Raw genomic sequence first — 72,089 nt, forward strand, 5'->3', positions numbered from 1 at the left:
AGATATGCTGTGCCTTAACCACCTAACTGCTAACTCTCCTAATCCCCAATCTGCTGAGCCTTTAGCCACCAATCTGCTGACCCTCTTAAACACCATTCTGGAGATCCTCTTAACCAGATATGCTGTGCCTTAACCACCAAACTGCTAACTCTCCTAATCCCCAATCTGCTGAGCCTTTAGCCACCAATCTGCTGACCCTCTTAAACACCATTCTGGAGATCCTCTTAACCAGATATGCTGTGCCTTAACCACCTAACTGCTAACTCTCCTAATCCCCAATCTGCTGAGCCTTTAGCCACCAAACTGCTGACCCTCTTAAACACCAATCTGGAGATCCTCTTAACCAGATATGCTGTGCCTTAACCACCAAACTGCTAACTCTCCTAATCCCCAAGCTGCTGAGCCTTTAGCCACCAATCTGCTGACCCTCTTAAACACCATTCTGGAGATCCTCTTAACCAGATATGCTGTGCCTTAACCACCTAACTGCTAACTCTCCTAATCCCCAATCTGCTGAGCCTTTAGCCACGAAACTGCTGACCCTCTTAAACACCATTCTGGAGATCCTCTTAACCAGATATGCTGTGCCTTAACCACCTAACTGCTAACTCTCCTAATCCCCAATCTGCTGAGCCTTTAGCCACGAAACTGCTGACCCTCTTAAACACCATTCTGGAGATCCTCTTAACCAGATATGCTGTGCCTTAACCACCAAACTGCTAACTCTCCTAATCCCCAATCTGCTGAGCCTTTAGCCGCCAATCTGCTCACGCTCTTAACTATCAATCCGCTTAAGCTCTTAACCATCAATCTGCTGACCGTCTAAACCAGATATGCTCTCTTAACCATCGAACGCTAATCCCCAATTCTCCCCAAAGCTCTTAACCACTAGACAGCTAACAATTCTAAACAAGGGTGCTGACGTTCTTATTCACCATTGTGCCAACGCTCTTATCCATCAATCTGCTTTCGCTTTTAACCAAAAAGCCAGTGACGCATTTAACAACCAATCTGTTGACGCTTCAACCACTAACCTACTCGCGCTCTAATCATCAATATGCTAACGCTCTTAACCACCAATCTACTAGCGCTCTTAAAACATCAAGCTACTATGGCTCTTAACCATCAAGCTACTGACACTCTTTACCATCAAGCCGTTAGTGCTATTAACCATCAATCTGCTAATGCTCTTAACTACAATTCTGCTAACGAAGGCACTACAAGAAATCTTTTTGGAAAAAGTACTGTTGTACAATTGCAAAAATTTCAGGTGTCAACTGTATGTGGATACTTATAACTCTAAACGTCTCACTGAAGAACTAGACGCTGTAATACATTTACCGTATAGGGACATATCTACTTGGGATTTCTTCACTCTCTCTACTTCTATTCTTCACAAGGATTTAACAGATTTATTTGATTGGTGTTTTACGCCGTTCTCAAGAATATTTCACTTATACGACGGCGGCCAGCATTATGGTGGGTGGAAACCGGGCACAGCCCGGGGGAAACCCACTACCATCCGCAGGTTGCTGGCAGACCTTCCCACTTACGACCGGAGAGGGATTTAACAGATAGAATTTCATCACTAAATGTATCGGTGTTAAATAAAACCGGTCACCGCTATATTAACGTCAGAGGCAACAAGGCCTTCTTCAGTTCCACTACATACAAAGGTTACCATTCACAGGATCTTTCTCTTTCGATATTCATAGAGTTGCTTGAATTTCTCATTCTCAATAACATCTTTATATCATGCGGGGAAACCATATATCAACAATGTATAGATATTCCGATGGGTGCAAAATCTGTCCCCCTTTTGGCCGACTTATACCTGTTCTCGTATAAATATGACGATATGCAGAAACTATTAAGGAGTAATCCTCAACAGGCCCGATCTTTTTCATTCATTAAGCGGTATATTGATGATATGCTGGTTTTAAACATTCCATATGTTAATAGCAAGGCTGTGATAGATATTTACCCACCTTCGGTGGAAACCACGGACTCCCCAGATGGTACATATTATCTGGACCTGTATTTGTAGAAAGATCAAAACGGGGTTGTGTGACGATTTCAAACAACGTCACAAGTTATTAGTGCAAAAACTAGTGTATCATTGTTATTCCATCAAAAGCCTTCACTCCAAATTCTGAAGTTTTATAATGAGTATAATTTTTTGTAAGTAAATATGGACAGAGTGTCCAGAATCTTTCGCCGTCTGCTTCACGGTTGTGTCTAATTCCGCCTAACCCGGGCTTCGGGGCCGTACATTGATCGTGCTGAATTCGATCGCGACGTTGGATATATGAACAGTTGCTATCAAGGCGCAACTGAGATACATATTTTGTTACCGCTAACTGATATTCTAGCATGGTACACGATTTGAATACTGAATTCACTCAGTCGCCAAGAACATATCTTGCGTCTTTCTAACATAATTGGAAACTGTTGACTGCTTCTCATTGCATGATTCCTATTTTCTTACTTTATATACTTTCTTATTTCTTTGGTGTTTTGGGTTATACGTCGTTTTGGGAATTAGCCATGCAATTATTGTCCTTCATTGTCCTTATTTGTAGACGGCTGGTATACGTATGTCTGTTTCCACGCATTGAGGCCTATTCCTTCCTATTTTCATACTTTCTATACTTTGTTAGTTCTTTGGTGGTTTGTGTTATACGTGGTTTTGGGAATTGGAAATCACTCCTAACCACCAATTCGCTTACGCTTTTAAACATCACACCACATGATGCTTTTAACCACCAATGTGCTAACGCTCTTCACCAAGCCACTGTCACATTTCACACCAATCTTCCAACGCTTCTAACCACATATCTCCTTAATCGTCTTGACCATCAAATTGTCTTAACCACCAAACTGCTAACACTGTTAACCATGAATCTGTTAACACTGTTAACCATCAATCTGCTAACACTGTTAACCATCAATCTGCTAACACTGTTTACCATTAATCTGTTAACGATGTTAACCACCAATCTGCTCATGCTCTTAACCATCAATCTGCTAACACTGTTAACCACCAATCTGATAACGATTTTAACCACCAATCTGCTAACGATCTTAACCATCAATCTGCTCAACCACCATCAATTTTTCATCCCTTTTAGCCACCATTCTGCGAATATTTTTATTAGCCACTGACGCTCTCAACCATCAGGGCGCTGACGCTCCTAATGTATTAAAATTTGCGATCAATCTGCTGACGCTCTTAGCCGTGAATCTGCTAACACTCTTAACCACCAATCTTTAATGCTCTAATATTCTTCTCTACCGAGTTTCCTCCCACCATAATGCTGGCAGCCGTCGTATAATGAAATATTATTGAGAGCGGCGTAAACACCAATCCAATAAATAAATAAGTCAAATGCTCTGAGCAATCAAGCCGCTGATGCTTTTAACCATACGTGGTTTCGTAATCATCAGTCAGCCCATAGTCTTAACCATCACTTTGGTGATACACTTAATCACGTGCCCTGACGCCTTATCTACCAGCACATTTATGGTCTTAATCTTCCAGTGTTCTAACCTGCTATCGGTCTTTGTGCTATTGCCCTTGATCACTAATCTGCTATGGTCCCGGATCACTAATCTTCTAGCACGGGTGATTACTAATCTGCCAACCCTCTTCACCACAAATCTGCTAAGGATCTGGGTCACTGACGTGTTCACGCTATTAACCATCAAGCTATTGACGCTCTTAAGGATCAGGTCTATAGAGCTCTTCATGGCTAATCTGATAACGTTCTTCACTTATCTGCAAACACTTTTAACCACAAGGCCGCTAACGATTTTAGCCAACAAGCTACTGGCTCTCTTCACCACCAATGCGCTAACGCTCTTAACCATAAATCTGCTCACACTCTTAACCATAAAGCCATCACCACCAATATTCTAACGCTTTTTACCACAGATGTGCTGATGATCTTATCCATCGATCTCCACCGAACACTCTTAATCATCAATCTACTAACTCCCTTAAGCACCAGTCTTCTCACGCAGTTAATCACCAATCTTCTAAAGCCCTTAACCACCAGTTTGTTAATGCACTTAAGCACTGATCTACTAACGCTCTTAATCCTCAATCTACCAACTCCCTTAACCACCAGTCTTCTAACGCTTTTAATCATCAATCTTCCAAAGTTCTTAACCACCAATCTGTTAACGCTCTTAGCCATCAAATCACAGAGATTGTTAACCACCAATCTGGTAACGCTCGTGACCATCAAACCACTGAGGCTCGTAACCAGAAATCTGCTAATATAATGAAGACGTACAGCATAGAGAGAAAAACCAGGGCAACGACGAGAGTGTGTTAGCTGACAAATGGTCACACAATTTATTATACGTCACTGGTCTAGAATTACTCAAAATGCTGTGTTGACATCACATTTAACATACAATCACATTAAAACAATGCAAAGAGACCAGGCCTCGGTGATGCTTAGTTCATCTTAACCATCAGTCTTCTAACTCTCGAAACCATCAAGCCACTGGTACTCTTAACCACCAAACTGGTAATGCTGTTATCCATTTATCTACTGACACTCTTGATCACCAATCGTCGAATGTTCTTACCTTCGAACCACTGGCGACCTTAAGCATCACGCCGTTAGGGCTCTTAACCATCAATCTGTCTCCTATTCCGTCCTACTTCGTACTTCATATACTTTGTTAGTTCTTTGACAGTATATTGGTGGTTAAGAGGGTCAATACCGTCAATATGCTAACGATCTTAACTACCAACTTTGTATTGCTTTTAACTAACATTCTGCGAATATGTTTATCCTTCAAACCACTGACGCTCTCAACTACCAGACCGTTGACGCTCTACACAACCAGGCCTCCGACCCACTAAACAACCAGGCCTCGGAATCTCTCCACCATCAGGTTTCGGACCCTCTTAACCACCAGGCCGCTGACGCTCTCAAACCAGCTGCCACTGAAGCTCTCAACCACCAAGCCACTAACGCTCTCAACGACCAAGCCTCTGACCACCAATGTGTAACGTTCTTAACGATATAGTTCAATGGTGCATGTCCCAACACTGCGAATGCATCGCGTTCAGTTCATTTTCAGATATCTGCCACCTTGAAAAAACAATACATTTCATATAGAATAAAAACTATACATGTTAGAGTGATGGAACGTGCCAAACTGTAGTCCGTGATATGGCCGTTTTTATCTATGAGTTCAGTACACATTATCTAACAGTGCATTCCTGTTAATTCTTACCGTTTTCTTTTTCCCATTTTTAACATGAACACAATATGTCCAGTGGGGTTCCGAGGCCGACGGGGTTAGCACGCCAGCACAGTGCAATGAGCCAGGTGCCTTCCACCTATGCGATCAATGTGAATGCAAGTCCAACTCATGTTGGCTTCCTCTCCGGCCGTAAGTGGGAAGGTCTTACATCAACCTGCGGATGGTCGTTGGTTTCCCTCGGCTCTGCCCGGTTTCCTGCCACAATAATGCCACGCCGTCGTATAAGTTAAATATTCTTGAGTTCGAAATAAAACACCAGTCAAATAAATAAATATATGCAATAGGCTACATGGTAACAAGGTAGTAGTTTGTTGACTAACAGCTTTAATTTCATTTGTTAGCGTAACTCTGACAGACAATGACAGTTCTTCATTTTACAGAGTGATGAACGAGATACAAAAGGTCAAGCCGCGGCGAAAGTGACATCACGTGCACTGGCTCAGGTATATTCCCATTTAACGCCGTGCATATAAGGATATCTTCCGTACCTCGTTTAACACTTGAAACTCGGTATACACTACTCCTCAGACATAACACATTCCCTGTACCCGGAGAAGTAACAAGCCATGACAGTTCATAGGTTTTGAAATGCACATCATTGCATTGCAAGTACCCAAGGGATCGGTGGGCTTCCACGGCTTAGCAGTAATGGGTACGGCTGGTTTCGGCTATGGGCAAAGATACTAACTGAAAATACGCTTTGCACTCTTTAGCCTTATGAATTTAAATGAATTGAAGTAAATTGGAGACTGGGTTCGTAGACAATGATCAAAGACTCTTTCATCACGGACAAAAAGGTCTCCAGGGATTGACAAGACTACCACACAGAATGCCAAAAGGGGAAAAAATTACATTAAGTTACATTTAAATGTGACTATTGTGTATAGTGCAGCTGAAAGTCAAGGCTTTGCAATCAAGCGCCTCCATTCAAAGTTTTTAAGTGTGATAAACCAGTTTAACCCACAACTTGGGACATGATATGCACATGTAAGGCGCAGTTTCATTATCACTGCTATGTTTCTATAAACAGTTGCAACAAAAGCTAAAATTCTTTATATATATTTTTAATGTTACCGCTTAATGTGGTAATGATTATCATACAAACATGGACCTCTCAATATTTAAAACATGTCTTTTCAAAACACATCACTGGGTAATTATCTTTCGTTAAAAGGCTGATATACGTTAAATATTGACTTACCAATGTCCATTTTGAATGCCGACAGCTTTACGAATGTCTTTTGCAATGCATACATTCTATGTATGCTAACAAAGAACTTCTGTCAACCCCCTAAAGCCATAGGACACTAAACTAGACTTTGAGTTTCAACCGTCGACGTCCACTGTGCATATTGCCGGTTAGAGGTTCACTTGAACTTTTTACGCTCTACTTCGAGTCAGTCCAATTTTGAGGGTTAATACAGGCGTAAATTCATGGAGGTCAGACACGGTCTAATTGACAAATGCACTAATCTAATTGTGTAAAAATTCACGTTCATTATGTGTGGTAGACATGCTGTAATGCTATTCCTGACTGTTGTCCGGGCTATTGGATATAGAAATACTAAGTGTGACCAATACATTATTTAACACACCCTAACTCTTGCGATAAATAAAATATTTGGATAAAGGCCGAAGGCAATAATCGTCTAAGACCTTGTGCATGTGATTTTCATTGGAAGATATATTGTTTGTAAGTCGTCTACACTTTAATAGGAAGATGGTAAGTATTAAGTATCCTGTATTTTGTCAGCAATATTTCAATATTGTGTGATATTTTAATACGAGTTTATTTTACAGATAATTCGTAAAAACGTTTTCCTTTGTAGATGTGTTATAAATGATTAACTGTGATTTTCATACAATGTAAACTTGTTTTATAGATACTTGTACATAAAAGTTGCAGTCAAATATAATGACCCAAAGACCTTTAACCCACATAAAGCCAATCTGATACAAATTAATACAAACCAGTTTAATTAAATTAGTCGCCCTGGTTGACCGGCAAACGGGATACAATAACCCTTCTACGGCTATATTAAAACCTCTTGGGCGGCCACTTGTAAAGATTGAAGTATCAGGAGATTTTAGGGACATTCTAACGGGAAATTAGTCCACACACACACCAATATGTTGCGAGGAAATGTTTCTTGTAGCGTCTTATAGCAGGCAAATCAATAAGAGCCGGTTCGGAAAGATAACCATAGAAATTCTCCTCGACTGCACCAGATCCGCACAGAATAAGTCTCCTTTCAATAGAAATTGAAAATACGACATACAACAAAAGCCGCTTTTAAGAACGTTACCGAAAAAGGCATTGTTTATTTTGAGGCACTGGACAGTTTCACTTTCATCGTCAGCAGACGGTATGTTAAGGGTTTTCTTATATCTGATCTATTTAAAATTGACAGAATTAATAAGGAAATGCAGTGAATCAAGGGTTATGATGATTATTATTATTTGGTGGAATTCGGATGGATCATATTTTAATTTCGCGTCGCTCTACAGGGATGGGGTCAGGGATTTGAACAATCTCTAACGTTTTCAGTTGACTTAAGTGACATTTGCAAAGTTATTTGTCCTGCTCTGAATGACACTGCGGTCATCCATGCCATGTGTATTATGTTTCAAACACATTTCTGCATGTATCAGAAAAATTTCATTATGGTCAGACATTAAACACTTTAAAAGGAATAAGGGTGACTGACCCTAGGAACTTTCCTTTGTAATAAAACGTTTCAGATTGCCTTACAGGTATCTGTCACGCGTAGAACAGAATACCAGTGGATAGGAATGTCTGTTAAGAAAAGGCCGGTTTATAAGGGCTTATGAAGACAGTTAATAAAAATCATGTTCATAGCATATTCTTCGTGTAGAGCATGCGTATGTAACATATAGATCACAAAATTAACTGACTGATTATTAGGAACAACAATTCGAAATGTTTTCGATGGTATGGGCCATATTACATTATGCCTTTGTACTCATGTATCAAATGTCTTGCATTTATCCCATAGACGCTCGTGCAAATGCAAAAAATTTCCCACAAAGCAATTTGTCTGAAATATATAATGGTAACGAGAAATTTCCACGTGTAAGGCTTACCAATTATTTTGTATGGGCGTGTCTGACGTGCCTGTGTTTAGTCTCAGCAGAATAGATCGGAAAAGTATACCATCTGTGGCATATTCGTGGGGAATCATTCCTTGGTTAGAGCTGTCTAATGGAAAACGCGCTGTGCGATCTTTCCCGATGCTCGTTAGACCGGCGTTTGTACACATTTCTACGCTGAAATCCCTCGGCTGTCGTATCACTCTATAGATACAATATCTAAAGAGTATATCTACAGCGCTTAGCAGCTGACCAGGTCCTCTTACGACGGGAAACCCAGTAACATATCGGATCCTATTAGCAGCTCAAACTGGCAATAATTTTATGGTCTGTACTATGTCCACCCTAACACACAGACCGACAAAACAACTTTTATTAACACTGGTGCTATATTATTATTTACAGACTGCTTGTATGTTTGCCGCGTTGACAAAGCTAAGAGTACCTGCAACCATCGCTCTTACTGAACTGAACAATGGATAAGCATCAACTGGCGACGTCCCATGAAGACAAATGATGTCGGATAGAAATTTAAAAGGAAACTGATCTCGAAGGTGTGGGTCAGCATCGACCAACTTACTTAAGGTAAATATTGTTAATGTGAAAACGCAATAGTATACACAATGGTTCGTTTTTTACACAAGTGAAATGTGAAAAGATTTGCCTGGCTATGTGGGTAACATCAGCATGTCTAGTCAGGGAAGAGACAATGAAGATGGCGAAATGACAACTCAGAGAATAGGAAGTATCCATTACTGCTGCTCGCTTGAGAGGTGAATTTCCTATCACTCTACTTTCTGACAGAAGGGACTGGAACTAGCAAGGAGCACAGGCCCGATCGATTGACAATACCGGTATATGCCGTAGAAATTAAACAAGCGGCCAGAACGGAACGTGCTGGACCCATTACCATTCCACAGCCCACAGTTAACAGCTCCGAAAGAGCCCATCGCTGGAAGTCTTTGAATACCGCGACAGAAATCATGGAATATAGCTCCTATACCTCCCGACGACAGATGTCTCATTGTGTAATCCGAATTTTTCCGGGGATGTGAACTAGGAGTCGGATATAGTTCCGACCTCTTCGGCTGGTGGGTTATAAATCGCGGGTGGGCTAGGTCGGCAGTTGTCCTGGGAGAAAGTCGCATGTAACTTGACGGCGTCGTTTATAGCATGAATACTATGAGTAAGTGACAGGTTGGAATTACTTGTATAGGTATAAACGCTTTTCACTGCAGAATGGATTAAATACTGGAGCGCGTTCTTCACAGCCGGGAACATGGAAACCGCTATCAAGGTTGTGTGGTCTTTTTCAGACTTTGCTGGTCAAAGTGTTGCTGCAGTTTTCTGTGGGTTCCGAGGGACGTGGTTTGTACATCCCTAATAATGGGGGACTACAGCCCTGGATTGACAACCATCCCTACTACGCTAAATGTCACCGATTTTGATGATATCTGGGGAATTGAGTTTCTGGGCGGAAATTTCTCTACGGACGATATAGATTTCATTAATGTGTCCAGTGACGGGGACTTTTCAGTTTCTCAAGTGGCCGACCCCTTTGAGCTATGGAAAGCCATACCTTTAGGGATTTTTCTTGCTCTGCTATGCCTTCTGACCATTGTAGGTAACGCTATGGTATTACATGCCGTTCGCACAGAGAAGAGACTTCAAACGGTGAGTACAAAAGACGACATGTTCCAATTAACATTCTCTTTATCATATTCTTATCTTTCCTCCAACCACAAAATGATTAATGAACATTGCTAATCCCCATTCTAAATGTTCAGTTTCCGCCGGCTATCTCGTCCAGTTGGAGTGCTCTACGCCGTAAATTTAACAATTCTAAGCTGTCAGTTGAAATGGGGCTTTCAGTGACAAGGTCACCAACTAGTAATGGAACTAATATTTTACCAACAGACTGCTTATGGCGGATATCTTGCAAATCAGATGGTGAGAAGACACATGCCAGGGACATACTTGCCATATGCCTGTAAGGCATGATAACATATACATTTCAAAAATCGAGAAGCCAAAAAAATTATGACCTATCTCAGACTACAATTGATATGCTCACAGATCAGCAAATATACTTAAGGCCAGACCTGGACAGTAAAGGCAAATGATAAGCATGCCACGGACAATGATTGAAAAGATTAAATAGTCTTAATCACGATTCCGTACAACTTTTGACAGCCCACAGTCGAAATCTTCGTTTCACAGTTAGTGTTTCACATCACAATAAATCAATACTGCATTTGTTGAGAACAGACTTCTGACAGTCGCAAGCTGTTGTTCAGTTATCGTATATGAGCATCTTTTGGTGTTATTAAAACTTACTACAGTTTGCATTTGGCACTACAAAATATGCTTAGGTTTATTGTATAAACACCTTTATTCCTAGGTTGCGTTTGCTCTAACGTCAATAGGCCCTATAAGTAGAGACTGATTTTTGTCAATCTCTAACCATGGCCAATATTATCTATATTAACTTCAGTTGCGTGTCAGATTTTCGTGCATCCTAATATAATTACTAAGCAGTAAACATAAGGCCTCCAATATTTAGAGATGAAGTGAGTTTGTGGGCTGTCATTACCTCTAAATATTGAATAGGCAACACTATATGTATTGGAACAATCCGCTTGTTATTATTTCACCACCTTCCAATGCGTTTTCGATAGTGTTATTTCTTGTCTTCTTTCTAGTGAAGAAGACCAAACCGTATTTTATCATATTTACTCCTCAGAGATTGTGCATAAGAAATATCTATAAGAGATAATGGATTGATTAGAAAGTCAATTTTAAGCTTTTCCTAAATATATTAAAACTGACATATATTTGATGTAATCAAGCTGTATTCTAATCCAGAGAACAAAATGGTATGCGCATATTATTTGCGAAAGATGATCTATTTCAGTACGCTTTCCATAAATACATGAGAATGCTTTGTAATAAAATTATCTCTCGGCTATAAATGATGATCTTAAATACCCTACCTTGTTTCGCACCATTTATTTTGTTAAACTTTATAATTATGTTGTAATTATATGTAAAGACAAACAGCAACAGAGAGCAGGTATTCCAATTCTTGAAAAGAAATGCTGTAGTCAAGTCACGAACTACGTGATGTCCGTGAAATTCCGTGATAAATGAACACTTATTATAATGCTAAAGTCATTTGTGCCGATATTTCACTTTTCTAGGAATAGCATGGAAAATTTTCAAAAGATAAAATATTTATTCAACTTAAAACATATGATGTAATTTGAAGAAATGTGAACTATTGTCATAATCAGTACTTCAGGACAGAATCTGTTCCCTTTTTAGTTTGCAGCATACTAATCACATGTACAACTGATCTGACTGGGTTCCATATTCAAGTCGTTTGATATCTAATCACGAATGTGTCAGAACACATTTTATTGGGGGAAGCACGTCAGAAGATTCAGTGACTTCTTGGGTTTATTAACATGTTTTATTGATTGGCAACGAAGTTGCAATTCAAAATCACCCAATAGCTTGGCACAAAAATTAAACAGAGGAAACTGTGTACTAAACCGACGTTGTGATCTCTAAAGAACAGAGACGGAGATTGCTTGATTTCACACGTCAGTATGTATTATGAGCAGCCCTAATTATAAAATGCCATGTTTGCTAGAACACTAAATGAGAGAAGAAAGTTTAGCCTCTGAAGACAGTATATCGTATATACGTATTGGGAAATTTCCCTCAATAAGGTGACAAGGAAATTCCAATGATGCCAGGTTTATAGAGCCACAGGAAGTGGAATGCCAAAGAGACCAGAAATAATACTAGGGACTAGACTAGGCTGAGTTAAGATAAATTGACCTTCAAGAGTGTAGCCTTGCATGTTACCGTCTTAGTAGAGAAATCCAGGATGCAAGTGTGACATGGAATTGCCGCAGGCTTGCATTCTGTGTATGAAAGACGTATTTATCTGTAAAACGTATGACCTGGCGATGCACATTATTTTAGGTACGTTACTCTTAAGGCCTCTGGAACAATCAAAATATATATTATACAGATAATGCATGCTAGGGGTGGGACATCAGGAATTGTTAGCTCTCGACAAATTATATTCAACTTGGGCTTTGCTTTGCCCGACTACTTGTACTTCACACGTACAAACCGCTGAGTTTGTACGTCGATAAGGCAGCTATAACCTCCGTCCAATTGTTTACTTTACGAACAAGCAGGAGCCAGAGCTCTCAAAGGGAGATAACTGCTGTGGAACAGACGCACGTGATCGTTGGATATTAGAACGAGATCGTTGGATATTGCCTCGTGAACATGGGGTAGTAAATTGTGAGCTTCACACGTAGCTTTCCTCGGCGAGCTTGATTGTTGTACATCATGTTTTGCGGAATATCATGTGACCAGTCTCTCGACCAATGGAAACTAAGAATTACCCTATGAGGTATAATAACAGGCATTAGTCTCATGGATCTTCTTATTGGAGGCAATTCAAGGGCCTAACGTATTACTTGAGAGATACTATAATATGGTTGTTATTAACACAATCTCACCTAGTCACGGCAACTCAAATGTGTTCACTATCATTGCAAACATATCCTCTGAACGTATGATGTGGTGATTCCATTAATTCATCATTAGGTTTATATCGATTTAAAAAAGCGGCCTTTAGAGACAAATAAACTAGAACACAACGTTGCACAATTTATAATTTCCTGGAATGGTATAGCCACAATGACGTCAAGACGTATGTGTCGATCTTCGTTCCGCAATGGAAAAACGGGGCATTCACCAAGTCCGATGATGAACCATGCGATATAATCACGGACTGATTGCAAAAGGTGCATGGAGAGAGGAAGAACGGTCCCCATTGATTGTGTAATCCGTGACTGTGGCAAACTCGCTTACTTGATGCAGTGGGAGATTCGTAACTTCGTGTGATCGAGTCCGCTTCCCGTACAGAATAGCGTCTTGAGTAATGCAAGATGCGACGCGTTCGATCTAATCTAGAAATAAGAATCATTGTCTAGCATCCCATACGTGCCCCGTGGTCTCTAACGCTAACCAATGTAATCAATAGAGGGAATACCGACGTAAGTTATACTCGACTCCTGCCAGTCTACGTAGAGGCCTCTTACTCCATTTGATCAGCTCAAGATATGGCGCAATTCTGTGCTTGCTAGAGCAAGGAACTGCGCGCACCTGCCTTTATTAAACACAGAAGGACATTAAGTCGGCGACATACCAGCTTTTCATTACTCTCTTCAATTACTTGGCTTCCTATTGCAAAACAACAACATATTTGATTTTCTGCCTGGAAGACTATAGTTCTTTTTTTATGAAGGTCTCCCTAACCCCGGCTCATTTAGGCGGAGTGAAATTTATCAGAGGGAGCGTTAGAAGGCAAGCTCGACGATACTCAAGGAACTCCTGTGAAATAACGGAATTAAATCCCCAATTTAGCGAATGCTTCAGTAAGCCATTCGGCTGTCTCATTGAATCTGTAATTTTGTAATATCAAATCCTCCTTCGTTCCCAATACATCAAATCTGTCCCGGGGATTATATCGAATTTCTTACTCCTGGATGACGTTAGATCTTTTATCCAAAGCTGGAATCAAATTCATTTCTTGGCCAATCTATAGTACCGTTTTTATTTGATAATGACTACATTTCTTCGGTGGGTAATTATTTCAAAATCTTTTACAGATTTACAATATCATTTCCTGTCATAATGACAATAATGATATCTTTATTTAGCCACCTGTCACGTGATACTGAATCTGAAAGTGTAACATTGAATCAGTAGCCTCAGAAAGCAGCCTTCCCTCTTAGTATTTTGGAATAGAGATGCTTACTTTGAAATTTAAAGTTATGAAGAAATATATAATTTGTAGTAGACTGAAGTTTTGAATGCACAACTCTACCATTTGGTGTCTTTGTTATTCGATAATACAGCATGGGAAATCACACAAAAAACAGTAACTTAAAGCGCACCAGAGTGAATATCTTCCTGATTATTGAAGAAACAGGAATGACGTTGCCTGGCTCCCGAAACATATTTGGGATAAGGGCTTGTAGGTTTCTCATGAACTACCGGGAGATTGAATCTTCTCATATACTGAACAAAAATCGAAACTTCACGTACTACTTTATGTTCCAAACATACCCATATGGAACAAAGTATGTTGCTAGTGGGTAAATCTGGTTAATGGACGTAATGAGCGTACATTAAAAAACAGGATTAAGCATTAAGGTGTGCTTGCTGCACCCACCACAGTCAACAGTGACAAGATGGGGTCACTTTTTGATTTCACAGGGACATTTTGAGCATTCTAGGGTTGACGTCTCAAGGCACGAAAACTTCGTCCAAGAGCATTCCGTACCTGTTCTATGGGATGTGTGTGGTGTCGCATTCTCAATTTGGAATTGGAGACCTGGACCATGAACAGCCATGAATGACACCAGATCCGAGACAAGGTCGTGTTCACAATGATGTTTCGTATGGTCTCAGCAGTTATGCACTTCAGAATAGTGATGTTGCGGTCGTAAAACGATAACGTAAATGACTTAGCCGAATTTGATTGTCCTTAGCGTGTCACACGTGGCAACCCTTACCTGGGTTGATGAAATGTCGTAGCCATTTGATTCACACGTGTCCTTAGCTTGTGAATTGTCGGTCTACTGCATAGTATTAGACTGGCCATCCTGGAGCATGCCAATTGCGCGTTCAACATTTGTAAGAATTCTCAGCGTGTTTTTTTCTAATCACAGGAAAATGCTCCACATGAGATTGTGGTCACGTCACCTCGCACAAGTGCAGCGTCGCATTTTCACAAAAGAGCGTGATGCACGAAGCCCCGCGTGGTGCTCCTCAATTTCAATGGTCAGGTTAGGCCTGGCCATTCTGATATTCACAGGCATTAACTTGTAAATTTTCAACGTAATTCATTTTTTGCATATGTGAAGTTTTTTTTATTTTTTTGGGGTTAATGCACCAACGAAAGAAATGAGGATTTATCAAACATATATACATTATAACTTTGTTCTTAGCAGATATCTAATAGCAGTAGAAACATACTTGAATGTTTTATTTTATTACTTTTATTTACCTCAGATATGTAAATATGTACATATTTGTTTTTCATTCCTTGCAGTTGTGAAACTCACGTTTTCCATGTTGTATCTACATACCTCAATTACACGCACAATTTATAGATTCCACGAAGGTTTTGAATGAGACCTGTTAACTGTCTTAGGTAATTCCAAATTCACTTAACTACGAAGCGCATGAAAAGTAAATTTACGAAGTGAGCTCCTTGTCCGCCCACACTTGGAACGGTAATAACGTTCGCCGGAGATATTTCACAAATATAAATCGTGTCTACCTTCTAGCTTGTTAGTTTGCCAATAATTCTCCCAGGCAGCTGCAGGTCAGTACTGACAAAACCCATTTGTGATGGTTGATCTTCTAAGTAATTAATACTGTGTGGTCAACAGTCACTTGCAGCCTTTAACCTTACCGTGGCAGATCTGGCGTGTTGTCAGAATAATGAGGGCCTTACTCTCTCTCCACAGGGTTACATCCCTGGACTACTCCGTATCGGTCTAGCTATCGCCAAAGACACTGGTTTATTTAGACAAGGACGTCATTGTCCGAATAAAGATTCATATCTTCCTCCTGAGTGCAAGTGGCAGAAAGAACACAAATAAACGGACCTTTTCTGTTGTTTCAGCTAATGACACAGGAAACGGTGCTTGATACGATTTCATCTATCATATAAGCCGAAGGCTTTTCCATGAGCAAAGGAATGATTTTGTATATCGAGATTGAGATAGTGTTTCGTGATAGCATGACCCTTAAACCGATTTGTTGAGATTCTACTCACCTTTACAACTTAAATGTGTATGATGCCCTGTAATTAATCATAGCTTTTCTGCAATTCCATTCACACGAATAACACTACAACTGAGTCACGGTAAGATACAGATTCCGTGCTTTGCAAGAATATTAGGCAAGATAGAGTGCCAGATTTAACGTGATCCTCGCCTGTCTCACAATCGAAGTAAATGTAAGTTTGACTTCCCACATCCCCATAGAGCCAATATCGAGTTACCCTTTAGTATATATCTGGTATTCAGCTTACTGTTACCGTAAACGGTTAAATATGGAATATACATAAAATTACAACTGTGCACTTTAATATAAAATATTAAATGCATTTCAATCGTTAATAAAGTTTAGCATGCAAGCATAGAGCGGTGTATAGAAGAGAGAACTACGATAATAGTTATCCTAAGAGCCAGAAGAAGCACGGGCAGTTATAATGTAAAAACTACCATACATGTGGTCGACCATATATAGAAAAGTTCGAAACTGCAGTTGGAATACCGATGTAGACATTTGAAAAGGTTTTCTTTGCTTTTTCTTATACCTGTTCTCCACATCAGAATGATTTCTTTCTGATTGTCATTTTAATTTTGGCATGCATATCTGTGATTACATTGAACTAACACAATCATTTCATTCATCTGATTTCTTACAAATTGAAAGAGAAATGCCTAGAGTAGAGAAAAGGATTAAAATAAGGTCATCCAAAAGCAATACGAATCAATGGGAGCAGTAACAAAAAAGCGCTTGAAATTCATGGAATATAAAACAGTAATCCAAGTATTCCTTCTGCTTGTTAACAGTCAGAAACCTTATCTTTCCAATCTGAGGCCTAAAGCAAAAGGAAAGCCTTATTTGAATGGAGCTTAATTCAAATCCGTGGTATCCTCCTGGGACTAGAGGCAGATACTAACTAGTATTCCCGAATGTATCGAGCGGTCTCTCCTACTATTCCGGTCAGCATTAGGTTACTTCGTCTTGACAGCTTGGCAGGTAAAGCCGCTCGCTGTCGAATTTCGAACCTGTTCTCTGAGGTGAAGGCTTGTCACACAAACAATTCTTTAATCCAAATATCCAATGCACATTTATGTCTTCTTTGCCGTTCTTTGCAAGGTTTGCTCCCCTGTCGACGCTCTGGTCATTTGTATTGGATTTATTAATGTCTTCCCGGAAGAGCCGGCCAGTATTTTCACTATCATTCACATTCAATGCATGCTTGAGAATAGAGAAAATATACATGACAGAATGAAGAAGTGTTCTCATCAGAGCTACATCCATGTATCTCGCCTGTAAACGATCCTCTATTTAAGGCAAAATTTGGTATAAAAATTAACGTTAACATGGTCAAGTAAATGATTTACTAACTCAGACAGTCTGATCCAGACAAGCTATGTTAGGTTCCAGATGTATAAATATCAACGTTGTATTACAATTAAAAACTCATAGTAAAATTATGTCTGATATTATTATGTGTCAGTCATTTGCTCCATGGAAAACAATACTGGACTGAGAATTAAAACCTCACTATGTGTAGATAGTGTGGTGGCCTACAATGTAAATTACATTGCAGATTTGACGCCGTTCATCATATTACGGAAATGCAATACACAAATTGCGTCAATTGCGTTCTTCTTTTAAGTAAATGAGTATTTCTGCAGGTAGCCCAAGGGGTTGAGGTTAAATTTTGCTACTTCTTTTGGGGGAATTTTAGTCTGACATTGACTGTTTCCTGCTGTCAATCTGAATTGTGATGTTCACACTTGATCTAAATTTAGTATCAACATTTGCTTTAATAAAAACTATTTCAGAAACCAGGCCTTCCGACTTTGTCATTGAAATATTTCGCTACTAACATTTCAAGAGGTACGCATTTTACAATTTCAAGAAATCTTAAGATTCTACAAACAACTAATGAATCTATGAGTCAAATCTGAAAATATGAAACAGGAGCGAACACAAAAAGACATTCTATAGAACTTAATTATTCATCATTACTGAGTTATTTTAAGAAGATATCATCGGTATCACGATCATGAAATCATTCATCATTCTCCTGTGATTTCAGGAAAATATTATCGATACCAGGGACACGAAATTATTCATTATTCCTGAGTTATTTTAAGACGATATCATCGATATCACGATCACAAAATCATTCACCATTCTGTCGTGATTTCAGGAAAATATTATCTGTACCAGAGACATGAAATCATGCATCATTCCCCAAGGGAGTTAAAGCTAGGCTCATGTACTTAAAAATTACATATCTGGAAGTGTATTTATACAAAAACCTCAGCGGTTTCTTGTCTCACCGACATTACCACAAAGGCAGTAGTTCTTATTGAGACATGCTTGTAAATTATCCTGGCTTATTCGTAAGATCCTGTGTGTTGTATGACGAGTTGAATCAACGTCGCAAGTTATTAGTGCGAAAACTGGTACGCCATAGTTAGTGACAGAAAATGCCTTCAAACTCAAGATTTCTCTCGATGCTACTATTCCTCACAAGGACTAATCGATAGAATTTCATCTCTAATAGTTTCGGTGTTTAATGAACTATATTAATGTCAAAGGGACCACAGCCTTCTTCATCTCTACTATATTCATGGGTTACCATCCATGGAGTGTTTTGTTGTTCAACCACTTGCTTGAATTTCTCATTAATAACATTTACATGAAAGTAGGAGAAACCATATATCAATAGACTATTGGTATTCCGATAGATACAAATTGTGACACCACCACCCCTCTCCATCATTTGGCAGAATTAAACTTGTTCTCGTCTGAATACGACTGTGTGTAGAAACTATTAAACAGTAATCCTCACCAGGCACGATGTTTCTCATTTACTAAACGGTACATTCATGATCTGCTAGCTTTATACAATCCAAATATTACAAAGGCTGTGAAAGAAGTATATATCCACCTTCGCCGAAACTACAGACTCTCCAGATGGTAAATCTGATGTGGACCGATATATATATCTATATATATATATATATATATATATATATATAGAGTAACATAGAGTAAAACCAGAGCAGCGGGCACTGTATGGTAGTTGGCAAATGGCCGCACGTAGCTAGTGAAACACAGCCACTTCTCAGTTTACCAAATTTTTCTCAGTAGCAAATTAAACGCTCCTCAGCACCATGACCCTAAACAGAATGACGCACAAAAAATGCAATGATGTTAACTGCAACGTATTAGCCGGTCACTGGTCAAGAATTACTCATACTACTGCACTGTCATCACATTTAGGACACATTCACATTAACACAACACAAAGGGACCATTCCTCAGGGATGCTTAGTCCACAGGTAGAATCCTGGTTTATGTAGGAATACACTACATTTACAAAAACGTACAGCATAGAGAGTAAAACCAAAGCAGCGACGACTGCGTGATAGTTGGCAAATGGTCACACGTAACCGGTGAAGTACGACCTCTTTTCAATTTACCACAGTTCGAGTTTTATTCTTACTGTTCATGTAAATGCTTAAGGAGTAGAAAATTACACGCCTAAGGACCAAAGCGGTTTCCCGCCTGGTAGGATTTACAATAGGGATAGTTTCAATTTTTATTATAATTTTTTCTTATTTGGCTACCAATTCATGGCAAGGTACTGCTTACGGCTTGTACATAACTCACCTTGTAGCATTTGCTAGATCATGTGTGTTGTGTGACGATTTCAACAAACATTACAATTTTGGATTTTTGAACAATTGCTATCAAGGAGTAACTGAGATACCTATTTTATTATTGACATCTTATATAATACCATGGCACACGATTTGTATACTAATTTCAATCATTGACCTAAAGCATTTTCAAGTCTTTCCAACATTATTAAATTGTGACTGTTGCATGATTATGTCCTAATTGCGTGCATTACATGCTTAATTGTTCGGTGGTTTGTGTTGAACGTTCTTTTGGGAACTGGCCATGCTATTATTGACCCGGACCGTCCGTATTTGAGTTTCTAAAAATATGAATGTGAAATATTCTTTCACAAACGTGGGAGCAAAATGTATGGGGGGGGGGGGTGGGGGGGGGGGGGGGTGGGGGGTGGAATGCCATTGAGTCAGCAATTTGTTTCTACTTCGAGTGTTTTTCAGATATGTAGATCCTATCTATATTATAAACCGTCTTAGGTTTATAATAACCTATCGATCACAACCCAGTTACGTAGTTAACAAGGGTGAGAGATGTCAGAATAACCCACATTCTCTAAAGGCTGTCAGTGTCTGTTATAGCTGACGATAAACTGAGTGCTAGAAATTAATTGTGCTTAGTTAAACAATCCTTATTAATTCGTTGGTCATGTGCTGACTCTCAATGGGATTCTCGATTTTGGTCCACATACTAGGTCAAAATATATGATTCGCCTTTGATGTCAACAATCGTCCATAAGATGCATGTATAATCCTAATATTTATCTTTTCTATCTTATCTTTAGTAAAATGTATATTTAATGTCCATTTTGCCGTGCTTGTGACATGACAGGGGAAGAGTATAATGCTGAAGTCAGTTTATCACAGCCGGTGAAGGTGACTTTGTGAACGCAGCTATTGTACTGTTATAATACAGTTATTGGAACATGTAATGTAGTACAATGTACAATTCAATCGAACCACAAAAGTTGGTTTGTATGGTCGATTTAACATGAAAAGAGAAAAGGAAATTACACTGCATAATAATGGTTTTACACCAAATGTAGCCCTAAATTGAACTTGACCTTAGACAAGTTAGTCTTCTCGCGTATTTTTAGAGGATTTGTTTCTTTAGCTTAAATATGACATAGTGGTCGATTTTACGTTTCAGAAGAAGCTTTAAATTCAACTGATGTTTAATACCGTACTCGAGAAGTGTACAATTATACGCTGGTGGCCAGTTTCCTGAATTAAACTATCGATCTTTCACAACCTGCCGACAAAATTCATCATCGCTTCTTGCATCCGTAATTTTCACTTGAAATAGTTCATTTCGGAGAATGCATTCATAGACCTGTATGTATATGTATTTGAATGATAAAATGACATGTTTCAAGTTGGTGTTTTCTTTGATTTTATAATAGTAATGATATATAACGCTGCAATACTGTGTCGCCATACATAAGTACAGCAGTACTGATACATAATAATTCGGGACTGATATATAATTTGACAGCACTGATTTATTAATGCTGATAAAGGTATATATATCATTTGACATGGCAGTAGTGATGTATACCCGGGCTCTGCCCGGTTTCCTACCACCATAATGCTGGCCGCCGTCGTATAAGTGAAATATTCTTGACTACAGCGTAAAACACGAATCAAATAAATAAATAAATAGTGATAGATAAGGAATTATTATACCTCAGAGTGATTGTTAGTTTCCATTGGTCAATACAGGGTCACATGATATTCCATGATATACAACAATCACGCACTCAAGCAAAGGACCGTCAGGCTCACAAGTTATATCCCACGTTCACGAAATAGGAAATAGAAAACGATCTCGTGCTCTTATCCAACGATCACGTGCGTTCCTATGTGTACCTCTCTGATGTCTGATTGCTGGTGAAGTAAATAACCTGACGTAACCAGCCCTGATATTGTTGTACAAATTCAGCGATTTAAAGTACCTTTTTTTTTCGTATAATAAAATATATGGTGCATGCTAGGGATCAGGTATCAGGATTTGCCAGCTCTTGACAGGTGATATTCAATTCTTGTTTCGCACTGGTTGAATATCACTAGGCTCGAGCTGACAATTCCTGATATTCCATCCCTCAACATACACTATCTGTATAATATGTCACTACAGGTACATGTATCATATGTGTAATATAACAGAAAATAATGAAGCTTTGCGTGTATTATACCCAGCAGAATCACTGAGTGAAGCTAGAAAAGTATAGGATGAGCGAAAACTCCGGTGACTAATATAACTTTTATTTTACCATTAACCAGCTTGGTGTCTGTAGGGGCTTGTCAAAATTGTAAAACTGAGAGTCAAGGATCAAAAAACATATTATATATATAGGTTTGTGTACAGTTAGGTTACACTTAGCTGTCGTCTGTTACATACACCTTTATGATGACATGAAGTAATCTTTAACGGGAATGATAAGGATGCCTCGGCTTGTCATGTGGACAAAGAATGCTACCAACGTAAATATTCCATGATTTAAAAATGAGTATTCGCATGAGCACAATTCGGGTAAATCATGAAAAAAAAACGGTAAGACTGATTGCAAAGCTTGTCAGAACACATGGTAAAAATCTTACCAAATCTGGAAAAGAATTTCTTGCAAAATCTGAATGTAAAATTAGTCAAATTTATCAATTACCAAAGATGTACAAATCACCTAAAATTACAGAAGCTGTCAAAGGACGAAATTCCGGGTGCGTCTCTATTCCCAGTGAGGCAAGCCTTACATTCAGACCCATTATCACTAGACCAATATGCCCCACCGGAAAACTTCAGTGATCTTAATATTTTACAGGAACCATCTATTAACCATTTGCCTTCTTGCTTCAGAGACGAACTTCATTTTTTTAAATATTTAACCGAAAGATACCTTATGTAGTTTGACCTATAAACGACAAGCAGCATCATATCACATGACTTAGATATAGAAATTTTGACGTACAGGTTATCTGACTACCCAAACCCCAATAGTGAAAGCGTCAGTACTGATAGTGGATCTAATCTTATATTACAAAACAATTCTTTCCAAACACTAGGGACTGCAATGACAGCCAAATTTGTCCCTAAATTTGCCACATTGGCCTTTTGCGACAAGTTAAATAAAAATTTGTTTTTGTGGTTTATGGACATGTCGTTCATACTCTGCGACACACGAGGGTCTTTCATTAATTTCGTGTGCATATTTCTACCTCAAGGGTCAGTGCTGTCCCCATTAATCCTGTTTCCACACCCATAAATTCACGGCCGTTATAAAGTGAAACTTCTTGAATATGGCGTTAATCAAATAAATAGAATAGTGATGTACATCGCTGACATTTTATTTATTTGATTGGTGTTTTACGCCGTACTCAAGAATATTTCACTTATATGACGGCGGCCAGCACTATGGTGGGTGGAAACCGGGCACAGCCCGGGGAAACCCACGACCATCCGCAGGTTGCTGTGAGACCTTCTCACGTACGGCCGGAGGGGAAGCCAGCATGAGCTGGACTTGAACTCACAGCGACCGCATTGGTGAGAGACTCCTGGGTCACTACGCTGCGCTATCGCTTTAACCGACTGAGCCACGGAGGCCCCCGGTGACATTTTATGTGGCAATAGTGTAGCTGCAGCACTGATATATGGTGTAACAATGCTTGTGTCACATATATAAAAGTTCTGGTTATAAGTACAGTGTGCTTGTAATTTTACATTGTGGTCATGCACAACATTCTAGCACTATGATAAATGTAGTTTTAGTATCATTTTTGGGCGAAATATTCACTGGAAACCATTAGGGAACTATATGGAAAGGTATTGTCAAACACAGCTAATGCCCACGCAGCACGAAGTGAAACGAGTACATTCAAAAACATTTTGTTAATAAAAATTGTTATTTTAACGCGAACATTTACCATATTGTATCCTTTTAACACAACCTGCTAAAGTCGCTAAGGAAAATGTGTAAATCTTTGACTCCACGGAGTCTGGTCTTGTCTGTAACCGTCCAACACGCAGATGTTTGTGCCTCCAACGCATCCCCTGACTACAGATGGTAAACCCATGCCAGATTTAGCTAATTACTTGGTACGTAGCTACTAAAAGCAATTAACTTCTCGGCCTGTGTTGATTTATGCATGTGGACGGCTCTTAATCCTGTTTTACTTTGCGCTGGTGAGTGGCTTTATACAAGTGGATTATGTTTGCGCAAACACCCACAATAGACCTCAGCAATTAGTTTGATTAATGGCTGGCTGTAGTGGTCTGGTAGGCCGGAAGACGACAGCGTTTATCTCGTTAGTCGGTGTTGACTAAGTGGAGTGAAGTAAGATAATCGCATGTAGGTACTGACACGATCCGTTTTTATGAGTGGCACACATATCAACATAAATCAACGAAGCGAAAGATAAATGTCGTAAAGTTTCCACGTAAATGCAATCGAAATACGCTACATGTCTGAAGACTGTGTTGTGCTAAGACAGAACATATGTACAAACTTCAATGAACGCAGTATTGCTGTAACGTCGTCAGGCAGGGTTAAAGGGAAAATATTCCAAACCTTAATCTTCTCGCTTATAGGTTACAATTGCTGGATAGCATCAGAGACAAATATGTCGCTCAGCCTCACAAAAGCACACAACTGTCGTTACTAAAGATCAAGCGCTTAACGTTTTGTGACATGTTTCAACAGTTTTGTGTATAATCAGTTTTTTGGCGAGATTAACTCTCCACTTTCGATTGGTCAATTATGACACTGTGCTTTCTGTTTTATTAATACTTTCATTGCCTTACCTTGTTTTTATTTTGTATTGTGTGCATGTCGTATGTAAGGAGCCTAATATGAAAGCTCCTCATAACCTTAGAGCAAATATAGGCATCAGATATATCTTCTATTTATTTATATATTTATTTCTTATTTAATGGATTAAAATATACATTTCAGTCTAGGCACTGTCACGGATTTAAACGGGCTTGTTCGTTAGCTCATCCGCTAAACTTACCTACATAAAGATTTTGTATGACATGATGAGCAAAGCACACGGCCCTCTGGAATTCACAGGGTATATGAGGAATTTTTTATGCATTTACGTGATAACGCAAGTTTATACATACTAGTTTAGTTTATCTGAATGTTAGGTTATTATGTTTTCTACAGCCTACCGAGAGGATGTCGTTCTCGTATCACGTGTTTTTCCCACTAAATGATCGAAAGTGACGTTGTGTGTGATTTTTCCTCCTGACCACCATGCCATACTGCTTGTTCATTTTCTGAGGGCAGGTCAAAGAGCTGAGACGCTCGATAATGCTTTTCATAGCATTTTGCGGAGACGCTGTGAGCAGCGTACATCTCATCAAAGTAGAATATGAAGATTTATGCAATGTACGATGAGACAATTGTCGAGGCGAAGTGATATTTTGAGCTAGACATGATCCTGAAAATGATCCACCAAAGGAAGTGGAATAATCACGGATAGAGTAGAGACACCAGGACGTCGAGAAGGGCCACATTTCTTCTTGGGCAGGAATTATGCCATCAACTGAAGAGCTACTACCCAGATTATTCCTGTCAGGGGGCAAAATCCTCTCGAAATTGGGAGAGGTCTCATTGTCTATACACGCACTAACACAATACATTCGGGGAACTTAGGGACGAGAGCCAGGGTGCTATTATTGATTCCCGCCTAGTACTAAGTGTCGATACCTCCTAATTTCAGACCCCATCAAGCAGAATTAAAGCCATGTCTCACCCACAGTGCTTCTCCGTTGCACCCAAACCGGGACAAAATATCAGGCCGGACCATGGCGCTAGAAGCCAATTGTGTCAGGAAACGATGTAGACGTGTTTTGGGTCAGATGACTTTGTCTTCATTATGTAGGCTGCTCCTTGTAATTGAGGTTTCGTGATCCTGAATGGAACAGTCTTTAGCGCTATCTCACATCACTTCACCTTACTCGGTTTCCAAGGTTGTGCCTGGAGAGCAAGTTCATTGATGCATTTACATAACTGCACTGGTCTTTTATATCACCTCTCCCGTGACCGAACATTTAGACGATTTATTGTTTTGGCTAGCTAACTGCTACAGTGTGCATCCGTTCGAGTAAGCCATTTGTAGTTAAGGTAAACGTTTCATAGACCACACTACTTATCTGGGATCAAACCCGGGTCGAGTCATACCAAAATGGTACTTGTTGCTCCCTCGTTTGGTGCTCAGCACTGAGAGGTTAGAAGGGAACAGAACCGTTCGGCCCGGTGTCAGTATAATGTGACTGGGTGAGGTGTCATGACTGATGTTTTCAGCGTGATACTTCAGTGGGGGCAGCACTTTGGTGGCATAACTGCCCTGCCACAACTGCCCACAGAAAATTTGTGGCCTTCATCCGAAAGTGCAAGTTATAGGAAAATAGCCGATGCGTTCCTAGTTATGAAATGCTCAAATATAAACGATCAGCGACCATAAGCAGTACCTGGCTGTACATCAGCATACCTTCAAAGCTGCTTCCGTTTTAAATTGAGATTGGAGGTCTATCAGTCATGTCGACATTTATTGGTTAATCAACATGAAATATTAATCTACACCTGTCAGACATAATTGAAGTGATCATCTCTGTGTTAGTGGCCAATGGAGTGGCTTGGGTCCCTGGACCTTGGAGCACGAAGCGGGCTGTAGTGCAGACATGCACGACCCTTACGCACTCTTTGCCTAAATCCATTCGTCGGTATTAAATTTGTTTGCTTTCTTAGGAGGTTAGAGCAAACATCTATCATCCAGCTGTCTTGTCTGGAGAACCATCCCATGCAACTAACGTGGATCAGCGAATATATTGCTTTTTCGTATATAACGACAGTCGCCTTCAACAGACTGGAAAACGGTTCGTTCGCATAGAACAAAATGAACAGGGGTGAACAGTGGAGTTGAGAAACTACGGATGTAAAAACATTTTGATTGATGTCTAGTATAATGTTTTCTCGTATCGATTAAAGGTCAAAAACACTATAGGCGTTTTCAATTATTTTAGATGGTTAGCCTTCAAGAAGAGTGTGTTTGCGACAGCAAAAGTAAATCGCGAATGGAGGAAAACTTTGATTCGATTTAAACTGGATAAACGAGGTTTAGTAGGACAACTACGGGCGTGGGAACTGAGTGCCGCAATGTCTTTGCAATGGTTGAAGAGACCGGTATACCAGGGACACTTATAATGCACATTTTCTGTCCTCCTGTGCAGAAATATAGTATATACAGAGGCTGAGCGGTTTTACTTGCCACCAGATAAGATGTAACCCATGTATTGCTGAAATTCATACATAAATCATGTTTGGCCGGTTAGTGATAACTGCTGCTATTCCTCAGAACGAACTAAAACTTGAAGCTGAAACATTTAAATGTTCAGAATCTTTCACAGGCGTATTGTGAAATTAATCGTAAAAATTATTGTTTATTTAATCGCTGACTGACTTATCACTGAGCCTGACACACTAGACACTCAACTCAGTCACAGACACCAAATTCCAATTCAAGACACCAGACGTCTCATTCAGCCCCAAGTAAATCCCAGATATTAGACGCCCCTCTCGGTCAGTGACACTATACATCCCACTCGGTACAGTCACCCACTCCCGCTGATCACGTGCACCTGGACACCCCATTCAGTCACAGACATCACGCCTCACTCAAGCCATTCACACTACACACTCCACTCAGTATAGACTCAGAAAGACCTGACATCCACTGAATCCTGCACCAGACACCGAACTCAGTCAGGCACACCAGGCGCCCCATTCAGTCACGGACACACTTAAACGCTCTTAAACACAAGATGCCCCACTCAGTCAGACATCAGATGTTCCACTTAGTCAGAGATTCCAGATGTTTCACTCAATCAGACACACCCGATGCCCCGCTCAGTCACAAACAGTAGACGTTTCACAGTCCCTTCACTTAATCACAGAGAGGCGGATCACTCACAAACACCAGGTGCTCCCGTCAGTCAGAAACACCAGACGCTCCACTAGGCATCACACACCCCACTTGTTCACAGCAACCAGACGCTCCACTCAAACAACCCACTCGGTCAGACAGTAAAACCGGATCCTATGTGAGAAAAACCAGACCCTCCAATCAGTCAGACAATACAGTCGGATCCCATGAGGTATACATGTGTCAGTCACAGAAACCAGGTGCTCCACTTAGTCAGACTCCCCACTCAGAGACCCCACTCAAGACATCCCATTCAGTCAGACACTCACACAGTCACACACCCCACTCGGTCAATCACACCACTCAGTCAGAGAAACCAGACCCTCTACTCAGTCAAACATCTCACTCAGTACCTACACAAGAGAGGATTTCTCCCTTAAACATGGTCTGAAAACGCATTAGCCGTGGTCTGTCGCCTATTGGCATGGCATGACTGATGAACTCCGTTTGGTTTCTCGCTTTACATGATCTGGTTTCTCCCTACATTATGGCTTGAATCATGCATTACCCTCCTAGGCATGGTGAAAAACATGTCTCGCTATATGGCTATACTTTAGATACAGATCATGGGGAAAGTATGGTCTGAAACATGGATTGTCATGAGCTTTCCCTTAGACATCGCTGCTCAAGAATTAGCCCTGTTCTCTCGCCTAGACATGATATGAATTATTAGGCATGTCTTGACTTAACAGTGGCCCCTGATCTCTCTCTCATACGTGGACCAACTTTATGATTTACCAATAATCTCTCGCTAATTAAATTACACAAGCTGTGTGATGAATTATCACATTGACAATAGCCTTGTTTATCAGAAGAAAACTCATATCAATACTAGTGCCTCGGAAAGTGGTACCAAAACTGTCTAAATACAAAGTCAATCAACTGATTTGTGTCCTCATGCAAATCATTTGCTTTGTATATGCTTTTGTTGTATATTATTATGTTTATTTCATAAAGTGTTGTTAACTAAAATCTGGATCTGAAAGTGATTTTCCTGAACGATCAGTTTGGACATTATCCCTACCTTATACCTACTCACGATTATTCAATGTACCATAATAACATTTTCCATGGTAACAATAGTGCGTGCATTATGCGGCTCTTCATGGTGTGTTATGTATAAACTTATGCGTCGAAACAGACATTCATATACCAGCCGTCAACCAATGAGGACGTTCCAGGTCAATAATCGCAAAAAACAGCTCCCAAAAACGACGTATAAAGCAACCACCAAAGAATTAAGCAAGTATATAAAGTACGAAAATAGGACAAAATCATGCAAAGAGAAACGGTCAACAGTTTGCATACATGTTGGAAAGGCCCAGGGTATGTTCTAGGCGACTGAGTGAAATCAATATTCAAATCGTGTACCATGCTAGAATATAAGTTGTCGATAACAAAATACGTATGTCAGTTACACTTTGATTGCAACTGTTCACGTATCCAACATGGTGACCTAATTCAACACGATGAATATACAGCTCCTAGCCCCAGGTTAAGCGAAATTGAATACAACCATGAAGCGGAGCGCCAGAGATTCTTACACGCTCTGTCTATATGAAAGGAAATTTGGAGTGATGGCGTAGGATGAAATAACCTTGACACAATAGTTTTTGCAGTAAAAACTTGGGACATTGACTGAAATCGTCACAAAACACACCAGATCTAACAAATATTACAAGGCGAGGTATGTACACGCCAAATGCCGGACACTCGTATAACACCCAAACTCTGTTCTCCCAAAAAGGATGTTCCACGAACGAAAACATATTTCCAAAGACACTCGAAGGACACGGAATCTTGAGATCACTTTACAGCGACTAAATCCCAGTTCTTCAGCAGTCAAAACCTATATTATGAATGACATTAACGTCAAACTATAGATAAGGGCCTCTCGCACCCTACGGTATACCCTGTAGAGAAAAGACAGCGTTTCCAACACTAAACAAACTAGAAAAAAGTGTTTTAGGCTGTTAAGCAGGAGAGATTAAGTGGACCAAATCCTTGCTGACGTTAAACATTTACCCGGAAAAATATTAAATCCTTCATTTCCTAGTTTGATTTTGTAGGATGATTACACCTCAAAGGGACAGACCGATTTAGGACAGAATTCGATGAATACAATAAAACGTAAATCGATTTCGCTTTCAGTTCGTGCTTACCCATGCCAGAAGCAATTTATGTTACCCTGGTGATGACCAACGAGGTCTTTACCGATTACAGGCGGTAGAATTATACAGACTTAAAGTGATTTAAATATTCCCTACTTTTTACTCCGTATATCTTATACTGTTATCCCTTCGCATGGGAGACACTTTCTCTTAAGCTGTGATGAACGGAAATGGATAGGAAACGTCTGCAAAATACGATTATGCCGGGTATGCAGTGAGATAAATACTACATATCGTGCTTTCCCATTTCTCCCAAAGTACGCCACTTTTAAAAGTGTTTGGGCTTATGGGTATTCCCTCAGCAATAATATACGGGTTAACCCCACGTCCAAGACACGGTTGAGTTTTCTCGTCCAGTTCTGCCATTATCTGTTGTCTGAAACCAAAGCAACGGGGCTGTCACTGTTATCAAGTATTCGTCCACTGGGGCAGTTTATTCTCGCTTTAAAGTCGCCCAGACCATTAAAATCATTTGGGTGTGCGAAAGGGACGACCGGCACCTAAGATCCCATGGGCACTGCGTTTGTGAGTCTTTGAGTCCAAAGATTTTCTTACTGTTAACATTTGGCGATGGGCTTGAATTTGGCACTTTTCAGTTGTGGTTAAACTGGGCGACCTACCCTGTATGCTATTGTCATCTATATTATATTCCTCTTACCACTCTTGGTGCCCTCATTTATTTTACCATAAACGATGCACTGGGGCTGATATAGTCTGGCGAGAGCGTGGTGTTAGAAAGATGAATTTATTCATCTCATTACGACGCTTAAATAAATCCACAAGCTTTGGATTTCCATTTTGGTAGAACAAAGACAAACCTATCATAACTGAAGTACTAATCCATTATTACGCGTGTCTTGCAAAGAAGTATAGCTTGTACAATATTACGACATTTGCATTTGTAAAATATATTTCTACTGTGGCATGGATAGCAACAGCAACCGTCTGACGTGCTTGGATATTTCTAAAGGAAAACCGGTCACCCAGATCCCGATCAGCAGGCAGTGATGTGGATGTGCGTGCGGGAATTGGATTTACGCGTGTCGTTTCCCAAGTAGCAGCAGATCTGACACTGAGATCCGATTTGTTTACTAATTAGGCAGCAAAACATTGAGCTTACTTTAGCTATGTGCAGATCAATTCACATCTCATTGAAAACTTTGCCTATGGTTTTTCTCGGTTACTCAAGAGATACTCATTACTTGAGTTAATGACTTCCACTGGCGCAGATAAAAGGCATGTACACAGCACAGTATAATGAGCAGTGAAAATCTGTTCAGAAACTAAGCCATTTAACAGTAAGCAGATGTCAGCGCGTCAAGAGAACAACAGAAAGTAAACCCTCATTTGTTATTTATGTGATAGTGCAAGAAAACACAAGAATACCTCGCTCCCAGTCCCACACACTCGCCACTAAGCAGGATAACGCTGCGCTGTGCGCAGTACTGTTTTAAAAGATTTTTCAATTCTTCCATCAGTTAAAGGTAACATACACGTGCACGCATTCCATATTCCACGCTATCCACATGCAGATTTGTATGATATATGTTATACACGATGGAATTTAGCAAGTGACACGATGAAACTTAGCTAGTGATGAAAGATTTCGTCATAAATGTTTGATATATTTTCCTTCCTCAACGCCACATTTTAGCAAATGATGCTTCCCGATAGCCCAAAGTTATAAAGTTATAATGGTGTTGGAAGAGTGGTGTTTTCCTTAGATGAAATATCAATACACATAGGTGAAAAACAACCAGTGGTTGACACTATTGTGTAAGCGCCAAACAGTTTTGACTGAAATCACCACTCCCCTAAGCAAACAAGACCGGGGAGAAATCTTGACGGCAACACAATTGCTAATGTAACATGGCATCTCTCTACCGTACCCAGGTTATTAATATTTTGACAAGTTTTGCCTTTATTCGACTCTTCAGCAGAACAAAAGTTGTCTAGGAGAATGTAGCTGGATAAATACCCTCTTCTCTTCGCCAGTGGTCACGCGGTCTAGTGATAAAGACGTGTTTGCAGGCTGCTTAATTTCCTGTCGTCGAAGAGATGACATGAGAAAACAATGAGAGCTTCAGTCCCATGTTTGCAGAATCCAACAACAGTGTTTATCGGTCTACCTCTCCATGGTGGCCTCTCCAAACGTACCGCCGTCCCATTGATCGGCTGTTGTAATAGCACAAGGCTGCCCACCGTCAATTTCCGATCAAGCAAGAATGTGTCCAAATAGTAATTGACTTGCCAGCGACGGTTTTCTACCTAAGGGTGGTCGCGGAGTCGGCGAAATTATCACGTAACCTTCATTAAATCGCTTAAACATTTCTAAACTTCCTTTTGTTGCAAGTACTTAAGCACGAGTTTGTTAAATTTAAATTCGCAATGGTAACGCTGTTTACATCTGAGTTTTGTTTGAGCGAGAACAATCGGCTGTCCCTAGGCTGCTACTTGTGGCCCAAGTTTGTCAATCTCTTCCTGATCATTCAGAGATCTTGCCCTGGCCATAGTAACTGATACATCATTTCAGGGAGGTAACTGCATAATCAGTGAAATCTCCAGAGCTACGTGTAGTACGAGGCGTTTGTGAGCTCGGTTATTGTTTGAAGTACATAATGTAAGTTTGAGCTTTTAACACAATTCTTACAATCTCATCCTCCAGGTCATATGGAATTCTCATTATGAAATATTCATTGTTTATAGTATACGAACATTCACAGAACTGAGCATACCATAACATCAGTATTTTGCACCTATGATAAATATCGTTACTGACAACGATCTTAGGACTTCTGGATATCCTCCAGAATTTAAATTCATACAAAATTTCTAATACGACTGAATACCAATGTAGGGAACTCTAATCAATGTGTCTCCTACTGGCTGTATTTTTTTTCATCGTGAAACGAAAGTACATTTGCTTTAGAATCAATGTGTGAGGACCAAAGTTGACGACTGACCTTTCTTATAATGGCTTCTGTAAGGATGTTCAGTGACTGACTCGTATTGAACTCGTATTGGACCTCCATGAAAAGGCAAACTCTGGAATGACTGTATAGCAATGTTTAAGTATAGGCTTATCAGGTCCATTTCTTTAGGTTAGTATTTACTGAATCACTGAAGTTCTGCGTAGTGTTCAACTGAGCTCAAGCTATGAATGAACAACGACGGCATTAACTATCCCATTGATCTGACCGGAAATCAATTCCTGTCAATGGAGATCCGTATTTCCTTTCACCTTTCCGCTTACAAGCGTTTGCCACTTCCCTACATCGTTTGGAAGGTCAACAGAGCAGATTGCCCACGTATCTGATAAGATCGAGGCGCGGAAAGACTGGTGAGGACAGTGGGGCGTAGTAGGCGGCGTATTTTTCAACCAACGCCTGACACTTGCCCAGTCAAAAGCCACATATCGTTATTTCACCTGAGAGTCACCCGTCTAATCGAGAAATATGTTTTAATGCTTCGCTGTAATACAGGAGCAGTGCCAAACCAGTCCAATATCGAATTTATCTGTCACCTCGTTCACTCTACAACTTTACATGAAGGGAGTTTTACGAATCAAAACACCATCAATCAAAATATTAGGGCTTAGTCCTGTCATATATTCCTCGATACCTATTTTGGTATTTCTCCTTGACCCACCCTCAACCCTCAACCCCTATCTTTCTTGACAAGTTTTATAATGAAGCCTAGAATAATGGAAATTCTCTTATTTCCTGCTAAGATTGTGACAGGGTGGAGAAATGTAATTTCGTATCTAACCAGATTTGGGTTTATGACTGACATATAATTTCCGCTTGTTGCAGTAAGTATGTTGAGCTAGAACATTATCTGTCACGAAAACATTGTGCTAAATGCCTGCTCTAGCATTATTTTCGTCAATATGCCTTTTATTAGACTATACCTATTTATTTCGACAAATAAATATATATGCATGGATATGGTAATGGGTATTTATTTCCTGATGATGCACTGCCACTTGACAGTTATCTTTTTTTGTTAAAATATCACGAAAACATTGTGCTAAATGCCTGCTCTAACAATATTTTTGTCAGTATGCCTGTCATTAGACTATACCTATTTATTTCGGCAAATAAATATATATGCAAGGGCATGATAAAGGGTATTTAGTTCCTGATGCACTGCCACTTGATATTTTTTTTTTGATAAAATATCATGAACTTTGTGTAATACTCTACGTGAGATTAGCCGTTTACCTCAGTTTAAAGTTTTTCACATGCAGGTTAATTGTAAGATTTCACGCCTATTTGAGAAAGCAGTAGGACCTATGTATAATGCGTATATATAACAGCGGCATCGGCAATGACTCCCTAAAGATGTCATTTGCGTTGGTGAAGTAGGCAGCCCAGATCCCAGTAATTTAGTCTCACTGGACGGGAGAAATTTTCCATCCTCTCAGATCGTAAACATTTCCGCCTGGGTAAATGCGCATGTCAGCATGTCAATCGTGAGGACAGCAAGGGTCAACTAAAACACACTTGTTACGAACATATTCTGAATGAAAGCAGTATTCAAACAAAATAATAAAATATGTATCTCGGTTGCGCTTTGATTGCAACTATTCATATATACAAAGTGAGAATTCAATTCAACACAAGAAATACACCGCCCCTAACCCTGGGTTATGCGGAATTAAACACAAACATGAAGCAGAATGCCAGAGATTCTGGACGCTCTATCCATATTTACTTAGAATTATACTCATTGTAAAAGTTAAGAATCATAGAGGGAAGGCATTTGATTGAATTGAGGAGAAAATTCGTGTCCTGTCTGGTAGGCATATTTACAAAACAAGGAGAAGGTGTGGTTGAACAAATGAAATAAACCGTGCTTATTTTTTTTTTCAAATTTTTCTGTATAACAGCTATAAATTAATCTCCGACGAATAAGGAAAATGACGGAGAAATATGGTTTCTGTCCACATGCCAGATTGTATATTTTACAGATTTAAGTCCTTCAGAAATGGGTGTATTCATCAGTGCAGGCAAGACATAAATGTAATGTGGTGGTAAAAGTCACTTTTTTGTTAATATCTACGGTATATTCCTCCGGAACATATTTCGTTAATATGTCATCACGATATTTGCCAATATATGTACAATACACGAGGACTAGATATCACGAGCTATGGACTTCCAGATGGTTACAAGTAGTCTTAATGTCCAGTGGCAGTTTGACACTACAGGCATAACGCAGTGGGTCTGCCCAAGGTGATGACTGGTGGTGAAGTACCAGCCACAGGAGGATGTTGATATCTTGCGGTAGTAAATCTCTGAGAATTAACGTGTTAATTTGCCCCCACTCTGTACCCGTTCTCTCCCTGCCTTTCCCATCACTCTCTTCAACTCCTCTCGACGTCCAGGCATTAGTAGTGATAAGTTGCTGTAAGGGGTTCTTTAGAGAAATAAATCGATACTTTCAGCTTGTTAATGTTTGATGTTTAGAAAGCACTTTCTCCAATACAGGCTTCCTACCCGAATCACAACTGGGTAATGTGCCAGTTTAATCAAATTCAGCCTTACTTGATTCTCTAAAGACAAACATAATTCTAAAGTTTATTCACAGCCGTTGTTGTTCGTGGAATATTTGAGGTGGTAATCTTTTCAGTAATAACAGACACAAATTTATTTCACCAATATGAATGATAAGACCCTTCTATAGAGTGCATTTTGATTGTTAACTTAAAGAGTTAAGCGTTAAAATATTGTAAGGACAGATCCATGTTTGTCTTGGTCTTTGTTTTCACAAGATTTTTGTGGAAAATAGAGTAAACGTCCACATCATCGATGTCTGCTCATATCCGCGGGGAGCCATATAATCCAGTCCGGTTTGGTAATTTCCTCTGTAGATATCAAAGTTCCGAAAAACATTAGAAGGTCGGGCCGGAAAGGTTTTCAGCCGTGTGCCTACTTGTGATTTTTTATTGTTTTTTTTTTAGGAAGGTATAGGAATACAGAAACTTTGGGCAGACCTTCATGCTAAACTGGCGAATAACACATGGTCTTTAGTGAACGTAAGACTGTGTAAGACTGATTGTGCAAAAGTCGGCATAACGGACTCTTCGAACACATGTATGTTTGTATTAATACCAAAATATATAAGGGAACCATAAATCATTGTTTAAACTGAACGCAAATATAAAAATTTTATAAGAATACAGGTATCTACATGTTAAATGGTAGTCAAATCCAGAAGATAAATTCTAGGGCAAATGATATTATTGCTTTATGGAGACCATTGATGTTGCTGAGATTAATGTTTTGAATTAGGCCACCCCCACTCGACACAGCATATGCTCCCTTCAAAATCAAAAGAATTATCAAAATCGGGTGATATTTTATTGTAATAAAATTGGATGGCTGATGTTACCTCAGGTAAAACATAACAAGAACATTGTGGCCTCATACAAATGTAAACATACCATAACAGACATATGGCCATGATAAATATCCTTCGATATGCGGAAAATAATTAGCTATATTTCCATTGCCTTTCACAAATTTTTGAAAAATATATCTACGCATCCGTTATTTTTCAGCCAGTTATTTCCATATTTATTCTTATCGATAACTTGTTCAATGGCAGCAAATCAACTATCACCATCCTCAACGCTACGTATGCTTATTTATTCCAATCTGGTTTGTCCAGTATTTGAAAAAGCGTTATACCCGGATGAGTTTCCTCTATTTTCGTTGAAACCATAATCTTCGTTTTATATTACATTTTCTGTCCCATTATTTTAAGATACACAAACTGCTTGCACATTAAGGTGTGTCAAAACTGATGTACACAGTCAGTAAAACGCTGTTTTTATAAATCCATGAATATGTTTATTCCATTAACCCGTAAAAGACGGAAAAGCGCACCTGAGCGCTTTGAGGGTATTTTTTTTATACCTACTAATGTGGTGTTTTTCTTTTTGATATGGTTAATGTTACACCATAGTATGACTCACAAGAATTGTTTTTGCCCTTAGAAAATACAAAGTCATATCCCACCCCCGTAACGTTTCGCCTGAAGCATTCTTCAGAGATTCAGGTATTAATTGTGTTCTGTTATTGTTGTGCAATATATGGAATCCCTATTCCTGGACGATGTCCAGAAAGCCGTCCTCGATACCTTGGCTGAAGGCGAGAAAAATTCGGGGTGACAGCCGAGTTTACTGTACTGGCAAACATCCTTATGGCCGGGTTAATCAGATACAGCTTTAAGCTATTTGAAGAAACAAAAAATGCGAGAAAACAATGCTATCGACTGATATGCGCGTTGGTGGCAAAAATGGCAAACCTTAGCTTACTGGATTCTTCCCGGCTGCTTTGAACTCGCCGTAATAACAACTGTGCATCAGCGGACTGCCGGTGATTTAAGAGAACCCGGTTAACCGCACCTCTCTGATTTTAGCTTCCAGGAATCTCCTAAGCTACTCGAGGCATTTAGTGTCGTCCCTATCCGAACTTCCACTGTATGCTGCTCATCTCCTGATTACCTCGATCTCGCCAGTGGCCAGACAGGGTTGAGGTAAATTTCCAAGCCCTCATTGAAATTCTATTATACATCCCACCCTTAATTGGATTTGCCCGTGCGCCCAGAGGCTTTGTATTACAGGAAAGATTGATTGAAAAATCTCGTCAAACTGTAGGATAATGGTCCCACAGACATAGTGAGAAATGGCTTCCATTTTGTTTTCTCTACAAACGGGAGGGGGTTTCAGTCTCGTTAACAAATAGTTTTCACTGTAACCAGATGTGCAGCACATATGTATATCTCATCTAGCACGATTTCTTGGTTATCGGTTTTCACGGGTTAAAGCTGAACCGGGATTGGGATAAACGCCGGCACATTCTGTCTAGATTGCTTTCTCATTTTCGTGACATACCAGCACATTTTTAACATTTTAAATGCCATTCTAATGTATTCAGTTCAATAATATGCAAAGGTGAGCGCTTTGAGGATATTTTTATACCTACTAAATTTAATTTTTTTTCCTTGATGTAGTTAATGTTACACCATCGTATGACTCACAAGAATTGCTTTTGTCCTTAGAAAATACAAAGTCATATCCCACCCCAGTAACGTCGGGCTGGCCATGAAAACAGCAGTATTGCGTCACGTGATACCGAGGCATTGCTGAATTGTGGGTGAATTTCCGCCTTGTCTATGAGAGATGTTGATTAATTATCAAGTGTTCATGTGGACATACAAATTATGGTATTGTAATGAGTAATAATGATTTAGGGACTATATATCTTGTGCGGTGGTCGACGGACCAACCCAAACATCTCTTTGAAACGTATATTGAATAGAGCTTACACTCTACAGTTTATCATATCCTCATTTATGAGCGTTGTTGACAAGATGTTGACAATCATCAGCAAAGGTCAGGGTTAATAGGAATAATCTGGTAATAAACGTGGTATTACAAAGTGTAAAATATGACGAACTACACCATGAAAAGAAAAACAAGAGCAACGGCGACAGTGTGATAACTGGCAGAATGATCAAGAAAATTGTGGTGGTTCACCCTTAAATCACATATCCATTAGCTTAAGGGTATCACATATTTTAATATATTAAACGTATTATTCAGAGGGTAGCGAAGTTGACATGGTTTTTTCGGCCTTAGATGTTGTATTGAATAAAACATGGAATTATTGTGACAATAATTTTTTTTCCTGTTTTTTTTTTCTACATGCGTGTATTCGTCATTAAAACTATATCGGACATGAGACTACAAAACAACTCGACTGTCGAAACATCTATTAAGCAACCAGTCTATTTGGTCTATGATAATACGCCAAAGCAAATTGGATCTATATTAGGGTTAACAGCTGTGGTTCTACGCAGAAGCCTCGAGAGATTGCGTGTATGGAGAAATTTAATGCGAAACCAGAACTTCTTGTTGAAGGACAAGCAAACCCGATACTTTGAAAACAGTCTGATAAAATTGCACATAAAAATACTTCACAGAGCTCATCTCGCTTATTTGTCGCATGACAAAGAATAGTATTTTATCACTGCAGGCTGTCCTAATGTCGCTTTCTTCAAATATCAGGGCCAAATGAAACTCCACCATGCGGCGTAAAGATTTCAAGCCATGCATGCCTGCAGTAGTGAAAGGGTCCGATTAAATGTATATCAACATAAGGCCACTTCCCAACGAACGGACAAAATCGAATATGACCTTCACTACAATAGCGATAGTGGTTAGCTCAGAGATCAGATACAAAACGTTTGAGAGTAAGACTCCTACCGGATGTAGCGTTTTTGATGGACACTCGATTCTCTTCCTACAGTTGCACAAGTGGCTTTGAATTTTGATTTTGTTTTCAGTTTAAGAGCTAAGAAATAGATGTATAGCGAATCTTATCTTTCACACAGCATATGTAGCTACATTAATAAAGCAAAATCAAAAATTTGTAAACTTGACACCCACAAATCAAGAACCACATTGTAAAACAAATAGCGTTTATTGACAATTAACTTTTTGATGACCTGTATATAATGGAGTCAGTGCTTGGAGTTTACCGTCGTATTGTATATAACAGACATCAGAATCAGATTATAGATGTAGACATCTCAAGAGACTAGTTTTGCCATCGCGAACACTAAATGTGAACTTGCGATGAAGCTATCTGGTGATAAGAGAGCATTTTACACCCGTTATAGTTATCAAATTGACTTAAAATTTTGGTACAACTTATTAACTGTAAATCAGTCAGCATCCACACAGGCCCGAATAAGAATCCACTGGGCCTGAAGTCAACATTTACCTTGGCCTGAAATCACATCTTCTTGGGGTTGAAGTCAGCATTCGCAGGCCAGAAGTCAGCGTCCGTCTAGGCCGGAAGTCAACATCCATTTGGGCCTAAAGTCAGCATGCAATAAGGCCTTAAGCCAACACTGATCTAATCCTGAATTCTGTAGTTATCTTGGCTCGAATTTAGCATCTACCTAGCAATAACGTCAGTGACTCCTTAGGTTTGAAGTCAGCAGTCACCTAGGCCTGAAGTAAACCTCCACTTAGGCCTGAAATCAGCTTCCACTTAGGCCTAAAGTCAGCATTCACTAAAATCTGAAGTCCCCTTTCACTTGTGCCTAAAATCAGCATTCATCTAGGACTGACATCAATTGCGCCGTCACTACTTAGATTGATCAGTGAACAAAAAAGTTAATCTCACGCAGATATTTTCGGATAGTTTAAATTGACACTGCATATTTTACGGCAGGGCTCTTCTAATTAAACACTAGGCTGTTTAATTGAGAACAGTAATTTATTAGAGTGATTATGATGGAAAGAAAATAAACGACAGATTTGAAATGATCCAAATTTGTCAGGTTAAACCACCTCAAATACGAGGAAGGAATAGTACCTCGGTAAATTTGCAGTCAGCATATCTGTAGTCCCACCCAAATGTCGAGACGTCTGTAGATGTCAATGTTCAGTCGCCTGGCAGGCCAGGATAACCGCTGTGTTACGTCACGTGATACCAAGGCAATGTAGAAAAGAGGTGCCGAAGTGGGTACCTTTCCGCCTAGTCCATCATATTTACCCAAGAATCCAAGACGTGTCCGAGCGGAAATTCCTCAATTTCCGTTGTACGAGACACACGAGAGGTAGGAAAAGGACAGAATAAGGCGTATCAGTGGCGAAGAGAGCAGAGGGCCTAGTTAACCTCCGCGGAACACGCCAGGCAAAGACTGATGGCCCATCTATCGACTGCGCGGACCTGGCTCCACATTTCGAGAGGTAAGACAGGGCGGACGCAGAGAACCAGTCGTAAGCGTCCGTGATGAATAACCCCATGCTAGTGGAAAAGGTCACGAACTGCAGCTTCACAAAATGTACTATTAACGATCACAGAACCGCTTACTGCAGCGACCGGGAAACACAACCGCCCGAGGAACGCTTTTTATAGTCACCTTTAAAGAATAGTGTTTTGCTTGCAGCATTGCATATTCCTCCTACCAAATGTGCATGAGTTTGAGATATGATGTCTATGATGCATTATAAATGGTTACACAGTAACGGTAAGAATAATTTAGAACACTGTATTCCATGTTGGCCTTAATGTATCTCACTGATGTAAAAACGATATTTTGGCTCGAAAGACTTCGTTACAAAGTGCAGTCTACGAAAGCATTTATCCCTCTCTATATATACACATTTTGAATGCAGACGTCCAGCCGTTTGAGTGTGATATGTGCAAAACCCTGATCCGAAGTCACTGGTAACAATGTGAAAAAGGGCCACTGAAGAATGCAAGATTTGATACTCACTTGAAAAAATTCTAAAGAAGTAAATGCTTCTTCTGGATACTGCTTAATGCTCTTTTCTTCGATACAGGCTTCATATTAATGCTCTATTTATCTTTATACTTTGATTTTCACCCCATTGCCAAAATTGGCGTATCGCTTGGCATTCATCCGCCTGTCCGTGTCTCCATATCTTGGTAAACTTCTTGTTTCATGAACGTTCCTAGCCAGCTTTACCAAACCATGGGCAAACTTTGGCGTTAGGAAGAACTTTACTTTTAGTTACATTGACCTAATTCTTCGAGGTCAAGTACAATACTTCATGAAGTTTATAATGATTTTTTTATAACACGTATATCACACGTGCACCTTATCAAATTTACGCTACATGTGCACTTTATCAGATTTATGCTACATGTACACCTTCTCAAGCTTATATCACATGTGCACGTTATCAAATTTATACCACACGAGTGCCTTGTTAAGCTTGTCACATGTGCCCCTTGTCAAGCTTATACCACATGCGCACCTTGTCAAGCTTGTCACATACGCACCTTGCCAAACATATGCCACATGTGCACCTTATCAAGCTTATGCCACAAGCGCACCTTTTCAAACTTATGCCACATGCGCACCTTGTCAAATTTATTGTCAAATTGTGGTATTTTGCTGAAATATATGTTGTTCTTTGTAAAAAAGTACCTTTATGTACATATTGTTGAATTAGTATAAGTGGGGGACATTTTAGTGAATTACACAATCTTTTTCTTAACATGTTATCGGTACAGACCAGGTGATGTTACTTACCATAGTGCTTCACTGAGGCCGAGGAGTTGTAGGAAGATTAGGACAATCTAGTGAAGATGTCGATGTTACTTGGAAATTACATATATTCTTGTTACAATATTATGAAATCCGTATTACGCACTCCTGACGCAAAACTTCGACGTCGTTAATACTGTCCACACAATCGTGACTTAGATTTCAAAGTGTATTTGGAAAGAACACATGTCTAAAGGTTTCTGCCGTCAGAATAATTGCTGTGTCAACTCCCAAAATAGTATATAACAAAAACGGGCATAATATTGTTGGAAAAAACCGCCCAAAACACGAACTTGGTCTGTAGCCTGTCTTGAAACAACATAAAAAGTTTCACTTCAGAATAATCACCCAGTCCGGAAAACTGCCAAGGTCAATAATAGGAGAAAACGGCCACAAGTGTCATGTAAACAACTGCAAGGCATTCAACCTTCTCATATTGACCTATACATATACATATGAGAGTCAAAGAAAGGTAATTATAGAGAATGAATACTAACCATGTTGCTTGAAGTTAAAGGTGGTGACATTTTAAAGTTTTTGCTTCATACATGAAAAATATTCTACAGGGAACATAAACAATCATGTAATAAAGTACTTAACTCATGTTGAGGACGTGTTATATATGCATGTGCGAGACAAGTAACTCGACAAGTAACCTGTGGTTAAGCCAGAAAATAAGGTTTCCACATTTGCTATTAAAGACATTACTGATCAGGTTTCAAAGCCGACGTTCTAAGAAATTCTAAGGTTTGTTAAAACTGAATATTGATCCTGAACAATTTAAAACCCCTAACTTTGTTTTACCATTAGCCATGCAACGTTTAACGCTAAAATTATTAAGAATTTCGCCTTTCTATACCCGAAAAAGAATAAATGTAGTGGTACACATTTGTGAAGTAATCAAGAGAATCTTTGCATCACTCTTCAGTGAATGTTGTGGATTAAACTAAACATTTGCTATTGTTGGATTTTTTTTACAATTCAGATCGGCCTTGACGGAAATTTTACTCCTGTTACTCTCCCAAATTTACTCCCACAACCAGAGAGTGCGGTAATCATCAGACCGTAAAGAACAAACAATTACTAATTACTGAGCTAAGCGGAGGTGAACGTAAAAATAATTAGCCTTGTAAAGTCCAGAGAGTGCTGAAGCCAGCGGTTCTCATAAAAAACGCCGTAGCCGATAAGCCAAACGCATCACAGGGATCTCACAAACAGCAAGATTTCTCCAATATTTTCAACATATTACACATGCAATTCAGCTGGAATATCAATTCCCGTTAGGCGGGATACCTATTAAAATTGTTAGGATTATTTTTCAAATCAGGCGGTAACAATGTTGAATTCATGACATATTTTTTCTAATTTTCAATTTCGAGCGGGTCATGTGGTTGGGCGCTCATTTTTAATTTATAAAAAAACTTTATCTTCAAAGTATATGTCTCACACGTTTTCTTTTTTAAGACTTCTCCGTTCTATTTTTTCTAGACGTGATGGCATAGATAGCTTGATGGATCGGTCGAAAACTGGTAGGTGTTAATTTAAACGTTCGAATACGTTAGCTTGGACAGAGCAGGACTTGAGAGCAGGAGGCTTGGATAAGGGTAGAGCGCCGTTTAATATAAACCGTCAGTTGTAAAGGTGTCGATTCAACATGGAACGTTCCTCTCACAGTAAAGGAATTTTTTGAGATATTAGGATATTCATTCAAAGCACTCATTCCACACAGTGTTGTAGCTTGGGATGTCTATTACACGGGCTACATTACCGTAATAAAAACACCCATCTTAATACCATTGTTCGAAAACATGGTCTACTTGTGTTTTCCTGGACTGAATACCCCATTTATGGTTTACTCTCGAGTTCATGACTGATGTATCTGTCCAGTGTGGATTTATGATAGCACTTGACAAAAGCCGTTGGTTCTTTCAGACTCACACGATACCAAGGTAAACTGAAGATAACATCATATCAACACCATAAGCTTTTAAGGTTTGAGAGTTTTAGCCGTTGCTTGAACGATAATGATGTTGTGCATCTTTAGGTTTCTTTTCATCGGTAAGTCGCGTTTTGACTGTACCACTACCGATTAATGAAGGGGTAGGAGAAGGTATTACCGATCAGGTGAACGAGCTCTACGCTTTGAATGCTTTCATTGGAAACTTTACCGAATAGCTGTTTCTGAACGAACCCGCCTAGATATCGCCGAAGGTAGCGTTCCAATGAAATATTGCAAATTAAGGTCAAAGTGCAGTTCTTGATTGATCTGAACGAATGTATACCATCGCAACATTCCACCAAATTCACCTTTGAGATTCCCAAGAGAACGACTACCTTTTCTTTGTAGTTGGAGGGATTTAAATTAATTACTGCTCAAATCAATTTACGTGGAAATTACTGAATTTCGGACTCCTTTAAAAGCATTCCATTCACATCCCACTCGTACGTAATTGGCAGGTTTTATTGTGTATTAATACCAGATGGATAGAATTAATTTTTCGCTCTTTAGATGCGGTGTCATGGCCGCGACCCTGTTACAGTTGCTCCATCTGATTAACGAGTGAGCTACTCGGTCGGTCCGATCCCACATCATCGGAAGGACAAAAGGTGGTTTCGGCAATTGCCCGCGATACCTGCCAAGTCTCTTCAGTCGAGGGAATTAGCTATCCGCGACCACCCGCGAAAGGCTTGCACGTTCCAAAACCCTGGAGTGAAATGTTTGATTTGATTTATAAAGTTCCTGATGGTAAGTCATAGAGATTTCACCAGTCAGGTCCCTCGTCGATAGAGAGATTTTTGAACCGATGCCTCCTGAATGTTTTCCCATGCTCCTCATGCCTCGCAAGCCTAATCCCACTTTCCTTTTTATGACATATTGATGCCATAAATTACCTTATTTATTGAGATAACAACAGCAGGAGAAACAGTATGGCCAAATGTGACTTTTGTGTTTTTCTTGGACTAAAGAGGGCGCAATTTCCTTCAGACTGCCCAACCAATTACTGAGAGTAGTTGCCTAATCCCACATTCCTCTCCAAAATGTGCAGATAATATGAGCGGCCTCTACGCTAATGCATGCTCAAACACTTCAAATGTTTTTTGTGTGTTTTTAAGTAGTGTGTTTAAGAGCTGGGACGTGGTAAAGTTTTCTGCTCATAAAAATACAAGTTTAAATGAAATGCAAAGTCACCCAAGAGTTTGGATGATACGGTATCGGTCAGAACCTGATTGAGATTCATGCTACTTTGGGATCTTATTGCCAGAGTTTTTCTTTATGTTGTACACGCCAAATATCGTGGAAACAAGCAAATTTTGGGGGGAGGGGACTGTCCTATCCATAATCTAAAGTCCTAGACAACTGTAACTGCCATTCAGTTTTACTGTCAATACGAAGTTCATTCTGTTATAAATACATTAAATCATTCATACATTTATGTTATTTGTAAAGGTTCATATTTGTGACAGGCTGTTAAGAAATTATAGATAAAAACTAAACAGACGAAATAATTTGTTGCTTTCCCGGCAACTAAATTTCCCGGCAAGTCTCATTCCTACATGATTCTGTCACAAATATGACAAGAGTTAGCCATGACACCATCTAGGCCTGAGTCCTAAAAAAGAAGAAACAAAAATAAAAGAATACTTTTGTAACCTAATTAAACCATGTTTTACAGTCGTGATTATACCATCAAAGAGCTTGGAACACAAACTTTGTTCTGGTAAAACATGATCATAGTTTATAGCTCGTCATTAAATCTGTGTTCTACGTCGTTGCAAAATCGGGTTCAGTTGTAATAACGCTTCGTGTTTATTCCAATCCCAATTTGGAAAAATATTTATTTATTTATTCATTTTATTGGTGTTTTACGCCGTACTCAAGAATATTTCACTTATGCGACGGCGACCATCATTATGGTGGGAGGAAACCGAGCAGAGCCCGGGGGAAACCCACGACCACTCGCAGGTTGCTTTCAGATCTTCCCACGTACGGCCGAAGAGGAAGCCAGCATGAGCTGTACTTGAACTCACAACGACCGCATTGGTGAGGGGCTTCTGGGTCATTACGCTGCGCTATCGCGCTAACCAACTGAGCCACGGAGGCCCCCAATTTGGAAAATAAACATGGCATGTACTTTAAAAGACTTCACTTTAACGGCCAGCATTAATCATGGTAGTTGGAAACGCTCGGCCAGCCAGGTTGCTCCTAGATTTTCCACGTATGACCGGAGTAGAAGCCAGAAAGACCTGGGCTTGAACTCACGGCGCTCATTGGTGGGAGGCTCCTGGGTCATTGCACTGCGCGGGCATGCTAAGGAACTGACGAAAATGATACCAACATGTCAGAAAATATTAAAATGCAATTCGCCCAATATGGGTTTCTCTTGTTTTCTCTGCGTCATTTCACACAAAGATAAAGGCACACTTCAGAGAGGATATAAACGATTTATAATACTGATTAACGTTTCATTTGAAGTGGCCGTGAGTTGAGACAGAAGTGATGAGCTAAGTGGTGAAAGCTCAGGGAACACCCGAGTGACCAAAGTCACTTTTGCCGTGAAAGAGATCGCGCGGAGAGACACATCCAGACAACAAATCAGGCATCCCGACTCGATGAGTGATTGTGTCCGCGAGTGCTATTGCCTCATGGCTCCAGCCCAGATTAACGTCTCATGTGGAACAAGATGTAAAAGCAGACGGGTGTCGGCTTTTCCTAACTTTTAACACTGTTTAGGAGATCGATTTGGGGAATTACGGAACGATGTGTTAACTGCGTATACCTTGTATGGAGTCGGCATTTCTGTATATTCTCCATAAGACAACACCCAAGGCAGACATTACAAAAGGCTCTACCAGTTAGTACACCACCGAAGTCCTTTCAGACTCGTGTTAAGGCCTTGATTGCCGATTCCTTTTAGAATCTTATTTTGATGATCAACGTATTTTGATGACAATCAGCCATAAACGAATTCTGCTTCCAGTAAGGCTTGGTATTAACTTTGTATCAACATCTCTTTCACCCCTCGCAAACACACATATATAGTGTAAAGAATACGTCGTGTAACACAGTCAAGATATTATTCTACCCGTTCATATAAATGCTTAAATAGGTGCAACTTATGCCCCTACACACGACTTAAAAATGATCTTAATATCAATTTATTATAGGTCCCTCAAAGAGATTTGTTGTCATTACATTTAATAAGAAATAATGTGAAAACAATGCAAAAGAAACCAGGTTTTGGAGACGAACCTCAAAGGTTAATAAAGTGTGCGCCATGAAGTTTATCAACTTCAAACTTTGAGTAACATTAAAACGGTCATTTGAAACGTTTTTCTTATTTTATTTCAGTCTTATATGTATTTGCACTGGCTTCCTTTCAAATTTGACATTGTAAATTATGTTTACCCGAGATAGCAATATAGGACGTGTACGTATCTCGTCTTGTTGCATTTGTCAGGTCCTGTGTGTTATGTGACGATTCCAACCATCATCACAATATATTACCGCAAATAGTGGTGTGTCAAGATTGTTCCATCAAAAGCCTTAACGGCTGGTGTACAGACGTCTTTTTCGAGGAAGTAAATATGAAAAGATTGGTCAGAATCTCTGGCACTCTTCTTCATTACCTTGCCTAATTTCACTCACTCAGGCGGTAGGGGCTGTATATTCGCGGTACTGAATAAGATCGCCAAGTTGGATACATGAACTTATAAACTAGAATGGTGCATGGTTTGTATACTGTTTTCATTCATTCACCTTCACTTTCGTTGCGTCTTCCCAACATCATTGAGAACTGCTGACTGCCTCTGTTTGAATTTGTCCTAACTTCATATTTTATGTTCTTTTTTTTGTTGTTGTGTGTTGACCACTGCCATTTTGGTTGAAGGCTAATACATGAATGTATGTTAGGACGCCTGGATTGACCAAGGTATGTTAAGATAATGGTACAGAAAGATCAGCAACCATAACGCTGGCCGCCGTCGTATAAGTGAAATATTCTTGAGTACGATGTAAAACACCAATCGAATAAATAAAGAAATAAAGATGAGCATTCGCGTATGGTGATCAGCAGATACACGCGTGCTTGACATAATGATCACCCTCAGAAATAGACCGATACTGCTGTTCCAGTATACTGCTGCTCGATTTATTCCCTCACAGCTGTGACCACTAGCCCGATAATATGATGCTTTCAAAAAGTTGCTCACTCAATGCACGTAACTTATCCTGTGCTTATCCACTAGCAGCACACTTTGTTGTATATGGGTATGGTTGGAAATAAAGTAAGAAATGTGAAGTACCTTTTTTTGTCCAGTGTCTTACTCATAATGTTAAACACCATAAGCTTTTGACATCAAGAACTCATTGTGTCAGATAACTGAGAGCCATTAGCTTTAAAATACTTGCACTAACATGCTGTGTGAACTGTGTCCGCGTATCGACTAAATTGCTGAAGACATAATGGCCCAACATTAACCTATAAAACCATTCTGCGATGAGATCATATACCACTTGAGATAAATATAAACAAATAAAATAAATCATTTATATTATATATTTGTACATTATATATTCTCGTTCATATTATTATTGACCCCATCATGCTACTGTTGATTGTGGAGGGTCCATGAACCTGAATTATCGACTAGCAACACACTTTCCTCTATACCCGTTTCAAAAAGTTCAAACACACCTCAGAAAGACACCAAACAGCCGTAAAAACCACTGGAATTATTCCAGACCATAGTTGCATAAACCCACAAACCGTCAAAACCAACAAACAAGATTGCAGGGTTGCAGACAGCACGTCAGACACTCTGCACACTGATGGTGAAATGTTCTGTTTACGGACGACTCACATTTCCATTCAGATAGGTATCAACGCGCGTATCCTGGTGGACGTGAGCGTTACTTTGAATATATCCGTCAAAACAGACATTCGTGTACAAGTCGTCATCCAAGATGGACGTTCCGGGTCAATAATGGCAAGGCTAATTGCACCAAAAGAAGGAAGTATACAAAGTACGAAAATAGGATCATACAAAGAGAAGCAGTCAACAGTTTTCACTGATGTATATGTGTATGTTCTGGGTTACTCAGTGAATTCAGTATCAAAACCGTGTACCATGCTAGAATATCGGTTGTTGATAACAAAATATGTATGTCAGTTAAGCCTTGATTGCAACTGTTCATATATCCAAAGAGGCGATCTAATTCAGCACCATCCCCTAGCCCCGGGTTAAGCGGAATAAGGCACATTTATGAAGCAGAGTGCCAGAGGTTCTGAACGCTCTATACATATTTACTTACAACAGGTTTATACTCGTTGTAAAACTTCAGAAACTTGAAGTGAAAGCATTTTAGGGAATAACCTTGACACACTGGTTTTTGCAGTAATAACTTGTAACACAGGATCCAACAAATACTACAAGGTGAGCTATGTACAGGCCATTGGTAGGACCTTTCGCTATATTGTTGTCCAAGTAAGGATAATTTACAATGTCAAAATTGAAGCTATCCCTCTTGTCGTAAAGTCTGCGAGAGAGGAAACCGTTTTGGTCTTTGTACAAACCTACGTCCAGATAAGTTGTACCATCTGGAGAGTCTGTGGTTGCCTTTAAATAGCTTTCACAACCTTTCCTAAATGAAGATTGTTTAAAGCTAGAAGATCATCAACATACGTTAGTGAATAAGACAGGTCGGGGGTGCTGAGGATTACTCCTTAATAGTTTCTGCATATAGTCATATTCATATGAACACAGGTATACATCGGCCAAAAGAGGAGAACAATTTGTATCCATCGGAATACCTTTACACACTGATGATATATGGTTTCCCCGATAGATGTTATTAATGAGAAATCCAAGCAACTCGATGAACATCCAAACAAATATTTAATTATCTTGCGTTCGTTTAAGGTAATAACAGGCCTGTCCCACAGACGTTCCCTTCAGTCTCCGAGTCTGCCATTTTCATTAACTACACTTTATCTTAAGGGAGAACTGATAAAACTACAGCATTGGTGTAAGTTTGTGTATATGGGTAAACATGTAACTGTGCTCTTCTTTGATTGCAAAATAGTTAATTTCATTATCATTTTCAAATAAAAGTTAAACAAAGTCGTCTGCTGTTGGCATATTGCGTGTATACTTGGCTTATGCGTGTCCGACATAGTGAACTTTTGATATGTCATTGGACTTTAGTCCACGTAATCTGCGTAGTTCACAGAGAAATTGCCTGGAAAGACTGGAGAATTTCAGAGTATTTACTGCCAGTAAGACGTCGGGGTTGGGGGGGGAGGGGCTTCTTTTTCTATTTTATACTGTTATTGCACTTCGCTGATCTATTTCATGTAGATTATTGACTGCATAGGAACAATAAATGTTTTCTGTTACCCCCATGCTAATAACAGTAGATAAAATATAAGCATAATTAACTGATGCTATCATAGTTCAGTTCAAATTACACTACATTTAACAAGACACTTTCTGGCTTAATAAGATCATGCCTTAAACTATGAAGTACTATCTTGTTTTTCACAAAATTACTCGCATAATGCAATCCTCGAAGGCAAACATCTGGGTGTGAAAGTGGAGAAGTTTTGAACTTTACGTTACATTATGTATTATTTTTGAGTGGCAACTGCTTATTGTAACAACGTTGTTTGATTTTTTTCAAATTACCTGTAAACTATTCTTCTATTTTTACCCACTGCAGATAGAATATTACGGTGTTGCAGGTAACACTATCAATAACTAGCAGAGACCAAACCTTAATCAGAGGGGTACTACGTGTTAGTAAACAATTAATATTGTACCGCTGGATGTTTACAAAGCCTTTGTTCTGATGACATTGCATAAAAAGAAAAGTACGTGGACTTCAAGAAATGCTTCAAGAAAATGTGCACGCTGTAATTAAATAATAAAAATATCAAAATATAATCATAAAACGAAGATATGATTTTGTCATTTTGCTACGCTGAGTATCTGTTATTGGTGTTTATCAACGTGTAGATTATTGCAAAGCCCAAGGATATGCCACTTAGCTATCCAAATGCCTCAGATATTTCAGTACAATCAGTTTTGTATTCTTGAAAAGGATCTATTCATTATTTAATCCTCTCACCGAATCAGATACCTGATCCCTTCGCATAATCCAGCTTTTTTTATTTAACAGCGGCAGACAAACGTAGTTTGGCATATGGATGTAACGTTTCACTGGTAAGCTTATTAAAATAAGTATAATGCTCCTGTAAGTAAATATGGACTGAGCGTCCAGAATTTCTGCTTCATGATTGCGACTAACTCGGGACTGTATATTCAAAGTATGTACAGTTGCAATCAAAGCACTACTAAGGTACATATTTTATATTGTCAACTTATATTTTATATAGTTAAATACACTTTGCCAACATCTTTCAAAACTGTTAATTGCTTCTGTTTGTATTATTCCGTCCTTATTTCGTACTTTATATACTTTCTTATTTCTTTGTCATTTCCGTGTTAAACGATGATCTGGGAATTTCTCTTGTGATTATTGACCTGGAACGTCCATTTTGGTTGACGGCTGCTGTATGAATATTTGTTTAGACGCATAGATTCACAAACATGTTCTTGTTAAAACGTTTTCCAAAAATCTAATACTTCTGACTAAAAACTTTTCTTTAATTTGCCACATAGAATTTCATAGAAGTTTTCAGTGCACAGTAACTGCATCAGGTTTATTTTGATGACACAGCATATGTCCATCACACTCTTATGACCTAATTTACTGTCTGAAAGATTTCCGATAACATCGGAAGAGTGATACTAGAACTGGAGATCCGTAATATCAACAAAAATGGAAACAAACCATTGATTATAATCCACACAGTCAAAAACGGATGTTGGACTTATACCAAATATCCGTCTTCATGTCATCGATGAATGAAGCTGACAAAGGTTATGGAGAGGATGTTCACTTATTATTCCCGCTGAACAATATTTTGGTTCAAAGTAAATGGTTTTATTGACGTTTAATGACAAACAGTTAAACTACACATTTTGATAAGGTGTGAGGAGTCGGGTACGCACTCAGTTTCTACCAAACTAGGCAAATGAACTGGTATACGAATGTCTGTTTCGACGCATATATTCACCATGACAAGTGTTCGTACCATATACGTTCCGTCACTGGTTACACCTGATAAATTAACGATATTTGCCATAGTATATTTTCGTTAACGAAAAAGACTTACAAGTGGAAGTCCTTGCAATTATTGATCTTGGACGTCCTTATTGGATGACGGCTGGAATACAAATGCCTGTTTCGACGCATCGATTTACATCATTAAGATTACTGAGCACGTAACACACCAATGGAAGAAATAAATAAATAAATAAACAAATTACATCACGGAGAGTAAGACTAGAGAAGTGATGAGAGTGTGATACTTTGCAAATGGTTACACGTACTATCGTTGGAATCCGCACTCTTGTCAATTTCCCTTATTTAGAGTTTTAATAACCACCCAAACTACCAGACAGAAGTGGGTGCATCATTTTCCAGTTGTAACATGTATAAACATGATACTATATTATATTGAGATACTAGTACACTTTACGTAATGGACTCCGTGTTATAGCCGTGGGCATGTCAAATCTGTTGCAAGTACATTTCGTGAATTACATTTATGAATGTAACTATATATTAGGTGATGGAATTGCGATTTCATAATAATATATCTCACCACTGGAAAACAAGAAACAAAAATCTCCTGTTTACGTCCATTGCAGACAGGTCGATTGTCCTTCTCGGTCTTGCTGTCCAAAGTATATGAACATACATCCTCGCGGGAAAAACTTGGTGTGACTTCCAGCCGAGTTTTCAAGTGATTTAAACGCAAATGCTAAATGCTGAAAAGCGCTTACCGCTCTTTCTACCTTTCCACAAGAATCCCCATAAAGCCAAGACCCAAATATTTTGCAATTGCACATAGTACTTTTTCCAAAATGACTGCACTTCTTTTAGTGCCTTCGTTAAGAGAACAGATACAAGTTTAATGGTAGAGCTTCTTGACCCTGCAATACAGCAAGCTTTGTTTAGGGATTTATAAATTTTGGAATCCAGTGACGTATATCGGCGTGACGACAAGTTACGGATGTTCTCCCCTATTTGAGAAAGGACTGATGTTTTTAAATGGTTCCTCCAGAGTATAGGCCGTTATAGAATACGTTGATGTTGCGCCAATTGTACTGATGTTAAGTTCCTCTAGAAAGAAGCTGATACATGTAGTAATAATTCTTGCAAACAAATATATCATTAGGAGCTGTGTCCGCAGAAACAAAACGTATTTTCTCTGAAAGTCGTCAAGTATCTTTCTCACGGTAGGATCCTTCAGAACTTTTTGTCTGCCACATGAGCATACATAACCTTTTCCTTTACTAGCTCAAGCCAAGCGTGAAGGACGACGCGTTTTTCCATCTCCCACTTAGAGCATTTTTTAAATGTAAAGGGCGAAAAGGACAATTTTCTTATGAACTCTCATATTTCGAAGTCCTTACAAGCAGACTTCGTAGATCATCTTTATTTACAATATAAAGATTACCGCTTATTTATTTATTTATTTATTTATTTGATTGGTGTTTTACGCCGTACTCAAGAATATTTCACTTATATTATGGTTGCTGATCTTTCGGTACCATATTCTTAACATACCTAGGCCAATCCAGGCGTCCTCACACACATTCATGTATCAACCGTCAACACACAACACCAAAAACAAAGTACATAAAGTATGAAGTTAAGACGAATGCAAACAAAAGCAGTCAGCAGTTAGATATTCATTTATTTATTTGATTGGTGTTTTACACCGTACTCAAGAATATTTCACTTATGCGACGGCGACCAGCATTATGGTGGGAGAAAACCGGGAAGAGCCCGGGGAAAACCCACGACCATCCGCAGGTTGCTTTCAGACCTTCCCACGTACGGCCGGAGAGGGAGCCAGCTTGAGCTGTACTTGAACTCACAGCGGCCGCATTGGTGGATTACCGCTTATGACATGTTTACATGAATGGTAATTAAACTCTGACGATCCACAGTGACCACTGTCTCTACCTATAACCAACCTATGCATCGAAACAGACATCCGTATAGCGGTCGTCCAAGAATGACGTTTTAGGTCAACAGTCGCTGAACGACCTTGAACACAAACTACCAAAGAACCAAAAAAAAATATATACATAATATATGAAAATAAAACAGAGTCAAAATCTTCAGACATTTCAAAACCTTTAACTTCGCGTTTTTAAATATCTTGGAAGCAATTGGTTTAGTATACTGGTAGAAAATACATAAAGGCTCTCGTATTTTGAAATAATTTGACACAAATAATTTGACAAGTTTCCATGACGTTGGAAAGACGAACTTCTGAATCATTTAAAATTTGTGGTGTGTTGATTAAATCAAGATCCTTATCTAAGTACTTTAATTTTAGGAACAGTCTATTTTAAGCAGTCTGAACTGTTCTCATAAAGTAAAAAATAGGACATGTGTTGACATACACGGATTACATGGGCTTGTACACTTCCTTCTACCACGGCTGCGTTGACATCTTTGATGGCATTTAAACAGTTGTGTTATGTTAGAATCGTATGGTGAACTGGATGTTGCCTTGCCAACTAATGACGCATTGTCATTAACATTATTGGTGAAAAACTGAAGCAAGGTCCAGGATTCAAAATAGTTCCCTATCACGGATTTTCCTTTCGACTACGGAAACCGTAGCCTTTGAAGAAGGCTATATCATGTTTATTGTTTGAATGCTGATGTTGCCTCAATTGCAGTCGGAGGCAGAAAAATTTTTGCCTCGCAGCAGCTGTTTTCTCCTGAACTAATTAATGCAATATGATAATGTACACCTAAGGTTAACGAAAGCTTAAGCACAATATAATTCACCAGTCAGAAATGAACTGGAGAAATTGGAGGTGTTTGCAGTGGACATGCTAGACGATTCCTATGTCCACATTTAGAAATAGTAAATTGGGAACTTGTGTGTTAAACAGTCGCTTAATTGAATTTTACATATTGTTTTGTCGTAAGACATAAATCAGGCAGATGGAAACTGGCCTGGGTACTCTGGAACCATTTAGTGATTCGTTCTGTGAATCAGCACAACAGCTCAGTGTTAGTCATACACAGAGGCCTAGCCTCGCGCTCAAAAGACCACCAACAGTATCCAGGTTTAAAAAGGTAATAAATCTATACTTCGAAACAGACATTCGTATACCAGCTGTCAACCAAGATGGACCTTGAGGTCAATAATCACAAAGCCATTTCCCAATACAAACCACCAAAGAACTAAGAAAGTACGTAAAGTACGAAGTTAGAACAGAATCATGCAAAGAGGCACAGTTCTATATGGCGTTTGAAAGATGCGAATCAGCGAAATCAGTATTCAAACCGAGTACCGTACGGGTATATACCTTGTCGATAACACTATATATATATATATATATATATATATATATATATATATATATATATATATATATATCCCAGTTGCACTTTGAACGCAGCTATTCAAATATCCGACGTGGTGATTCAACACAATGAATATACCGGCCTAGAAGCGAATCATAAAGCATTGTGATATTAATTCGTAGCTCCACCACAATTTAGCAAACTAATTTATAACCAATTTTAGTGTCATTTATCCCTTCACAATTATCATCTTGCTTTCAGGTATCGCGGGTTTATCACAACTAAACACTCTCAGTACTAATTTTTCTTCCTAGTATTCAAATATATCACCGTCCTGTCTGGACAAAAATATATTACAACGAGTTGTTCTCATTAGTCACGGGCCATACATGTCACCAGCAATTTTCTAGAGAAGTGTAAAATCCTTGAACGGTATCGGGGTCGAAACGATGAGACAGAATGCAATTTGCAGTTCAATGAAATCGCCAATTTCTCACGACACGTTGACTTTGATTCTACAGAAATGTATTGTGCGATATGAATTGCATTGCCATTTGCCTGAGGAAACCCGACGCGATATTGAATTCTGTAGTAGATCGAATAGAGGCTACCCAAGATATGAAGATTCTCTGGGATGTGGGCAATCACAACCAGTTTTTGTTGGTGAAGCATTTTCCAAATCATAAAAAGTAAATGTACCCAAGGCAACAAAAGTACATTACGAGTTATTGTGTAATAATGGCAATTGTCTGTCACCTGTGGCAAGCAAGAAGTGTCAGGGGTGGTCCGTGATTGTCAAAGCTGAGTGGTAATCATCATTCTCAATTTTATTGACCATGTTAATCAGAAAAAAACAATTATAGTGCTGCTTTTATACATTTTACCAGCACTCAGTATGGAATATGTTTGTCGTCAGACTATCGTGTGATTGTATCCGGCCATTCGTGTAGCTTTTAACAATATATCGTGAGGCAGATATTACAGTCTTTCTCCCGAAGCGTTTGAGACCTCCTGCCTGGTTACAATATTAAAGTCATAAGCTACTGTGACAAATAAAGACGATTGAAATAATCGTGTGAATAAATGTGTGAAAATGAATTATATTGTTGACTTAAGACGAACGACAAACTGAAATATGATAATTGCAATGAAACAGCGGTTTAAGCTGTCTCTAATATCCTTCAGTTGCAAGAAGATTGTATCAAAATGTAGCACTTTTTAAAACATGGGAATTGTCGTTTAATGAGATATTTCTTATCATTCTAGACATAAATGTTATAGTAAACCAAGTCAATGAAGAATAAGTGGCAAAGAAAACGTGTGAGTAATGTTCCTATAAAGTAAATATCAAATAATGTATGAAATATTTTGAGGGTAACATTCAATCATACTAAACCATCATAGGCCCGTACCACTTTTGTGGAAAAATTCTAATAAAATAATACAAGCAAATTAGAACCAGAAGCGCTTCTCGAATTAATGTCATTATATTGGTACTGATTGGTGATTAAATCCAGATTGTTGAAGAGCATATAAGTTCCCGAAGATTTCTCAGTCAGCAGATTAAGAGTCATCTATGAAATAAAATGATGTACTCTTCGAGACATAAGAGTCTCAAATACACATTCGCCTTTGATATGTTTATTTCAATTGTCTGGGGAAAGTATACAATCAACCCGAGAGGATGGATTAGATACATGTATAAGTCTGGATAGAAGCTTTGAGTCAAAGTAGCGAATTTAACGGTCAAAATATTGCTGATATTAGTTTGTCACTTGGAGATGTTAACGTTGTTTCGTTTGAATGAGAATTGGAATCCCACCATAAATGTATAAACGTATATGCAAATTCCCAATCTCTGCCTTGTGGATAAAACTTTAGCAATGTAATTCCACCGAATACCTAATTTACGCCAATGTGTAACACACACAACCGTGTTAAATATATACGTAAGGTGAATTATATGATGTTACATATTTTAGTGATAAAGCGACAAAGACCATGAAAATACTTAGTATTACGCACTTTGGCGTTCTCAAAGTTTAGTCAAACCTATTTTGTAATACTGACAAAGAAGACTTTGACCAAAAATTGAGAAAGTCAACATGCGTATATTAAGTCTTTTCTGCCAAGGCTAACGATCTTTTCTTTTCTTGTTTATTACAGGTCAGTAACATGTTCATCGTCAGCCTGGCAATAGCCGACCTCGTGGTGGGTTTAATAGTTATGCCAATCAGCGCCATCTACATTTTTACTGAGGACTGGCTGTTCGGAGTTGCAGTGTGCCAGATATGGATTGCAGTGGATTATACAGCCAGCACAGCTTCCATTTTCAACCTCTTTATCTTGAGTCTCGACAGGTACTGGTCGGTTACCTCCCCTTTGCGATATATCAGACGGCGGACAAAAAAGAGAGCGTTGATTATGATTTCAATAGTGTGGTTTGCTTCTTCCTTGTGGCTTATACCTATCGTCGGCTGGCATCAGTTCGCCCATGGGGGAAAGCGGACTGTACCTGGCAATGTCTGTGATACTGAATACGCTAAAAATACTGTATTTAAGATTGTCACGGCATTTTTTAATTTTTACCTACCACTAGCCGTTATGTATACCCTTTATGGCAAAATATTTCACGAAATTAGGAAACGGTCAGAGTTTGAATTGGGGCAACGAAATGTTGGCGGCATGGCCGCAAATAGCACGACAGTGAATACGCATGTAGCACCTATGGAAGACAGTGACCAGAAGAACGACACCTTTGGAGACGACACCACTCCTCCATCATTATGTGCAGAAGAAGGAACAAATGACAATTCTTTAAAAAAGTCAGATTATAATGTCGACATTCAGGAAGGAGAATTACGAAAATCTAAGTCTGGAAAATCAGGATATACTGCAATTCCTCTAATTGCTACAAAGCAGAAAGCCAAAACAAAAGATAAATCGAAAAAGGGAGATAACCAGTATCAAGTGGAATATGTGTACGATGAAAATGTTGTTGATCCACAAACGGAAAAAGTGGAGCGATTTTTCTACGAAGATCACGTTCCTTTAACGCCACATTTTGCTAACGTTATGTTTAATCCTGCTGCGTTAGCGGAAACATCCCTTTCTGCTCCGGCGCCTTCTCCAAGCAGTGCGTGTAGTGGAAATAATGGTTGTAGGAAAGAAGAGAGACATAAAACAGCGAAAAGTCTGAGTGGAACGACAAACACACAAAAGACGCATTCAAGACCTAAAGAGACTAAGAAGAAGAGAGATCACAGAGAGCACGAAGCGTTGCTTAAGCCCGGTGGAACGGTCACTGCTAATGCTGCTCTCCAGCGGAGACCTCTACGCAGGCAAGAGAGCGATTTTAATCTCCTGAGGGATCAAAAGAATCGGAGACTGACCACTACGGTTTTTAACTTCAAAGAAAGAGTGCGAATCGTAAAGCAAACCTCTTCTCTGTCCAAGGAAATTAAGGCAGCCCGTCAGCTTGGTGTGATCATGGGCGCATTCACCCTCTGTTTCCTGCCCTATTTTATTCTCTTCCTTGTTGTGGCATTCTGCGATGGATGCGTGGAGCCGGACCTGCTTACTGCAATGACGTGGATTGGATATATGAACTCTACTTTGAACCCTTTCCTATACCCCTTATGCAACGCCAATTTTAGGCGTAAATTTAGAAAAATGCTACAATTTGGCGCTCCTCTTCGAAAACGATTTGAACCGTTCGATAGAAATAGTTTTACAACAGCAAACAAGTACGACTGATCCTTCCATTACTCATTATTTGTAGTACGTTCGTCATTCGTATGGCTGGGGTTTGCTTTTGACCTTTGAACTGTATTACCTGTTACGCACATGGAGCAACACTAATTATTTTGGTGTGTGTATTTTTTTCTATTACCAGGGAGAAAATTGAATTATCACAGAATCCCTTTCGATAAAGCAATAATGCGGTCAAAAGAAATCGTGCAGTGCTGGTGCATGGCACCATTAGTATGAATTGAAACTGGTATACAAAGATGGTTACATCACGCCCACACGATGCAATCTATAACAGACGACCAACATATTGCATTTCAAAAAATCAGCAGTAAAATCCAATTTTCGGCGGAATGATCTGTTTAATACCTCAAGGTCACATGGAGTGTGTTCTTTTTAATATCCCTTGCCACACAATATTCTGTATCCATAAAATACAAACATTCCTCATCAACGTCAGAGAATACAAGTATTTCCGGGTCATGATCAAAGGTACACCTAATTCCATTTAAAACTGGTCAGAAAGCATGTAGTCCTGTTGGATATAGAAGACCCATTTACTGGAAATTGAGTATTGTGTTGAGTGTGTGTTCTTTGAAGTCAGTGCATACGAGAATGAACCTAATATTTCTAAACCTAAATGATTGCCAACCCCAGTCTTTTGGCATGCTAGTTTTTCATACACTGAAATTTCAGGAATAGAAAGATTTTTTACTCTTCAAAAAAGACCTGTAATACTGTATCGAGGAGATAAAAGAAAACAATCAGTTATGTTTTTGAGGCATTATTATGAATTGTTTTTGTCAAACTATTCACTACATCACTGTCTTTTCATCACAATTAGGGTTATTTTCTGCCAGTGAAAAAAGTAATGATGTGTTCAATATTGTCCTTAGTTGTCCATATCATGTTACTTACTATGGGGTTGGTTTTTAACCTTCAGCTCATGTTTAAGGTATTAAGCACTAAAGAGCTGTAAGCGGTCCGACTACTCACCAAAACACGTGGAGATGTGTGTGAGCGTCAGTTTTAATTGAAGGAAATTCTTATCTGCTATTAATAATGTAAATGTATTTGTTCAGTTCAGAACATAATGAGAAACTGAAAGGTCCATTTTTAAAGATTGGTACGTTCACAAATTAAAAATTAACCTAAAGAAAAAACGCTGATATCAGAATAAATGTAGTTTTTTTACTCTACACAACTTGTGTTTCAAGTTGTTGTTTGCCAGTGGAAATCTTTTTTCTGCCTATATCGAAAATATCCGTGCATTTTATAAGGACAATGCTTACGATGTCGCAAGCACGAATTTTGTGAACAAATGCTATCAAATTCTAAACGTGTTAGAAACGGGAGTGTCAGTGGTTTATCCTTGATGAACCTGAGGTATCTAATGCTCCAGTCAAATCAAAAGGGTTGGATCCAAATTCTAAACTGCCCTCAACCAAAATGGGCGTTCTGGGTTAATACTTGAAAGACCAATTTCCAAAACAGCGTTAAAACAAAGAACTAAGAAAGTATATATCGTCATAAATTAGGATACATTCATGCAAAGAGAAGCAGTGAACAGTTTTCAATCATGATGGAAAGATTCAATTAGTGTCATAAATTATTGTCGGATGGCCTGCTATCCCATAATATAAGTTGTCAATAATCGAATAATCTATCTCAGTTGCGCTTTGAATGCAGCTGTTCATTGATCCAAATGCATACATCACGCCATATAGCACTTATGTACTTCTGTCAACAATATAAATATACAGCCCCTACCCCTGGATTTATTATTACAATTATGAATCTATACGTCGAAACAGACATTCATATACTAGCTGTCAACCAATAAGGGCGTTTCAGGTCAATAATCGCAAGGTCAAAAGGACGTATAAGACAAACCGCCAAAGAACTAAGAAAGTATACAAAGTTCGAAAATAGGACGCATTCATGCAAACAGAAGCAGAGAAGCATGGTACCAGAGATCCTGGACGCTTAGCCCATATATACTTACAACACAACTGTACTCATTGTAAATTTTAAGTCCATGCATTTCACAAAATATCCTTGGCACCCTGGCTTTATATATTTAATAACTTTTTATGTTGAATGAAAAGTTTTAAGTTGGCTTACCTGGAACACGGAGAAATTGTTTATGATCAGTAGCAGCCTTAATCCCGAGCTTGAATGTACTTTGGCAATCAGTTCCCGGGTAAAAAAAAAAGACTGACAACAAACGTAAAATGAGCTTTTCGAAATTTCCATGTGATCCAACACTCAGGCAAGCGTGAATGGACAAATATAATTCCAATTCCGTTGGCATCATGATCTCTAGACACTTTCCACAACGCCACGTACTATGGTTATATAATACCAGAAAACTGAACTAAAAACTGGATTAAGTACAAAGACAGATGGTCAATGTATACACTGAGAAGAGGTCCACGTCGAATTTGCATGATATACGATTATGTAGATCCAGTCTTTTCGAAATGTTGGCTAACAACAGTTGTTATCGTATATAAATATGGGTTTAGAAACCCTATGAGAAGGGAATGATATTTATTTTGAAGAGGCCAGAGGCAGAAGTCTCTATTTGCTTCTGTATAGTTAGAATCCATCACGAAAACGATCACATAATTTGCCAGGTTATATAGCCTAGCCATTTTGGGCTGGTCTGCTGTGACGTCACCTCTTAATCGTTACGGGCGACCTGCTCGATATCAGTTAGCGCAGTATATTCATTGAGTTCTGCGGATTTAAAGTCACTATTGCCTTTCTCCGAAGCCATTCCGGTAATACGTATAAAGAAGTTTCCAAAAACAACAATTGCAGCACTTGCCCAGCGTCAGCGAAAAGAGCCTTAGCAACTAGATGAGAAATAATTCCCCAGAGCGGATTACAATCCATCAAACATATTAAATCAGTAGTTCGAATGACTGTATGTTTCTGGGTTTATTTTGTTTCTTATTTAGTGCATAACATGAGAGAAAAGGGTTACACCAAACGAACAAATATTTTTGCAGAGCTATAGTACATAAGTTTCTAAATACAGATATTATGCATGAGTTATGACCTGCATATACTTCGAGTTAACGCTCAATGCAGCTAAAATATACATGTCGTGTCTACGTCAATTTGAGCAGATTATCCATGTTATGAGCGCCACGTATAGTAAAATTATATTAGGGACAAGCACCTACATGTGTTTATCAGTCCACTTTCTTAATAAATGTCCTACAAAGGCCACATCATATAATCATCATATTCTTACTAAGACAAAACTTTTTCAAACACGGGACAAAACACAAACTCGTGTACATGTATATAAAAAAGTAGGCCCATGGTTTGTATTGAAATTTTAGTTGACCTATTTCGTTCTCTGCGCCAGTTATATAACAACTTCAACCACATGCCGGGGAAGCCTTCACGTCATCACTATGAGGAGGTTGATGATCGTCCTGAGTGATATTAGACGATTATCCATCTTGATGCAACGGGCCCTTTTCAGAACGTCAAGGATTGCTAGCATTCTGGACGTTCGAGTCGAAGATTTGTGAACTTTCAATTTCAATCTGACTCATTTAATACCATTGACTGCGTCAGAGGTGCGAATTCAACAGCCATTTGTTGTCTTTGGACTTCAAAGAATGTTAATGTATAGGAAAATACGATCATATTCATGAAGTTTTTCTGAGCTGGTATAGTATCCACGGAGTAAATCACGAATGAATAGTTAAATAGGACACCATGACGACCATGCGGTTGGTACAAATGAGTTCTTGTTAGAGCATAAATCTATAAAAGTCACGATAGTGTATGGTCTTGAAGCATATCCACTGAGAACAGAAAATAATTAACAGCTATAACATAGCTCATTCTCTATATGTATACTGTGTATGGCATGGTATAGATACCGATCGGAATGGTTTATCAGCTTTCCTGCAATAACACGAGTCAAACACTCATTCACTTCACGTTTGTCTTAAGGGTTAGTGGTGCATTCGGATGATACCCCTCAGAGGTAGGACAGGTAGTAATTGAAACATCTGCTTAACTGAGTGCCAGTGGCTAGGTTAACACATCTTCTCATTAGATGGTAAATATAAGCATCATGTCCGACATTCGTATACCACTCGTAGTCCGTAAAGCGCGTTCCAAGTCGATAATCACAAGATCCATTTCCAAAACAATGTTAAATAATAGCTCCCAAAGGCAAAGTTTTGTAAGAAATTATACAAATAGAAAATAAAGCAGGTAACACAAAGAGAGAAGCGGCCATCAGTTTTCAATGATGCCGGGCAGACAGTTCATATTCCAGGCATGAATTCCATTTTAAAGTTCAAATTCGTTGTCCATGAATGCGTTACAGGTCAAATAACAATTACACAAGGTATCTGTCGGGTTTTGATTGCAACTGTCCATAAAGGCGTCATGCAGATGTAATAAGCATGGCTGCCTTTTCGGCCCCTAGCTCCAGGTTAAGCGGTATTAGATACAGTTCGAAAATGACGAGCGTTACGGATCTTAAGCGGCACTTCATATAGGCAGCAGTTTAAACTACGGAACGCTCTCTGGGTAACAGAAGTACTACGATGTGTCATTTTATTATTACCAATTGCAAGTAGATGGTCTTTCATATAAAACTGGGAAATCCAGTCGACAGTCTTCATCCCATGTCAACATTCTTAAGACAATGATAACCATTGAGATGATTCTCGATCAGAATTCTTTTAACCCCGCCGGGACACATTTAAGAGACATCAGGGAAATATGTGAAACATCTTTTTTGGACATTGATGGACGCCTTGAGCAAACTAAGTGGAATGATTTACATTTTGTGCTATTCCTAAATCATCATTACGGTGGATAAGACGAATAAAGTCTCGTGCAATTGATATAAAAGGCACCGTGTTACAAAGGAACTCCACCAACAATAACAAAGATTCAGTGTTTTACGCTACAATGATCCTGATAGCCAAAATGCAAAGTCTTTCCAAAACATTGTTTAGAGCGTGAGAAGGCAAGAGAAAACTGGTGGCAACTTTTCGAAATTAATTTCAGTCAGTTACAAGCGTCGATTAAACACTATTCTTTCCGGATAGTTGCCCTAAGCCTAACCCTAACCCTAACTAGTCCAAATTTTCGTCCATACCTAAATTCTGTGGAACTTAGTAAAAAGCCTGATATGGTATTCACAAACCAAACCACCCCTTGTGAAAAAAACATTTGCACAACTTTCCATGAAGTTGGGTTAGTTTGCATTTATAGAAACTGAGCTTAAACGTTCGTCTTGTCGACTGAATATGTACTTTCCAAGACGTTCACAGGTTACCTGGTTCCCAACACGTTCACAAGTCACGTGGTTCTCAACACGTTCAAGGGTTACATGGTTTCCAACATGTTCAAATGTTACTTCATTCCCAGCACGTTCACAGGTTACGTGGTTCCCAAGTTACTTGGTTTCCAACATGTTCACAGGTTACCTTGTTACCAATACGTTCACAGAATACGTAGTTCGCGAGTTCCTTGGTTTCCAACATGTTCTAATGTAACTTGGCGCCCAACACGTTTATGGGTTACTTGGTTTCCAACATGTTCACAGGTTATTTCTTTCCCAACACCTTCACAGGTTATTTCGTTCCCATCACGTTCACAGCTTATCTGGTTCCCAAGATGGTCACAGATTAGTTGGCTCCCAACACAATCAAAGGTTACCTCGTTCCGAGCACGTTTACAGGTTACATGGATCCCAACATGTCCACAGGTTGCTTGGATACCTTCACGATCAAATGTTTTTGATTACTAGCATGTCCACAAATTACTTGGTTACCAACATGATACATTTGAACAGACACAAGTTACCAACTTATATCCTTTCTTTCAGTTGAAGAGCGTAACATTTTTACCTGATAGATGTCCATATTCTACGAGTCCCTGAAAGGAAATGTGTGCTTACCACAGAGACATGTGACTCATTTTATCATTTTATTCCGGTTTTGTTGTCATTCCATTGCTGTTTTTTTTTAAACACATAATTCCTTCCATGATGATATATCAAAACCATTATGAATTCTGCTCATGATCAGTTTCTTTAAAAAATATTTCATTTGCATTCTTCAGTTATCACATTTAAATGATTTCTCTCTGAACAGTACGACTATAGTAATTTCTCAACGGGTTCTTTGATATTGTTCCAAGATATCTGCCCGTTCGGAGTGAAGCTTTGCACACACTCCCATTCACGACGCCAGTTGTAATGCTGTATGCTGTAGTGAGTAACCTTGTCGCCTATGTGATGTTTGTCATCTCACGGGCTACGAGGTGTTCATACATTTTGTTAAATGCAGACAAAACAGAAATTGGTCTATAGTTTTCAATCTTGTTTGGTGTCACCATGTTTATTAACAGGTGTAACTTTGCTATTTTGGATCATCTGGGAATATACCAGTAGTAAATGTCAAATTGAGAGTGTGAGATACAGGTGGTGAGATACACTGTTACAAGGTTTGAGTCAGTTCGACCCCCCTGAAACCTGGTCAGTTTCGACTCCCCAAAATTGGGTATAGACGTGATGTACCTAATAAAACTTAGATGGATTTCGAGTCAAATTTAAGGCCCATACTACTGGGTTCCCACCAAAGAAATTGGATCTAAATAATCAGGGCGGTCCTGACTCAAACAGTTTGGGTCAAATTGACCCAAATTGCCAGCGTTGCCCAACCCAAGTTATTAGGGCCAGACTGCTGCAAACCTCAAAGGTAGCGCATTAATATAAACAGTTTCACACAGTTAATGCTCTGTTATATACAATAACTCAATAAATTTGAAGAACATATAAGAACATATAATCTGAAGAACAAGCGTTTAACAAATAAAATTGCAGAACTTTTTCAAAATTCTAAGCTGCAGAGCATATAAAAGATATTCTAACACTGTAGGGTAGATTGTTGGGTAAATGTCTTACATACAACTACAAAGACTTGCGAATTTATGCTTTGAAACAAAAACATTCGTATACCAAGATGAACGTTCCAGGTCAATGAGGTCAATTAAGGGCGATACCCAAAACGTCGTTCAACACAAACACCAAAGAAAGGAGAAAAATACATGCAAAGAGAAGCAGTCAGCAGTTTTCAATTATGTTGAAAAGATGCTGTTCTAGGCGAATGAGTGAAATCATTATTCAAATCGTGTACGATGCTAGAATCCAAGTTGTAGCAAAATATGTATCTCAGTTGAACTTTGCAACGGTTCAGGTATACAAAGTGGTGATTTAATTTAACACGATTAATGCTCCGGGTTATTCGGAATTAGACACAATCATCTGTTCGCCAGAGATTCTGGACGCTCTGTCCATATTTACTTACAACAGAATTATACTCATTGTAAAACTGAAGAAACTTAGACTGAAAGCGTTCAATAGAATGACATTGACACACTAGTTTTTGTGTTAATAACGTGTGCTGTTGACTGAAATCGTCACAAAATACACAGGTTCTAACAGATGTCAAAAGGCGATATGTGTACATGCCATATGAAGGCTTTGTTGCCTTTGACGTTTTGTAGGGGAGACCATTTTTATTAAACACCGATACAATTAGTGATAAAATCTTTTTGAGGAATTGTATATATAGAGAGTGGAGATATCCCAAGTAGAGATGTCCTTATACTGTATGCGTATTTGAGGGTATCTGAGAATTTTTAGGGATCGACATACAGTTAACGCCAGAATTTTTCAATTGCACAACAGTACTCGTTCCAAAATGACTGTAGGTTCGGTCAGAGAGTAGATAGAAGTTTGATGTTACAGCTTTTCGGATTCGGATTTTTTTTTTGTGTTCGGATTTAATCTCTTTTGGAATCTTGTAAAGTCGTGGTATATCGGTGTGTCGGGAAGGCACGGATATACTCCTCTGCTTGAGAAAGGACATGTTTTAAATAGATTCTCCAGAATACTGGTCGTTCTAGAATTTGTAGTGATTTTAATCTATTTTACAAGGATGTGGTTATGTATATATTATTAGGAGCTTTGTCAGCAGGAACAATAACGTATTTTCGTATTTAACTATTATGAGACATCTCAAAATCTTTAACTGCTTTTGCGTAAATAAATATCTTGGAAGAGATTGGTTTAGTATATTGGTAGAATTGCATGGGTGCCCTCATATGTTGAAGTAATTCGGTACAGCACTGCTAACCTCTGGACCGTTTAGAATTCGCAGTATGTTTATTAAATCAAAATCGTATCTACGAACTGGATGATATAGTCAAAAATAGGATATGTCTTGACATACACAGAACACACGGGGTGGTACTGAAAGTGTCGAGAAAGTTACTTTGGTGACCACTATACTCAGTATTTTAAGATTTTTTTTTTGATTGGTGTTTTACGCCGTACTCAAGAATATTTCACTTATACGACGGCGGCTAGCATTATGGTGGGTGGAAACCGGGCACAGCCCGGGGAAAACCCACGACCATCCGCAGGTTGCTGACAGACCTTTCCACTTACGGCCGGAGAGGAAGCCAGCATGAGCTGGACTTGAACTCACAGCGATCGCATTTGTGAGAGACTCCTGGTTCATTACGCTGCGCTAGTGCGCTAACCAACTGAGCCACGGGGGCCCCAATATTTTGAGAGGAAGAGCATATAATACTGTGCGTAGAGCGTGCATGCCATTAGTTGATATAGACAAACTTATCTGCTGACAGCTGACAGTTATGTTGCTGTGAATCAACACCTTATTAAACGTCCTCCTATCCTGTTACATGGTTTGGGCCATTTTGACCCAAGAAAGCCTGGTCAGGTTCGACACCCCAAACATTGCGCATAGATGTAACGTGCACCAAAAACCTAGTCGGATTTCGAGCCAAATTTTAAGGTTGCTCCGACCCAAAATGTTGGGGTTGACCCAAACAATTAGAGTTGCCCAACCCAAACTATTAGGGTCCCCCGACCACCTTATTTACAGCTTCACACCATTAATGTTAACAACTTTCTGCAACCCAACACGAACATCTAATTATATCAGTAAAGAAACATAGTAAAAAAGATCTACCATGAGTTTTATTTTTATGCATACTAATCTTTGAGTCGACATTCGTATACCAGGTGTCAAGTAAAAAGGACCTTCCAGATCAATAATCGCAAGGCCAATTCCCCAAAATGAGGTACAACACAAGCTACAAAAGAACTAAAAAAGCCTATAAAGTACGAAAATAGGACACAAAATAATGGTAACTCTAGACGAATTACAAAACAATATTCAGAGGGTAATATTCAGAATTTTAAATGATAAACTACAAAATATAAACTTTTCAGGTTATTTGATGATTAATGAGACCTGCACATATATATACACTAACCAAACAACCAATAAGAATCATGAGCCTCATTAAATATGCAAAACGCATGGATGATTTTTAAACTTGATATGAATTCTGGCATATAATGCACTCAGTGTAACCTGTGATTCTCAAGATTCCACTCCCGTTAGTGTCCATGAGTAATGGACATAAGCAATATAATTAAAAACGTACACCATACAAAGTAAAACCAGAGCAGCGACGAGTGTGATACCTATCAAATGGTAACCGGTGAAATACAGCCTCTTGTCAGTTTACTTTAGTCAGAGTTTTATTCTAACTGTTCATGTAGATGCATAAATAGTAGCAATTTACGCGCTCCCTAGCACCATGGCTTAGGTAGAATTGGGTAAAAATGTGCAGCGATGTGGATTGCAATTTATTGGACTTCAATGAAATACTCACAATACTGTGTTGCCATCACATTTAACATACAATCACTTTGAGTTTATGATCATGTTACTGGCTATGTATAATCACCTACATGTGTAGAAATGCGGGTAATAAAACCTCCCTCATGAACTTCTTTCAACATGCAGCCTCGAATATATATATTTACTTTATTTGTTGATTATTATATTTATGGCCAAATTCAGTCATAACAAACACTTGCAAATTGCAAAAGACTTGAGAAATCTTTCTAATAACTGTTTCCTTATTTTAAAACAGAGTCTGGTGTAGTTAAAATGTTTTGCTAATGAAATGAGAATAAATTTATTGAAAAGCAACGCGAAAAGATAAAAGCTGAACAGAACACAGGACTATCACCATCAAACCAAGCAATAAATATGTACATTACCACAGCATATTCCCACACAGTAATGTGACACAAAAATCTTACAAAATTACACATCTTACGATGTCAAAAAGTCTTATTGTTTCTGTTAATCAATTTGAAACTTAGTATCGTATAAATGTACCCATTAAAACAACACCACCAACGCAGATAAACTTATAAAGCTATAAATTTGTTTGACTGCTGTTCGTAATAGTTATAGCATGGTCAAATTATCGTTATAGATTATAGGTATCGAGGGACTGATCACCGAGAAGACTGTTGACCAGTTCAAACCTCCTGGTTCAAAACACCTTGTCCTCAAACTTACAACGAAAGGAAAAATACAATTTTTAAATGTTCAGAATTAGAGCCCTTTATGTTTCATATCGTTATTGCCTAACATGCACATAATAGCCACTTTCGTGGTAATATTAGAATAATTAATTAATTAGAGGTTTGTGTTGTGTAAAATAGGGAAAATGTTCAGCTTTGGGCATTTTCTTTCACATGTCACTATGCATACCCATTAGGAAGACATTAGTTTTCATGTCAATCAACAGCGCTCAAAACAACTGAATACAGCCCTGATACTGCTGGCAAAATCACAAATGTACATCATTCTCTTTGCACGGTACAGGCTATGTTATGTGACTGTAAAGTGTAACATATATGGTTGTTATTATTTGAAGTCAAAAAAGTCTGATTCGAGGGAATAGGTTGAACTGTTTTTCAGTTCTAATGTCTGAAATGGAACGGATTGTCTTCCTTGATTACACAATTAACATAGTTTCTAATCACCAATAGTAGATATATCTCCCGCAGGATATACAAGGAATGATTTTGGTGTATGTCATTAGTCCTTTAACACAGCTAGAAACCAGCCACTTATGGACAGAATTCTCCTCAGGCCCATCCTTAAAGCCACTGAACACGTGATATCTGAGAATGGCAGCAATGTAGTGCTTTAACAGTCAGAGCCAGTAAAGGCTCCATATAATTATTATACATGTCATTCCATTTGGGTTTCTCAGATTTATCTCTCTAGAATATCTCCTATGTTTTGAGTATGTTTTGAATAATTTATGCTGTACGTCTTTAATTATATTGAGTAGCATGTGCTTCATTGAAGCTGAGTCGTAGAAGAATTAGACTCAGTCACAAGAAACTGACCAGGTTATTTCGAGTCGAGTAGGTACTCGTGCAAGTCAAAAAATTGTCTCAAGCGCTCAACCCAAACAGTTTGGATCGATACAAAAGACTGGCCTTGTTATTTTGGGTCAAGCATATGAAAACAGGCACTTGTGCGAGCCAAAATAGTGGGCTAAAGATGGGTCAATTTGACTTATCGACCCAAATAAACATTGTTTCGTAAGTTACTACCCTAAATGTTTGGGTCACGCTCGTTGAGCAAAAAATTTGACTGACTTTTTGGGGTCACAAGGCAGCCGACTTGATATTTTTAGCTCGAGGCTACCCAAAGATTCTGATAGTGTAGACTGCTTGGTTTCCACGTACTTCAATCGTATGACAATACTGTCCGTCATAAAAATGTGACGTTAACAGCGACAATTAAAGCAGTTAATCATAATAAAATTTAAGTTCAAATACCTTATCTCTCCTGTTTGTTTACTGCAATAACGCAATTGAAAATAGTTAAAAAAGTAGAAATGACTCGGAGCTCATATGCCTCTGTTTTGTTTTCAACCCATTTCAGAAAACATATTATTTCTCGTAGCGCAATAAATTGTTTTAAATTGTTTCCCATATTTCATTCAATCAACCATGGCTGACCGACTTACTACGAATAAGACAGGTTGTGGGAAAACTCCGACAGATAAAGTTCAACACATTCAGTCCTACTAGACTTTCCTGACCAACTACTGGCAGCGATAATTTAGGACAGAAGCAGTTTTACCTTGTCGAGTATAAAACAACTTTCCCGGGTATCACGCTTCAGAAAGCACTTCATGCATCTGTATATGCAAAGGTACTTATTTGCTTTAGTGCTACTACATGTACACTGGCCTGTTTTTTTGTCTTTTTATATGCTGCATATTTAAAGAAATTAAATATTAGACAAATTAAACTGAATTTGCCTTAGCTGGTGATTAATGATCTTTGTAGTGACGAGAGTGACTGTTGTTGTTGCACATGGAATCTTCCTTAAGCCGACATCGTGTCAAATCCGAAATTTTCCCCCTGTACCGGGCATGGTCATTTTACACATGTTTTACAGTATATGGTTTCCCCGAGTTGTTCCAGTGAAGAACTCGAACAGCGTCCCCAAGTCCGCGACGTGGTGAGCAAATTTAGCACTTTTCCAGGTGAACATATGATAAATACAGCGCTTGGTGTGGCTTACATCTTACGGATATGACCCGTGCTGTAGTAATTGTTCCTGTCATTGTGCTGCTTGTTCTTAGTCATTCCAAGCATGCGTGATAGTGTTCATGTCAGGCGAGCAAGATGCATACAGGATAAATATTGCCATCAACAATAATAAACGATGTACTGTTCTGGTTAGAATCAAT

The 72,089-nt window shown here is 38.9% G+C and overlaps 1 protein-coding gene across 1 annotated transcript; it reads left to right on the forward strand.

Annotated features, from left to right (window-relative positions):
* The first annotated feature begins 9,963 nt into the window (after window positions 1-9,963).
* LOC135471088 (histamine H1 receptor-like) lies at window positions 9,964-59,426 on the forward strand. The gene is made up of 2 exons (XM_064750135.1): window positions 9,964-10,071; window positions 57,837-59,426. Exons 1-2 carry the CDS (start codon window positions 10,030-10,032, stop codon window positions 59,424-59,426), a joined length of 1,632 nt encoding a protein of 543 aa, XP_064606205.1. The 5' UTR covers window positions 9,964-10,029.
* The last annotated feature ends 12,663 nt before the right edge of the window (window positions 59,427-72,089 follow it).

The sequence above is a fragment of the Liolophura sinensis genome, chromosome 7 (assembly GCF_032854445.1).
Source record: "Liolophura sinensis isolate JHLJ2023 chromosome 7, CUHK_Ljap_v2, whole genome shotgun sequence".
In the NCBI taxonomy this organism is placed as follows: Eukaryota; Metazoa; Mollusca; class Polyplacophora; order Chitonida; family Chitonidae; genus Liolophura; species Liolophura sinensis.

Excerpts from the sequence above, each read along its gene's own strand:
- LOC135471088 (XM_064750135.1), top strand. The coding sequence starts at position 10,030 with ATGGTATTACATGCCGTTCGCACAGAGAAGAGACTTCAAACG. Across the intron at positions 10,072-57,836 it reads CAGAGAAGAGACTTCAAACG|GTCAGTAACATGTTCATCGT; the intron begins GTGAGTACAAAA and ends TGTTTATTACAG.